The sequence below is a fragment of the Sminthopsis crassicaudata genome, chromosome 3 (assembly GCF_048593235.1).
Source record: "Sminthopsis crassicaudata isolate SCR6 chromosome 3, ASM4859323v1, whole genome shotgun sequence".
NCBI classification, from domain to species: domain Eukaryota; kingdom Metazoa; phylum Chordata; class Mammalia; order Dasyuromorphia; family Dasyuridae; genus Sminthopsis; species Sminthopsis crassicaudata.
The window spans coordinates 583,610,807-583,682,895 of NC_133619.1; the positions used below are offsets into that span (position 1 = coordinate 583,610,807).

The 72,089-nt window shown below is 36.5% G+C and overlaps 3 protein-coding genes and 2 long non-coding RNA genes across 5 annotated transcripts in view; 2 read left to right on the forward strand and 3 right to left on the reverse strand.

Annotated features, from left to right (window-relative positions):
* The first annotated feature begins 16,535 nt into the window (after positions 1-16,535).
* LOC141559926 (olfactory receptor 52B2-like) lies at positions 16,536-17,665 on the forward strand. Its single transcript, XM_074297583.1, is given in 3 exon segments — positions 16,536-16,827; positions 16,830-17,062; positions 17,064-17,665. Coding segments are annotated over 3 exon segments (954 nt in total). The 3' UTR covers positions 17,493-17,665.
* A 6,198-nt stretch (positions 17,666-23,863) lies between these two features.
* Positions 23,864-25,896, reverse strand: LOC141563638 (ubiquilin-1-like). Its single transcript, XM_074305011.1, has one exon. It carries the CDS (start codon positions 25,588-25,590, stop codon positions 24,031-24,033), a length of 1,560 nt encoding a protein of 519 aa, XP_074161112.1. The 5' UTR covers positions 25,591-25,896; the 3' UTR covers positions 23,864-24,030.
* A 14,733-nt stretch (positions 25,897-40,629) lies between these two features.
* Positions 40,630-43,467, reverse strand: UBQLN3 (ubiquilin 3). Its single transcript, XM_074305012.1, has 2 exons — positions 43,363-43,467; positions 40,630-43,000 (listed from the first exon to the last, which is right to left on the reverse strand). Exon 2 carries the CDS (start codon positions 42,964-42,966, stop codon positions 40,909-40,911), a length of 2,058 nt encoding a protein of 685 aa, XP_074161113.1. The 5' UTR covers positions 42,967-43,000; positions 43,363-43,467; the 3' UTR covers positions 40,630-40,908.
* A 101-nt stretch (positions 43,468-43,568) lies between these two features.
* LOC141563640 (uncharacterized) lies at positions 43,569-45,612 on the forward strand. Its single transcript, XR_012488474.1, has 3 exons — positions 43,569-43,863; positions 45,070-45,169; positions 45,518-45,612. It is a non-coding gene; the product is annotated as an uncharacterized LOC141563640 (long non-coding RNA).
* Positions 45,613-65,977: 20,365 nt separating this feature from the next.
* LOC141563642 (uncharacterized) overlaps positions 65,978-72,089 on the reverse strand; it is a 10,067-nt gene continuing 3,955 nt past the window's right edge. Inside the window, exons 2-4 of the long non-coding RNA XR_012488475.1 lie at positions 71,100-71,217; positions 70,419-70,632; positions 65,978-66,059 (exon numbers count right to left, since the gene is read on the reverse strand). This is a non-coding gene — a long non-coding RNA (uncharacterized LOC141563642). The remainder of the gene's footprint in view (positions 66,060-70,418; positions 70,633-71,099; positions 71,218-72,089) is intronic.

Consider the following 72,089-nt stretch of genomic DNA (forward strand, 5'->3'; position numbering starts at 1 on the left):
AAAAGAAAAGCAAAAGCAAAAATAAAAACAAACTCTGTCTGACCTCATGGAGCTTTACAGTTGAATTGGGAAACAACAAGCAAATAATATACCGAAGTAACTATATACAGGAAAAATAAGAAACAATTTAAAAAGAAAAGTACTGGAATTAAAAGGATTTTGGGAAAGCTTCCTGTAGAAGGTGAAAATCAGGAAGTCAGCAGTCAGAGTGGAGGAAAGGGGAAATGTTCCAAATCTATTGTGTGTTGAACTGCTAAGAGGCCAATATTACTGGATCAAAGACTACATGTACTGGAGTAAAGTATAAGAAGACCTGAAAGGAAAAAGTAGGTTAGTTTATGAAGGACTTTGACAAGCCAAATGCAGATTTCAAAGACCCAGGGCCCAGAAGTTAATCCCTACATAAATTCTTAAATTATCAGATCTGCTTTTCACACATCTTTTTAAAGGGTCAAATGTACCTAATATCTCTCTATGTACAGTCATTGGGTATAATAGAAAAAATGCTGATCTTAGAGTCAGGGATTTTGAGTACTACAGGATTGAAATTGAGATTTTACATTTTGTAGATGTGTCAACTCAATCATGCAATCACAGAACCTAAAACAGTAAATAACTTTAGGGATCATCTACTCCAACCCCTTAATTTTATAGATGAGGTAATTGAGGGAGAGGTTAAATGACTTGTCCAGGGTCACATATCTTGTAAATGTCTGAGGTAGGATTCAAACTCAGATGTTCCTCACTTCAGTGCAGTCAGTGTTGTATCTGCTGTAGAAATAATATATAAACCTGAAAATTTAGGGTTTAGGCATCACTTAACTGTTTCTGAATCTTACTTTCCTTGTTTATGAAATGATGATCTTGATTACTTCCCAGAAATCCAATTTCTACAAAAAGCTTTTTTCTGACATCTCCACCCCTTAATTTTAGAAGCACCTGGGTGGTATAGTGACTAGAGAAACCCTAAATTCAGATTTAAGAAGGCCTGAGTTCAAATTCAGTCTTATAGACTGTGTGACCATGGACAAGAGCACTCAATCTCTATCTATCTGACTGTAAAATGGTAATAATAATAGCATTTACTTTTCACGATTGTATTAATGATCAAATTAGATTATATTCATAAGATACTTTGCAAATCTTAAAACACTATTTAGATAAATATTAATGTTTTCTATACATATATTATATGCTTATATAATATGTATCTATCTATCTATGTAGTCAGGTATAATAGTATCTTTTCTCTGTTATTTCTAATTTATCTTCTCTATAACTTTTTTTTTTACATTCATTTATTTGCATGTTGTTCTCCTCCTCCCCCCCACCCCCATTAGACTCGTCCTTAAGAACTGAGGTTGTCTTTTGCTTTTCTTCTTATCTCTAATACTTAGGAAAGTGCCTCTCACACAGTAAATATTGATAAATGCTTAACTCACTAAGCATAGGGTTGATGTGAGTAAAGTGCTTTTTACACTCAATAAATCCAGAAATATAACTTATTATTTATCTCTCCAAACCAAACTCTTCTTCTGAATTTCCCTGTTTTGGTTGAGGATACTACTATCTTTCTGGCCAACCAGATTTGAAAATTTAGAGTCATTTCAGGAACTTTTATTTAATCTCCCTCTCTAGTCACTCCCCTATCATTTTCAATTCACTAAATATCTGCTGATGCAAGACATAGTAATGCTTATGTTTACAGTCTTATCCTATTAGTTCTATGATGAAATACAGAATCCTTTGTTTATAATTTAAAGTCCTTCAAAACCTTTCTAGACTTACTTTCCAGAAAGAATATGTATAAATATACACACATACATATACATACAGACCTAGAATTGAAATTAACTTTAGGAACCATCTACTCCAAAATTGTAAATTTGCAAATCAGGAAATTGAGCAAACAGAGGTTAAGTTATTGCATATAATTACTAAATCTCTGAGGCAGGGTTCAAAATCACTCCAAGTCTAGTCAGTGTTATCTCTCTCTCTCTGCACATCATATATCAAGAAGTTATCAAGGAAAACTGCCCTGATAATATTAGATCCAGACGGTAAAATAGAAATTGAACGAAAGTTTTCTCCCTATTTTTCTTGCTTTTAAAACATTACTTAAAAATATGGAAATTAGCATTTATATATATATGTATATATATATGCAGCATTTATATATTTATATTATATCTATCTATCTATCTATATGTACATACACATATACTGCAAACTTAAAATAAACATTTAAACAGATATTTCTAGGGTCCCCCCCATATCTTATCTTTGTACCCAAGTACAATCTCCCCCATGCCTGGTAATGCACTCCCTTCTTATCTACACTTCTTAAGAAAAAATCTAGTTTTGCTAAGCTCATTTCAAGTGCTTTCTTCTTTGGATCCTTTCCTGACCCTCCCTAGATACTATCATCTCTCTTCTATTATCTTGTATTTGTTTTGTTAATATTCATTTCCTATTGATGTTATCACTCCCAAAATAATGTAATTTATTTGAGGACAGAGGTGTTTTATTATTATTATTATTATTTTTTTGTATCTCTTTGTGCCTAGCCCAGTGCTTGATACATAGTAGATATTTAATAAATGCTTTTGATTGATTAAATATTAAATTGCTATATAAATGTATAACATAGTTTTAAACAAATTTCAGGGTTGGAAAGGATTACAAAAGGCATTACTCCTACCTCTATATAAGAATTCTTTTTTTTTTCATATTTCTAGCAAATTGTCATCTATGTTACTAGAATGTAAGAAGACTTCTAGTGATAGAGACCTGACTCCTTCCATTGTCATCTCTTTCCCTTTTTAGCAGTTTTAATTATTGGAAAGTTTTCCACTGCATTGAATCAAAATAGTTTTTGCATTTAGACATGTGTCCTCTAAAAGGAGCACAGTTAAAAAACTACTTTTTTAAAGTTTTTTTTTCTCAGTTTTAGAAAACATGAAATTATTTTACTATATCCATTTCTTCCTTACATGATCCTCAGTTACATTGTTGTGTGTCAGCATGTAAATTTGTTTCCTCTTACCCACTTTATTTCCTTAACTTTCTTTGTCTTCTGTTAATGATAACATTGATAACAAAATAACATTTCTTGTACAATATTGAATAATAGTTGTGATAATGGACAGCTTTATTTCACCTGTTATTATTGGGAATGCTTGTAGCTCATCCTCAGTACATAAAATGCTTGTTGATGGTTTTAGATAGATACTATTTATCATTCTAAGGAAGACTCCATTTATTCCTATGCTCTCTAGTGTTTTTAGTAGGAATGGATGTTGTATTTTGTCAAATGTATTTTCTATATTTTTTAAGATAATTGTAGGATTTTTGTTAGTTTGGTTATTGATGGGATCAATTAGCATTTAAATTCCAGCTAGGGGGCACAGTGGATACTTCTGAAAGCTTAGAACTAGAGTTATGAAGACTCCTTTACTTGAGTTCAGATCTAGCTTCAGAAACTAGTTGTGTGATCCTACTCATCTCATTTTTCTTTCATCTGTCAAATTAACTTGAGAAGGAAGTGGTAAATCAATCCACTATTATTTTTTTGTCAAAAAAACAAACCAAACCAAACCAAAACAAACAAACAAAAAACAAAAACAAAAACAAAAACAAAAACAAAAACAAAAACAAAAACAAAAAAACCCTCTAATGGGGTCATGGATAGGCAGATACAATGAAAAATAACAAAATACTTCCTGATTCCAAGGATGGCTTTTTATATCTCATGACTCCTGTTATCTTCTACATAGTAGGGACTTAGTAATAAAGTGTTAAATTGAATATAGTCAGAATAGCTTTCCTTGTCTTGAGCTGAAATCAGACTCTCCATTAATTTTGCCCCGCTTGCTAAAGGAGAATAAATCTATTGATTTTCACCCTGAGTCTTCTCTTCATCAATCTAAAATTCCCAATTCACTTAGTCAATCCTCATAAGATCTCTAGTACTTTCTAATCCTATTCACTTTTCTCTTCAATTAAGATAATTCACACCATTATCTACATTTGTTTCAGAGAAGACAATTGAACTATTACCTCTCTTGTTCTTAACATTGTGCCTGTAAGTGCAACTAAGACAGAGAAAACTATTCTAGTTGCCCTGGAACACGTTAGCTTATAGTAAACCTATAATACATTAGAATCTTTAGACTTTTACACATGAAATGTTGTTTAAGTGTGTCCAACTCATCTTGTACTTACATGTGGACTTCCTGGATCTCCTCCAGTCTCTGCATCTCCCAGTCTTAGTTTCGGCTATGTTCTTGTTTTTTATAAAGTTGATCACTTCTTTCTCTTGCAGTCAATTTTGTTGCTTACTGGTAAGATGACTATTTGGAAATGTGATCATGTGTTTGTTAGTGCTTATGTACATATGTGAAAATGCATTTATATGTGTATGTATATCTGCTAGGTCCCTTTGTGCCTGTGTGCTTATGTTTTGTACATATGTATGGAATTGTTTGTATGACTGTGTGACAGTATGCATGTGGGTCAGGAATTCTTTAGCTCTTCTGTTTTCCTCAACTACCCTAAGACTGGATTCCTACCCATCACTTATCACAGGGCAAGCATATACTAGGTACCACTCTGTCTCTTCCTAGTCAAGAAACACAGCCTTTTACAGACACAATTGGCATGCTGGGTAAAGATATCTCTCTGCCCTTTTTCATAGATTATAAGTTAGAAAGTCCACTGGGTATGGAATATAGGAAGATCTTGAACTATCCAAATTCCCTGAGAGAGAAGAAAACTCAGGTGGTTAATTTTTTTTTTCTTTAAGCACCCTTGAGTTCTGGGCCACTAGTGACCCAAAAAGGGGAATTGTATAACCTGTATAAACACAAGAAAGTACCCTCTCTCATTAATAACCCTGCAGAGATTTCTTCATCTCCTCCCTCTCCTCTTTACCCCAGAGAATAGAACTTATGAAGTTGAATTTTTAGAGATTCAATTTTCTTAAAGTAAGATCTATTTGGAATCAGGAATGACTTCTAAGTCTTTTAAAGAAAATCTTCTACTTATATCTAGCATTTATAATCCATCTAGGATAGCTCCTGATTTTATAGCCCTGAAAGCTTATATTAAAGGCTGGGGGAGGGAGAGCAATATCTCATTTGATTCTTCCATCAATCACATGAAGTGGGTGCTCTCTTTTTACCTTCCTTTTGTCCAGCAGGAAACAAATTCAGAGAAGTTAAATAGCTTTTCTTCTTAGGATAACATGATTGGGGCAGATTTTGAACACAAGTCTTCTTGACTTAAGTAGAAAACTTGTTTTATTATGGACACTATATCTTATAGCATCATATCAAATATACAATTACTACACAGACAGGTAGGCAGATGGTAGAAATTCAAAATATATCTATAAACTTATTACTGAAATCAGAAATTCAGTCCATGAGAACATTAAGAAGGAACAAATTCTTTTTTTAAACGATAGTTTTTATTTTCAAAATATTAATATTCCCTATATCCTAATGCTCTAATCCTAAAGCATAATGAATTTAATCTTCTCTACTCTAATCTACTCTACTACAATCTACTGCTCTACTCTACTCTACTCTACTCTACTCTACTCTACTCTACTCTACTACACTACTGCTCCTCTCCTTTCTGCAACCCCTTTTTCTATAGTCCCCAGGTCACGTGTCAGAGAGTGTCAGAGCCAGGTGCATAATCAATCAAGAGTGAGGAGGGCTTCCACCTCATTGGATGAAGCTTACTCAATGCCCGTCAACACCCTGGTTTGTACTCAGGCAGAATAAGCCTCCAAGTGCCTCAGACTCTGCTCTTGAGATTTGCCCTCGACCCTAACAGGAATTGGCCTGAATAATTTCATTGTTGAAACAAGCCAAGTCCATCAGAGTTGATCATCACAGAATCTAGTTGCTGTGAACAATGTTCTCTTGGCTCTACTCACTTCACTTAGCATCAGTTCATGTAAGTCTCTCCCAGAATTTCTGAAATCATCCTGATGATCATATCTTATAGAACAATAATAATACATAACATTCATATCACATAAGTTATTCAACCACTTTCCAATTGATAGGCATCCATTCAGTTTCTAGTTCCTTGCCACTACAAAAAGGGCTGCTATGAACATTTTTGCACATGTGGTTACTTCTCCCTTTTTTATGATCTTTTTGGGATATAGGCAGAGACACTGCTGGATCAAACGGTATGAACAGTTTGACAGCCTTTCGGCAAGAAAAGAACAAACTCTTAAACAGTAATTTTTTTTTATATGCCTGTATTTTAGCAAACAGCTTCCATAATAGGAGGACAATAATACTTAACTTCTTATTAAGGTTGATTGATGCATGAATGGATAGATAGCATGGTACAGAGTTTGGTCTTGGCGCAAAGCATGTGTGTGATTGGGCTTACATCCTTTGTAAATCCAGCTTGGTTCTCTAATGTCTCCTTCTTTGAGCTGTATATGATCTTATTGCTAGTTTTCATTTGAATTAATTGAGGAGTTGGACAATATTAACTGCTTTCTTGGCAAGGAAACTCTTAATTCTGAAATTCTTATGGGAGGACATGATGTTGAGATGATAATCAAGATTCCATACAACCACAATGGCTGATGGACACAAAAGGGAGTTGTTTCATCCAGCTTCAAAGGGAATTCTTAGGTTAAAACGAGATACTTCTCCTCCTTTAGTTTTCCCCACTTTGTGTGGTGGAACATGTCTCTAGCTTACCATGGATTTTTTGAGTAACATTCTGGTTCATAATGTTCCTATTCATTGCTTTATTTTCTTCATTGAGTTACTATGTACCTCAATCACTTGTGAATCATTGTGGTATGTAAAACTTTAACCAGAGTATTGTAAATTAATTAGAAAGATAACACTAATACACCTATAGTAGACATCTCTTTCAAACCCGAATAATTATCCTTACATCAAGGAACTTTCGCCTATTTAGCAGGTAACACCTCAGACTTGGAAGTTTAATTCTTCTTTCAGTTGCTGCCACAGGAGCTAGTATGTTCATGAAATCCTGAGCTTTTCTAACCACAAGATAATTTATTTTGAAAAATTAGGGTCAAGTTTAACTCCAGGAAATGAGTCAATTTGTCTTTCTAATTCTGCCTCCCATGAGAAATAACCTTTGAAATGTTATTATCTGGTACTAATCTTTTACCTGAGCAAAAAAACCATCTTTGGTTTGTTGATCTGAAATGATTCTTAGCTTCAATCTGTATGTCCAACAGGTGTAAGTAAGAGACCCTAGGATGTATCTATATGACTATAGTCAAATTTTCATAAATACTATACCATATGGCATGAGAAATTGGTGGGTTGTTGTTGTTGTTGTTGTTGTTGTTGTTCAGCATTCCATCTCTTCCTTTCTTTATAAAAAGTTCTTGGCATTCTCTCAGTTGAATAGTATTATGCTCAGGAACAGAAAACTTCTTCATCCTCCTCCTGTAGCATATGCAGCCAGGAGCATATTCCCAGTGTCACCCACACTCAGCAAGTCTATAATGAAAGTGTCAGAACAAAGATAAATATGTTCCATTAACTTTTTGAGCTTAAACATATGTACGAGTGTCAACACAATATAATATTTGTACTATGGAATGGAACTGGCAAACCAAGTGGCAAAATGGCTAGAGTATTGAACCTGGAGTTTGGAAAACTCATCTTGATGAGTTCAAATCTCACCTCAAATCCTTATTAGCTATGTGATTCTGGTCAAGTCACTTAACCCAGTTTTCCTCAATTCCTCATCTGTAAAATGAGCTTCAGAGTAAAATGACAAACCATTTGCTAAGAAAATTGCAAATGGGATAATGAAAAGTCAGATAACTGAAAAATGACTAAACAGTAAAGTGGAGTAAACATTATTATACAGTAGGACTGAAAAAGATTAGTGTCAGTGGGTTTTCATGGACAAAAAGTTCAATTTGAGTCCACTGTGATATGGCAACAAATCCAAAAACCTTGGGATATAGTCTTAGAATGCAATGAGAAACAATTTCCTTGGATAAGGGAATGATACTCTATGTCTTTTTCATAACATATCTGGGATAGTAATAATAGTTAGCATTTATATACTATTTTAAGGTTTGTGAAGTGCTTTACATATAGTATATCATTTTATCCTCACAATCATCCCAGGGTCATTATTATCCCCATTTTACAGAGGAGAAAACTGAAGCTGACATAAATTGTTCAGTATTTCTCCCAAGATTATACTGCAAAAAATGTCTGATTTAAATTCAGGTCTTCTCAATCTTAGAACCAGTACTCTATCGTTTGTGACAACTAGTTACTTTTGGATACTATTGTGCAGTTCTGGATACCAGCATAAAGAAAGACATTGATAAACTAGAGACGTTCCAGAAGAGAGTAAATGAGATAGTGAAGCATTTAAAGATAAGGCCATAGGAAGATCTTTTATTGTTGCTGGGGATGTAAAGCCTGGAGAAGGGAAGACTTGAGAAGAGATTTCAAAAGACTTATGATAGAAAATGACATTCATATCTAGGAAAAGTACTATGGAACTTAAGTACAGATTGAAGCTTGTTATTTTCTTTTTTTTTCTTTCTCATGGTTTTTCCCTTTTGTTCTGATTCTTCTTTCACATGACTTATAGGGAAATATTTAACATGATTATACATGTATAGTCTATGTCAGATTGTTTGCTGTCCTGGGATGTGGGAGAAAAATTTGGAACTTGAAATCATACAAAACATGAATGTTGAAAACTATTTTTACATGTTATTGGGGAAAATACTTTTAAGTGGAAGGGGAAAGAAGGAAAAGTTTCCGAGAGGCAAGCAGCAAGATGACAACTGACTTTGAGTATTTGAAAAGCTATCATTTGAAATTTGCTTTCTTTGGCCCTAGAGAAAAGAATCAGGAACCATGTGATATACTTAAGACATATAAAGGTATGCAAATTTCTCTGAAAAGCTCCCCTCATCTTAGTATAGCTATTCAGGCCAAAGTAAGACTATCAAGTAAACAGCCATGTGATGTAACTGTTCAAAATATGAATTATGGTCTATTCCCAAAACTTCTTCCCTGTTTGGTATTTATTCCAGTGGTGCTGAAACAGATATTGACTGGGATGTCAAAAATGAACAAAATGATTTGTCTCAAATAGTGTGCAAGTGAAAAAAGAAACATATTGAATGTGGACATCATCAAATCATTCAATGTGTTATAGATTTTAATTTTTATCAGTATGCAATTACTTCTTTTATCTTATAATTCTATTCTTGACATGAAAATTTGATATTTTATCATCAAGTCTTGTTTCAAATGAGGCAAACATTTGCTTACATCCAGGACTACTGAGAATGATATTGATAGCTCTTTTCTTTACCTTATATCTTAAAAAAAAAAACTAATAAACACATATAAAGTTAATTTAAGATTTAAGATTTGCAGAGACAAATCAAGCACTCACTACTTAAGAATATCATTATTCTTCACACTATTTTAAAACTATAAAACAAAATGACCACAGGAAAAGGCAATTAATTATAAATTATTAGAATAAGAGTAGGATATTTATGTTTAAATGCTTATCTAATAAGATGACCTGTACTTTATTTAGTTCTAATATATTAGAAATTTAACTCTGTATCTATGGGAATTCCAGGTAAAAGGTTTGTTTCTCGTAGGAAATTTTCTTCGAGTAATAGTTTAATTGTTGGTTGGATTTGGTTTACTTTAAACTGTCTTGGGAATCATGATAATACATTGATTTACATTTTTGAATAATTTAGATTTTTCTTAATTTCATATGTAGGAATTGTTAAAATTTTATATAATATAAAGGCTTCATTTCCAGGAGAATTTCAAAAATCTGACTTTTCATGGCCTTGGTTTTCCTCTATCAATAAAATTTTTGCTTTTTATTCTAATAAACTAAATGTTTAGAAAGCATGTACAAATTAACTTGCATCAACTAGGGAACTTCTCATGACAATATGATTCAAATAGCCATTCCATTACCATAGTTTCTGGAGAAACTTATTTTATATACTATTATCATTTTTAGAGAACAATGAAAAGAAGCTCCCATTTTGCATCCTTTGTGTACTGAATTGCACATATTTTATATTCAAAGATCTAAATAATAAAAGTTTTTGTGAAGTTCAAAAAAAATGAAACAAAAGTCTAATGTGTATCTTCTGAATATAGTAGTGACTTATCCTTAATTGGAAATTTTAAATCATTGTTGTGCTAGTAAATGTTTAAAAATTGGCTCTCCAGGAAAAAAAAAAGTTCCCCAGAAACACTTTTGTCTGCACCATTAACATTTTCTCCATCACTTTTCTAAGTACAGATGCCCAAAAAATATAGTAAATCAAGTTTTGATCTGTAGCAATGCCCATACTGATCATTTAATAATCAGCTAGTCATCCAGCAAAATTCTGCCTTTGAAGGAAGACTGGATGGCCAGTTGTTAATTTGCAGTAAAGAAGTTCTTTTTCCAGATGACTTAAACTAGATGACCACTGAGGGTTGTGTGTGTGTGTGTGTGTGTGTGTGTGTGTGTGTTATACTGAGTGTAAAAAAATGCTCAGGATATGTGTACATGAGAAAGTAAACGACTCTATAAGTATGTATTATGAGGTTCAAGGCATGTCTGTATAAGACTTGTGCATATAATAGACTTCATAGGGATATGAATGAGAAATAAGACATGAGTCTGAGTATAAAAAACTGTGAGTGTGCATATGTGTGACACCAGGCTATTTGTGCAGGAGAGAGGGGATTGGTGGGGAGAAGAGTTTGTGTAATTTCTGTTGTCCATTACTAATCCCCAGGGGTAGTTTTGAAAGGCCAATTTCATCTGAAAAACATCAACTTTCAGTCACACAGTCTAGGCCTCTTGGGAAGAAACAAGATAAATACTTCTCTGTTCTCAGGGTTGTCTCTATTCATGAACCTGTGTGTGCTCATGTTTATAAATACAGTGTGTGCTCATGTTTATAAATACAGTGTGTGCTCATGTTTATAATGTCTGCCTGTGACTGGATCTCTGGATTTCTATGTCAGTTCTAACCTCACATCAAGGACAAGATTAGGTGAGTCCATAACTTTCTCAGATCAACTTTTAGAAATAAAGATTTTTCATTGTCCATGCTATTATTTCCATTAATCCATATCATTATTCCACAATCAGAACCCCAGACCTTGTGCTATTTAGATAGGCTTAGAAAAAGAAATGGATTTGAAGACCTTTAGATTAGACCTCTAGTAAAATTTCTAGGAAGTATATGGTATATGAGACATAGGGACCTAGTGACAAAGAATAATCCAGGGTTAGAAGCAACTAAGAAGAGTCTTTTCAAGGTCTAGGTATGTTTGATGTTTCCCTGATTTGGAAGGTCTGTCATAATGTCCTTTGCCTTAAGGATTTTGAGAGAAAAACAGATGAAACTTTTTTATCTTTTTGTCATCAAACTTATTCCCTCTGGGGGTAGATCTTTACCCTTAACCTACTGAAAAGGAGAAAGGATAGTTGGTAGTGGGGAGAAAACTGGTTCAGTAGATCTGATAGATGAGGTTCTGAACTTGCAGTTCATACTCAAAAGAGAAGATAAAAAAGAACTAATCACCAGCATATTGAACCTAGAGCATCCTGTATCAGAAGGATTGAGTTGTCTATCTCATAAAGTAGTATGTTCTCTATCCCTGTAGGTGTTCTAGTAAAGGTTGGATAACCACTTCTCAGACAGGTTACAGATGGGATTCCTTAGACAAACTTCTTAAACTTTTTTCATTTTATAATTTTCTCCAGAGAAAATTTTATATGACTCTGGATATATAGGTATATAAAATATGTATGCAAATCAAACATTTTACTGATAATCAATCATAATTTTATGACCCCCTCATTCATTTGCCCATATGGGATCTCAACCCACAGTTTAAGAAGCTTTGTGTTAGACTAATTGATTTACAAAAGTCCTTCCAATACTAGCATTTTGCAATTTTAACATTTCATTTTGTCAGCGTAGGGCCTATCCTCTGAGACAAGTGGCACACTTTGCCCCTATATCCTCATTCTCCCTCACTGCTTATTGGTGGTGTCATGATCTGACTCCAACAAGAAGTACTAGTGACCAGCTTTCTGGTGATGATGGCCAGCAATGTGGCAGAATGTTTCCCAATTTGGCTAGGCTTGCTCTAGGGAACTACATACATAGGCTGTCCTGAGCCTCAGCTTGACACATTTCCAGTCAGGTAAACAGTCTTCAAGAGCTCAAAATTGCTCCCATGCCATAGTGAGGCATCAAAAAGGGATGATAGAGAAGGCTGTTTCTAATAACATAAAGAAAGACTACTTTCACAAGTGTCTTAAGTGACTTTTAAATTTATCCTTCCCTTTTTCTCTGAAAAATTAGGAGGATTGTGGGTAATGGTTTATGAAAAGAAGATAGAGGCGGCCATTGGATAAACTGAACAGATGCTAATCCGAATCAAAATGATGACAAATTGAAAGGAAATAACCTTATAATAGATATTACCAATAGACATTACCAAAAATTATACGTTGATTCATTTTTTTCATGGTACCATTCCATGTTTGTCTTAAAAATTTCTGAGTAGATACATTGCAGAATAATAGCAAAACAAACATTTCAGATATGCTACTTTTATTTGAAAGAGCAAATTATTTTGCACATGTAAATTCAAAGCCTATACTCAAGTATTATTTTTCCATAACACTATGAGGTAAATATCTACATAGCAATAAATTATTTAAATCACTTTTATTTTCTTGTTGCAATAATGAAGATTTATCATTAAGAAGCTGAAAATTGTGGTATTGTGATATCTGACCAATGGGCAGAGTTTGGGCAACTGTCTGGACTCTATCTTGCTCCCCAGATAATTGATCTATTAATTATGCATTTCTGGTGGGCACTGTATATCATTATTTTGATTTGTGTGATTTTTACTCAGAATAATAGGAAGTAAGACTGATTTCAAACAGTGATTAAAAAGTGAAGTACTGGGGCAGCTAGGTGCTGCAGGGGATAGAGCACCAGCCTTGAATTCAGGAGGACCAGAGTGCAAATCTGGTTTCAGACACTTAACTCTTTCTAGCTGTGTGAGTCACTTAACCCCAGCCTCAGGGGAAAAAAATGAAGTACTTAACTTTGTTGGAGTTAATTAAATACATTAAATTAAAAATCTCTTTACATCCATTGCCAGAATCGAATGCAATGAATGTAAAAAGATCCATAAATTTAAAAAATATCATTTTTAACTTGATGTAGTTTCAAATATCATAATGTTTAAAATGCTACAAATTGTGATTAAAATACCTTTAACTAAAATATTAAAATAAAGCCAGTGTTTATTGGAATTGTAAAAATGGGTAGTATATGGTAGAGCATACATACTGAAAATTTCCTTCTTTCACAGGATAATTCAATTTTGTACCCTATTGAAAATTCATTCTGACTAAGCAATAAACACTAGCCAAAATTATGCCAGAGGCTTCCAGAAGTAGCCAAATTATTCTTTAATTTAGCAAAGACAAAAAAAAAAAGAAAAGAATAACAGTTACGCATACTGATGCTAGTTCTAAGATTTGTGTAGATATTTTTAACAAGGTGGTAGTGTGGAAAATACCAATTAACTGCAGAATAATCCAGTGTCATTAATAATCTTGAGGATTGGGTATTTTGTAGGTCTGAAATCATTTATCTAATCTTCCAATTGAGAAAAAAACATACCCAGTCATTAACCTTTGCCTTTTAGAATAGCTTAGTTTGTATATGGTCAATTAAGGGGAAAAAGAATAGAATAGATTAAATAGTTTGGGAGAATATTTCATAGCTGGTAAGAATGGTGCTGTATTGTACCTATGTGTTCGTGGGTTTTTTTATTTGTTTGCTGTATACTACAGTTTCTTAACTTTTTTTTAAATATCATGGTCTCTTTTGGCAATGTGGTGATGCCTATAGACCCCTTTGTAGAATAATGTTTTTAAATGCATAAAATAAAATATATAGCCTTACAAGGGAAAACTACTATACCGAAATATGGTTATCAATATGTAAATACTTATATATATGTACATGTATCTATTTATTTTATATATATACCAAATTTATAGACTTAAGAACCTGTTAGGATTCTTACAAGGTGCTAAGTCAGTTATCTAATTTAGCATGGTACTTAACAGTTCTCTAGTTCACTAATGAACTTAGTACTTATTAAAGTTCCACAAGATTCACACCTTTAAGAAAGCATATATAAGCTAGGAACCTCAACCAGGATTCAGTCCAGGACATTCAGAAGTCAGAGAGGCCAAGCGCACTAAAGGATAAGCCCACTAGAAGCTCTCAGAGGCAGAGATAGATTCATACCATCTTCTACCTTTGCTGTTGCTGGAGACTAAGCACAAACCCTTGGAAGTTGGGGAGATTCAGAAGCCAGAGCTCAAGCCCTCAGAAACAAGACTGCAGAAGGCCTCTAAGAAAGTTAACTGGGCCACAGGAAAGGAGACAAGACTTGGAAAGAGATTATAAAGGATTGGGACTTTAACTCCTGGCTGCATTTGAGGTGATTATTGAATCTGAACTGAATTATTGAACTGAAAAGAAACCCAGAGAGCATTATATTTTAGAGAAGACTATTACAAGAACCTCTGTTCTAAACTATGTATCACATTTTAATTAAAGAAACAGAAAACAGAAAATGCTGAGATGAGGAGGACAGGCAGCAATTATAGAGAAAATTCCTGTGTAGATGGAAAAGTTTACAGAGTAAACTGTGAGAAAATAACTCCTTTTTAATTTTATCTTGAATAAAGCAATCTAGATGGACAACATAGGAACTCTAATTCTTGTTTCTTACTAGGCCCATTAATTAACTTCATTTTCAAACTGAAAAAAAGTGGATTGTTTAACAATACAATCAATACCTGAACAGGAATATCCTCTTTATCCCTGACAATTAAATTATTCATCAAACTTCAACTTGAAGACCTCCAATGATAGAGTACTCACCAGTATCTAAAGTCCATTACATTTTGGGACAACTTTAATTGCCAAGAAGTATTTTCTTAAAATGAACCTAAATCTGCCCTTATGAAACTTTCATCCAATATTCCTTTAAGGTAGTTCATGCCATAGGATTAAAAAAATAAAGGAGCTTTAGAAATAGTCCAGCTCAGTGGGTCCTGGTGTTCTTAGGACTCCTTTATATTTTTAAAAATTGTTAAGGACTCCAAAAGGCTTTCGTGTATGTGTATATCTTTCAATATTTATTGTATTAGAAATTAAAACTGAAAAAATTTAAATGTTTATTAATCCATTTACAACCCAAACCATTACATATTAACACATTTTCAGGGAAAAACAAACTTTAATTTTCCAAAACACAAAATAATAGTAAAAGTGGCATTGTCTTATCTGTTTTTTGCAAGTCTTTAATACTGGCTTAAAAGAAGATAGTTGGTTTCATATTCCTGCTTCAGGATTCAATCTATTTTCAATATATTGTTTTGATTAATATAGAGAAAATCCAGCTTCATACAGTTATGTAGTTGGAAGAGCATTTCATTAGGTAAAATATATTTTAATATTACTATGCAAATAGTTTTAATCTTGAAAACACTTTGAAAGGGGTTTCAGTCTAGAACACAGGCTATACTTTAAAAACTTCTTATCTAACCCAATTTACCTATTTTACAAGTAACTTTTACAATTTACCTATTTCTGTCTCTCAAAGTTTAATCCTTTTTCCATATGTCAGGTCCTTAAATACTAGAAGATCATTTTCTTCTCCTAATTAAATCTTCCTAGTCATTTCAGTTTTTTTGGTCCTATGGTATGTTCTTTTATTTCCTCATCAAATCTCTTGGCCTATATCTCCCTCTTACCTTTGGGTCAGGAAATTCCTAGACTTTTTCAAAGTACAGATTAAGTGCTACATCCTAAGGAAGTTTTTTCCAATCTCCATAGCTGTGAGAGTTTTTTCTCCTTCCTTACTCTACAATTTAAACAAAATTACTTTGCACTTACTGAGTATATCTTTTGTATATTCTTATCTGTGTGGTGTTGTTCAGTTATTTGAGTCTTGTGACCCCATTTTGGGATTTTCTTGGCAAAGATCATGAAGTAATTTGCCTTTTCCTCTATTTGACAAATGAGGAACTGAGGCAAACTTGATTAAATGACTTGTCCAGGATCACATACATAACAGTGTCTGAGATGAAGGTATGAAGATGAATCTTCTTGATTCCAAGCCTAGATTGCACGATTTAGCTGCCCTTCTATCCTTGTACATGATATAACATCTATCCAGAATCAGTAGAAATAAGATCCTAGAAGAATTGATTTTTATCTTTGTATTCTCCATCACTTAGCACAATGCCTGATACATAATATGATTGTTGGCAAATGCATATGTAATTGGATCTATTTGAGTGAAATTTCTCCTTATCACTCTTTTTCCAGGTGGTAACCAAAGCAAAATCCAAAGGTTGCAGAGTGGGACTTGATCCCTACCATGTTGCCAGCAAATTCCACCAAATTCCATCCAGCTTCCTTCATTCTACTGGGAATCCCAGGCCTTGAGGCTAATCACCTCTGGCTTTCTTTTCCCTTCATTATGATGTACACCACTGCTGTGGGTGGCAATATCCTCCTCCTTTGGGTCATCATTTCAGAGCGAAGCCTCCATGAACCCATGTACATCCTCCTCTCTCTCCTTGCCATCACAGACCTCATCCTCTCTACCACCACTGTGCCCAAGGCCTTGGCCATCTTCTGGGTCCATGCTCATGATATCCCATTCCCTGCCGCCTCAGCCAGGTCTTCTTCATCCACTTTGTCTCGGCCCTGGAGTCAGCCACATTGCTTTCTATGGCCTTTGATCGTTATGTGGCCATTTGTGACCCTCTACGCTATGCATCTATCCTCACCTACAAGGTCTTGGGAAAGATGGGACTGGCGGGTTTTGCTCGAGCTTTCTCCATCGTTGCAGCCCTTGTCTTTCTCCTCCACCGATTGCCTTACTGTGGTCATCGTACAATTCCCCCATACATACTGCGAACACATGGGTGTGGCCAGACTGGCCTGTGGGGACATTCGTGTCAACATCATCTTCGGTCTTTGTGGAGCCCTCTTAACGCTGGGTGTGGATGCAGTTCTCATTGTTGTTTCCTACATTCTCATCCTCTGTGCTGTCTTTCGCTTGCCATCCCAAGGGGCACGCCATAAAGCTCTGGGCACTTGTGGTGCCCATGTCTGTGTGATCCTCATGTTTTATACACCTGCCTTTTTCTCCTTCCTCACCCACCACTTTGGCCGGGGTACCATCCCCCGCCATATTCACATCCTTCTGGCCAATCTTTATGTAGTGATACCACCCATGCTCAACCCCATTGTCTATGCAGTCAGGATGAAGCAAATCCGGGACAAGGTTATTCAGAGTTTCAGTTGGATGGGGAAAGGAGGTCACTGAGGGGGGGTAGTGGTTAGTGTTAGAAAGGAAATCATGTCATATGAACACAAAGCAAATAAAGTCCTTTCCAATCACTGGATTCCAGGATCAAAAAATTGAAAGCTAGAGGTTTTCTACTTTACCTCTTCTATTTCTAGTTCAACAGAATTGGAAACTCAGCACTCTTCTTTTACAGATAGGGAAGTTCCAGAGAAGGGAAATAATTTCCAAATCATCTGTAAAGTGTATAACCTAGATATAAACAAAGGCTTTATAATTCCAACTTCCAGTGTGGTTGATATTTCTAGCTTCAGAAATTATATTGTTTAATAAATATGGTTCAAAATTCTCCTTTGGGAAGGGAAAATGATTTATTTAAAACATTAACTTTGTGTTTGTAAACTTTTAAAAACTAGTTTTATAACTATTTTCTATATAAATGGTTTATTTGATCTTAGGTATTTTATACATTCAAAAATATTATTCTGAGTAATCTATAGGCTTCACCAGGCTTCTAAAGAATTTTGTGACATACAAAAAAGGTTAAGAATTTTTTTTGTTTAAAAGTCAGAAGCATATTTCACAGTGAGATAGAAGCTACTTGGGTTGTGATTAAAATGACAATGTTATGGATTTTTATTTCAAATCCAGTATAAATACCTAACTTAGCCAAGTTTACAAAGTCTCAAGGAAACTCCTTTCTGATTGGAAAAGTCAAGTCACTCCTGATCATTCCCACTTTGAATATACAGAAAAATTAAGGATGGTCTTTTTCTCTGTCCTGATATGTGGGAAACGGAGGTATTATTACTATACTGTTCTTGATATTTGAATGGAACAGTATCTCATTGGTGTGAATCTTTTAGCTATGTGATCTCAAATGCAAGGCATTCAGGACTTTTTGCACTTTTTTGTCTTCTAATAAATCCTCTCTCAAATGTGCTGTAATCCTTCCTGAGGGTTATTGGCATTGTACATTACATGTATTTATCTTATGTATTATATACCCGTGTGTCACCCCATTTGACTCTAAGAGCAAAGTACTTGCCTTTTCTAAACTTTTTGTTTCTGGGTACTGGAAATGCCCAGCTCATTTGTCAATATTAAATAAGTTTTTAATTTGTTGTTGGATACATAAGAGTTGGAGAGAAAGAGAGTGCTAGAATTTTGGGAAAACATAGTCTATCCTTAGAATGGAGATTCTCTTGCCAGATAGAGATGATCAACACTTCCAAAAGAAGAGTAACCTTCAATGGCTATTGATCCTAAAGTAGTCTGTGGCAAAGATATAGTCAGATCAATAGCAAAGAATATATTCATCAAGGGTTTCTGATGCCACTATGGGCTCACATTGAATTGTAACTATTGAAATTTATTTAAATAGTAGCTAGGTAGCACAGTGGGACAGTGTGCTAAGCCTCATGTAGGAAGATTGATCTTCAGGGATTCAAATCTGACTTAGACATTCTCTAGCACTGGATAAATCACTTAAACCCCTTTGTCTTGGTTCCTCATCATATGTCATGTCATCTGGTGAAGGAAATGGCAAACCACTCCAAGAAAACTCCAAATGGGAAAACAAAGAGTCAGACATGATTGAACAAACACAAAATGTATTTTACACACACACACACCGCACACACACACACACACACACACACACACACACACACACACACACACACATTCATAACAGAGAGAAAAAACAAAAAGTTATTGAGAAAAATTTAAGTTTCAGAGAAATAGATGCTACATTGCATTTATACTTGTTTGGATTTTACTCCAAATTGTGTTTTGGCTTTAATTAGAGTAATTAGAGAGAAAATAATTAGAGAAAAATCAAGTTTCATGGTCTCAGGACCATTTTACAACGAATGACTGAGGACTTCAAAAAGTATTTATGTGGATTATAATCAGGGATATATTGTAAATATTTAACAATTATTCTCAAAAGGTGTATATCTAGCATATTTTAAGTTCAATTTGATTTAATATTTTTCATCATTTTCAATGGATTAATTTACAGTGTTTGTGTAATTCCAAGATGTAAATACACTGAATCTCAGTGTTAGTAGTAAAGTTAAAACTAGAACCAAGACTTCTCACTTCCTTGAGGCTATTTCTATGATTATCAACACAAGTATGTTTGCATTTCTATAAATTCCATGTTTCACAAGAAGAGCAATAAATTCATTATCATGGGCTGGTGAGTGGCTTCCTAACACTTCCAAGATCCACATATAAAATCCCATGTTTGACATTCAAACATTAAAAGTTCTTTATAACCTGTTCCTTCCGCCTTCTCTTTATATCTCCCCCACCTGCCCCTCATTTGTCAAGATCCAAGGATAATGTTTTCCTTGTTAACAAGAAATGCCAATTCCCTATGCCAGGTAGGTTTTTACTGTCTCCCCTGCTTAGAATTATTTTCTCATCTTTGCCTCTTGTTTCCTCTGGACTCCTTTAATTTCCAGATAAAATCCCATCTTTTGCAAAAATCTTTTCTTGATCTCTCATAATTTTAGAGCCTTCCTTCTGTTGCTTACCAATTTATCCTATCTGTAATTTTATCTAGTTGTTTGAATGTTGTTTCATATATTAAACTAAGTTCCTTGAAAACAGACTTTTTTTTCTATCCCCAGCTTTTACATAGGGCCTGGTTCTTAGGAAATAGATGCTTAAAAATATTTATTGATTGAATATCAAGTTACTCTGAATGTTCTGAGTATAGGGGTAATAATATGGTAATAGATATAGAAGGCTTTATTCCCAAGGAAGGTGGAGGTAAGTTGTATACTCAAAAAAGTTGTGATAGAGAATCATAGTATTTAAAGAAGGAAAGGAATTTAGAGGTCACTGCCATTCCTCCCCCCCAATCCTTTTACAAAGGAGGAAACTGAGTCCCTGAGAGGAAAAAAGAGACTTCCTCAGACATTTTGGCTAGTTTCTGTTATTCCAGCTTGATGAAGTTTTGGACCCAAGAATCCCAAAAGTAGGGAGCCATGGGGAAAATTAGTATCAAAGAAAAGAAGCTAGGATCAGAGGATTAGAGATTTAGAACAGAAAGGGACTGCAGAAGAACATCTGGACCAACTCCATTTTCCATTTGAAAAATCTAATGCCTAGAAAAAGATGTGGCCAAGTTTACAGCACTATTTCTATGGGCCTGTATCCCAAAGAGATCACATAAAAGAGAAAAGGACCAACCTGTGCTAAAATGTTTATAACAGCCTTATAGTGGCAAGGAACTAGAAACTGTGGGGATGCCTATCAGTTGGAGAATGGCTGAATAAGCTGTAGTATATTAATGTAATTTTATATTATTGTTCTATAAGAAATGATTAGAAGAATGATTTCAGAGAGGCCTGCAGAAACTTGTATGAATTGATGCTTAGTGAAGTGAGTAAAACCAAAAGAACATTGTACACAACAACAAGATGATTATGTGATGATCAACTGTGAGGCTCTTGGCTCTTTTCAAGGATTCAATGATTCAAGCCAGTCCCTCTTGACTTGGGATGATAAAGAGCCATCTGCATCCTGAGAAGGAACTATGGAGACTGAATATGGGTCACAGCATAGTATTTTCACTGTTTTTTTTTCCTCATGCTTTCCTCTTTTGATCTGATTTTTCTTTTCATTATGACAAATCTGGAAATATACTTAGAAGAATTGTACATTTTAAATCTATATTGAATTACTTGCTATCTAGGGGAAGAGAGAAGGGAGTGAGAAAAAATATAACAAGATTTTGCAAGGGTGAATGTTGAAAACTATCTTTTCATATATTTTAAAAAATAAAAATCTATTATTTTAAAAGAAATATGGGAAGGCAATCCCAAGCTATCACTTTTTGAAATTGGGACGTCTACATGGTACATGTCTTTAGATTTTTTTCAATGTACAAATCATCTGTGCCGATTTGTTATTCTTTAAGAAATACTATTTGTTATATGTTATCTGAGATGGGAAAAGGGAGAGGAAGGGATTCTGGATAAAACTATGATGAAATTGGGATGTCTACATGGCACATGTCTTTGGATTTTTTTTTTCAATGTACAAATTATCTGTGATGATTTGCTATTCTTTAAGAAATACTATTTGTTATATGAGATGTTATCTGAGAGGGAAACAGGGAGAGGAAAGGATTCTGGATATAACTATGATGATATAAAAACAGAAGACAATAAAAACTTATTTTTAAAAAAGATTGTGAAGGCCTGTACTAAGACTCAATGAGAGAAGGGGAATGATAAAAAAAAGATTGGGCAACTGAATTAATTAAAAGCTTACAATGGAAGAATAACACTGAGGTTATAATCCTGAAAGACTTTGTTCCTGATTATTTCAAGGATGACAGTACTCTTTATAAATTGGAGGAAGAAGCAAATAGATTGGGGTAAACATTAAGACAATGAGGATATAGATTACAATCTATTGCCCCATTGCAAAAATTACTGCTTTCCCTTGAGATTCATTCTTCCATTCCAATTGAAAAGGTATATGGGGAAGCTCTTACTGTCCATTGCCTTGGGAACATGTCTGGAGGTAATATAATGGTGCAGTATGTGAATATGCTCAGAAGTAATATATATTTTCTATTTGCTTCTGGTGAAGCTGCTAATGCAGAGGCTGCAAGTTAAATAAAAATATCTGGTGGGGAAAAAAAGGGGGAAAGAAGAAATTTGCAAAGTTAAGGGGCAGAGTGGTATAGTATGGTTGTGTTAGAGACAAGTTCACAATATGGATGTTAATTTGGATAAAGAATAGGAATGGTAGAATGCAATTCATATTTATACATTCTGATTCACAATATATACTTTGAACCCACTTTGGGCTCCACTTTGGAGATCAACTTATAGGGAACCAAAGAAGTAGCTTAGCCCAACCTATTAGGAGAAGGGAAAATCAATTGTTCAAAGTTAAAAATAAGGAAGTGGATAAACAAATAAAACACTTTATGTAGGCAAAATGATTTTTCCCATCCCCACCACTAAAATCCTGCACGAAAATAATCAAATGTGCATTAGGCAAGAGGGCAGTTAGGAAGACTCATCTTTCTGAGTTCAAATCATACTATAAAGCTTACTAGCTATGACCCTGGGCAATCCTGTTTGCCTGTTTCTTAAAAGTGTAAAATGAACTGACAAAGAATTGGCAATACATCCTAGTATTTTTTTGCCAAAAATATTCCCAAGAGGGTTCACAAAAAGTAGCGTGTGACTAAAAACATAATGAGAAAATTGGGCAAAGTGGAAGGTGATCTTAGTTCTATAATTTACTTTTTCTCCCCCTGGCTGAGTCCTTGGAGGCTAACCTAGAGAAGACTTTCAGGCTTTTTGATTTCCTATATCAGACTGTCAATAAGGAAAGGTCTGACCTTACTTTGGGAACTTTTTGCCTGACTTTTTGTTAACTGACTGTGGTAGTTCTGGAGTAAAATAATTTTCAGCTCGCCTTTATTTGGGAGAACCTCTAATCACAATATCCTATATATGAAAGCTAAGACACTAAAGAAACATGCCCAGATACATTCCATAGCAGGGAATTTGTTGAGTCCAATACTACCTTGAGGACTACTGGGCCAAGAATATCAGAGACCAGGCACAGAGGTACACAAGGTGACACTGCTCAATACATGGTGAAGGCAGCAGGGACCAGCACAGGATGTAACTCATAACATCATCAGGAGCAAGTCACTGGATTCCTACAACAGAAGTGGGAGTTAAACCTGTAAACATCTCTAGCTCCCATTGGAGGCCCTTATATTAAGAGTTTTATGCATGCTTATTCCCTCTATTGACATATCTTTATGAGAAAATGTTCTATATGTTTAAGAGTATTACAATCTAATGAAAGTTATTTCATTCGATGTCTTTGTAGTTATGTCCTTTGACCAAAACTTAGAGGAAAAATAAACACACACTTTTGTGTGAAGCTTGGAGGGGAGTCCTTCTTGTGAAGAAGGATGTGCTTTACTTTGAAAAGGTAAGATTAGGGATCAAAAGGAAGTAGATATTTTGGGAAGACTTCCTGGGCATAGTCCTAGACTAAGAAAGGACCTGAAAACCGGAGGGGCAGGGAAAGGGAGAAGCAGAGATATAAGGAGATGGAGAGAATCAGGAAGGTCCTACTTTAGATCATATCCTAAATATGTTCTGTGTTTGGGACTGATTCACCTCTTCAAAGGCACCATCATCACTTGCTCACAAAAGGGGAATAAAATAACTTTCAATAGATTGTTCCTTCTGCTGAAGATAAATATCTTTTCCTAGGAAAAAGTATGAGAAATTGTATCTATGTTTGTATCTATGACCCTGTGGTGCGAAGTATAACCCAAAACCTACCCCAATAACTTAGAACTTCAAACAAAGTGACACGAGACACATCCGGCCAAGCAGCGGCCTTTTAGTGGAGAACGAGACAGCTGCCAGAGTGGTGCTGTCCACAGTGATCTCCGATTTGAATAGGAGATTATCCGAAAATGAGTTATTTCCTCTTCTTCTTCCTCTCTCTTTCCCTCTCCCAGTCCAGGTTCCCCAGGGTAGCGGTCAAGGTGCTAGGCCTGGGGGGCCCCCAGTAGCCTCTCAATAGCAGCATGGATATCCCCACCAGTGGCAATCAGCGCTTGCAGGTTGGCGTCACGATTGGAGAAGCCCATTGCCTTCAGTTGGTCCAGCTCCTGCTGGAAACGGCCCTCTGATGGGGGTGGTGGCAGTAGTGGTGGTGGTGGGGGGTTCTGAAGGGCATTGGGGCTCGCATGGGCCAGTGCCTGGAGGAGCTGCAGCACAGCTAACGTGGGTTGCTGGGAGGACACTCGGGAGTTTGACCCACCAGCCAGACCTCCCCCATGGCCCCCATGGGGCCTTCCAGAACCCCGTAGGCAGGGTCCCAGCCCTGGAATCTCCATGGAGAGTGTCTGCAGGCCCTGTTCAATCTGTAGCCAAGCCTGTAGAGCCCGTGGATTAGTGAGTATGGGAAGCAGGGGCAGACGGGGCCTCAGAGGGCTGCCAGCAGTGAGCTGGTGCAACAGGGATGGGTTCTGATGCAGTACATTCAGGGCATTCCTCAGGGCAGAGGCAGAGGGTGCGGATGGGCCTGGCAGGGCCCCTTTGCCTATAGTTGGGGACATATCCTGTGAGCCAGGTCCCAATCCCATGTACAGATTGGGTATACTAGAGCTATAGGGTGAAGTGGCCTGTGTTGAGGCTCCCAGAACCCGGCCCTGGGCCCCAGGCCACACATTTCCCAGCCGAAGAGGCCCAGCTGAGGAAGAAGAATTAGAAGGACCAGACAAGGAAGTTGGGCCCTTGGCACGGGGTGCTGAGGCCGGGACTGTGAGCATCAGCTGTTGGATATCGGCATAGACCTGCCGCAGGGCATTATCGCCCCCAGGAACAGCCTTCAGGGCCCCCAGACCTCTCTCATCTGCTCTTAGCATCAACAATTCCCTCAGCAGAGCAGGGCTCCTAAGGGCCTCAGGCACTGTCTCAGCAGCTTGGGCTGGTGGAGCAGTCTGTGGCTGAGCCATCAGCCGCCCAGGTCCAGTGCCAGAAGGATTGGTGCTGGATGGCGTTTCACCCAGCAGACCTTGTATGGAGGGATCATCCAGGAACTGCACCACAGCTTCAGGGACCGCCATGAGGAGCTGAGCCAAATGGCCAAGAAAGTCAGCCAGATCTGGTGAGCCCCGGGCTATGCGGCCCAGCCTGGTCAGCAGACCAGCAGCCCCTGTGCTGGGTGAAGACCCAGGGCTATTGCTGCCTGGGATAGGTTGATTTGAGGTGGCAGGTGTGGCAGTCAGATGGCACGAGGGGGTGAATCCAGGGAAGCGGTTCCGAACCACCAGATGGACAGTGGTGCCGTCAAGGACTCCCCTCTGGTTCAGTGTGTCCTGGTCTCGCAGGATCTTCCCTGTGAAGATGAGCACTAGACGGTTCACGTCACAGTTAAGACGCATTGAGATCTGCTCTTTGAACTCCCTAACACTGCAGTTTTCTGCCAGGGTGAACTCCTGGCGCTCCTGTGGTGTCTTGGCTGTTACTGTGATGATGCGCGGCGGCGGCTCCCGGCCTGCCACCAGCCTGCTATCGCCCGCTTCCTCCCGGGCCCCCGCCATGCTTCAGTGACGCGCCAGTGCCGGTCCGTCTGCCCAAGTCCTTGGGGTGTGGTGCCAGACACCGTGGGGGAGGATGTGGGGCGCTGTGCCTGCTGGGGTGGGGAGCAAGGTTGGCCTTGGACAGCTACCCCTGCCCCCTGCTCTGTGCCTATCCCACCTCCCAGCTCGGTGCTCACCCCCGTGGCTGTAAAACCCTGCAGCTTCCTGGCTCCCCCTGCACCCAGGGCTGCTCCCCATCAGTATCTGGACCAAGCCAGGGCTGGATCCTTTGCCCTGTCCTGCCTACACCCTCGGGAAAGGCTCAGGGAATGTGACCTCATTAATGAAGTCACAATGAGTTGTTATAGCATGAAGATAATGGGGGTTGGGCACAAACTTCTAGAGAGCTGGAGGGGAATGTAGGATTAGGATGAACCTTAGGCAGAGGAGTAACCTCCTCTCATGATGTGACTTAAAGAGCCTATCACACTGCCTGAATTCCACCTTTAGAATAATCTTCCGATCTGTTATCCTAAATCCCTCTTGGGAGGAAGAACACATTAGATCTATATCTTAGATCTATATCATCTCATTCATGCTACAAAACAAATTAGAAAGTTTGTTTTCCTTTTTCTGAGGTGATCCATAAAGATCTTGACATAGGTTGAATGTAATATAGGATAAATCAGTATAAATGCCCCACACTTGAGATCAAAGAAGAGGTGCATAAGCTTGTGGTAGGGGGGAAGATATGGCTAAATGAAATAATACACGTGAAAAAAATAGAGAAATGTCCTACCATCAGTTTTACAACTTAACAGACAATCACAAAAGCTAATGCAGGCACAGGACATAGCAGGAGTGTTAGCATAACCTGAATAAGAGTAGTTTATCTTTTGATTTTGTCAGCTCACATCGGGATCGTTGGATGTTGCATCTTAGTATCTTGTCAAACTGGACCATATCTTGAGGAGGGCAAATCAAAATGGTGTGGAGACTGGAGACTAGTTTAACAAGCCGTATTTAGCATAAGGATAAGAAAATTCAAGAGGAAGGAAAGAAAGATTAATTGACTTGTATGTGCCAGGCACTGTGTTAAGTAGGTACTTTATAAATATTATCTCATTTTGTTCTCACATAACCCTGGGAGATAAGGTGCTTTTTTATCTCAGTTTTACAGTTGAAGACAATGAGACAAACAGAAGTTAGGTGACTTGCTTAGTTAGGGCTACATGGATATTAAGTGTTGGAGGCTGGATTTGAACTCAGGTCTTCCTAATTCAGGCACAATGCTCTAGCCACTGTGCAACTTAGCAAAGGGGCTAGGAACATTGTCTTCCAGGTATTTAAATGATTATAACAGTAGAAAAGGGATTTAGACTTGTTTTGCTCTGTTCCCAACTAGGAACAGAACTATAAATAATAGGGTAGGAGTTGCAGAGATGCAGGTTTGGAATTCATATCTATGGAAAAACCAACTTCTTAAAAATTCATGGTATTTATGATCATATAAGCTCATAGTTGGAAGACAAAAATTAACAATAATTCTTTAGCACCTTAAGGATTGGAAGATCTTTTAACACAGTTGATCTTCCTGATAGACTTTACCAAGTATGTAATAATTATTTTCTCCATTTTTACAGGAGGATGAAAGTTTAGGCTTTATGTCTTGAACAGCTACCTAATAATTGTTATTATTTAGTCATTTCAGTCATTTCCAACTTCTTGTAACCCCATCTGGGGTTTTCTTGGCAAAGTTGATGGGATAGTTTGCCATTTCCTCATTTTACAGATGAGAAAACTGAGGCAATCAAGTTTGAGTGACTTACTGAGGCTAGATTTGAACTCAAGTCCTTCTCTATCTACTCTATCCATTGCACCACCTAGCTGCTTAATGATTAGAACAGTTTAAAAGTTGAATGGGCTTGCCATTAGAGGTTGTGAGTTTCCCTTGTCAGAGCTCTTCAAGCAGAAGCTGGATGATCACATCAGGTATGCTACAATGGGAGATTCCTTTTATGTCTCAGTTATACTAGAGAATTTTAGGGATCCCATCCAATTCTTATCGTATTCTGTGACTCTGAAAGGTTAAGTAAGTAGCTAGGTAGGATTATATCTCTGGTCTGCTATGTCACACTCAGTCCCTTTAAAATGTTATTTGAGATTGTAGGAAGTAAATTTATTTTCTGATTGGCAGATGAATGCTTCCCCAATATTCATAAATAAGTTTCTGGGGGAAGTAGGATTCCTACTGTCATTGGAAGAATAAGCAAGATTTAACAAGAGGGAATAGGTTGGTGGGGGAAAGATTGATAAGGGAAAGCATGGGTTTTAATGCTGAGATAGGAAAAGGGAGGATATAGGGAAACAGCTATTTGGCCATTAAATCACAAATCTTTTAGTTGGATAGGACTCCAGAGACCATCTGGTTCAGCCTATTCTTGAGCAAGTATAATCTCCACAACATATCTGACACTTTCTTCTGGGACACAGAATAGTCTTCTAGGTAAAGGGCACATGTAAGCCTTTAATCTATATGGTAGCCTTGCTTGCTCAACAGGGGGTGTAAGGTTTCTATCCCAAGCTTCTGTCTAATTTAGAAATTGAAGATTCATGAAACTCCTACATTTCTGATAATCCAAATTCACTCCTTTGTATTCATTTTAGTGAGGGACTTATGTTTTAACAAACTGACAGGGATGGTCTTGAGCTTCCCAAGATTCCCTTGGATATAATTCAAATGAATTGGAGAATAGAAAGCAAAGAATAGAACTCCCTTCACTTATTATAGGCATCACTCCATAAATTCTATCTTTTGTTAAAAGTTATTTTTTGCATGCATGTGGTCAACAGTAAGCTTCTCAAAGGATTGAGACCACTTGTAATCATATGTAATAGCTATAACCAAACTTGATTCTCTAGATAAGAATCAAATGTGTCATCTCTTCAAATAGTCCTACACCCTACCAGGGGTTCTCAAACTACGCCTGGAGGGCAGTCTGGCTCTCCCACAGTCTGAGGGACAGTAAACTGAGCGCCCCCTATTTAAAAAGCTTGAGGACCACTGCTTGACTTTCATTGCAGCCTAAGATCTTATTTGCTTTTCTTGATTGCCAATCAACCAATTAATAACTTATTAAGTACTTACTATGAGCACTATCCTGTTATACATATTGTTGAATTGTATTGGATTTGCATTCCAGTATAGTCTCCAAAAATTTTTCAGATGGACTTCTAACTGCACTTTTCTCATCTTAGATTTGTGAAGTTGAATTTTTGGTTTCAAGTATAAGACATATTTATTCTTAATTGCATTGCTATTAAATTTGGTACTTTTATCTTGTTCTTCATTGAATTCTGATTCCGACCTTCGGTATGTTGAATAATCAACAAGCATTTATTAAATGCCTACTAAGTATCATGTACTTCACTAAATACTGAGGATGGCAAGAGAAAGGGTGAGTGAGTGGGAGAGACAGAGACAGACAGAGACAAAGACAGAGACAGAGAGATAGAAAGAGATAGTGACAGAAAATCCCTTTTTTTCAAATGTCAGTTATTTGAGAAGATGATATACAAACAATTATGAGCAAATAGATGTATATATATATATATATGTATGTATGTATTTGATAAGTTAGAAATAATCACAGAGGGAAGATAGCAACATTAAAGGGTTTGGGAGAAAGTTTTCTAATAAAAATAATGTTAGTGATTTCTCCTATCTTTGCATCTTCTCAAAATGTTATAATCTTGACATCTATATCTTTGTCCAACTTATTGATAAGAATAGCATAGAACCTACTACTGACCTCTGGGGTTATCACCTGCAAACTTTTTTTCAAGTTGATAATGAATTATTGATGACTTCATCTCATTGTTCAACTACTTGAAAAGCTAATTAACTATACTCTTACCTAAACCATAGCTTTCCATCTTTTCCCCACTAAAATAGAACAAATATTTTTTTATTAACATTGTCAACATATCCAAAAAAGAATTAACAATCTTTTCCCCTAAACCTTCCCTATCCCCCTTTCTACTCTTCTATTACAGTTGAGGACAACACTGTCCTCCCAGTCCCTCAGACTCACAGTTTAAGATTAATCTTTGACCTCTCATCATCTCTCAGTCCTATACCCAATGTGTTTCTAGGGCCTATAAATTGCACCAGGCAATGTATATCAAATATTCCTTCTTTCTTTTTTAAATTAATTTTATAATTTTACATTTTTTGACAGTATATAATCATGTGTAATTTTTTTTATAACATTATCCCTTGTATTCATTTTTCCAGATTTTCCCCTCCCTCCCTCCACTCCCTCCCCCCGATGGCAGGTAATCTCATATATTTTACATTTGTTACAGTATAACCTAGATATAATATATGTGTGTAAATCCAATTTTCTTGTTGCACATTAAGTATTGGATTCTGAAGGTATATAGACAGTAGTGCTAACAATTTACATTCACTTCCCAGTGTTCCTTCTCTGGTTGTAGTTGTTTCTGTCCATCATTGATCAGCTGGAAGTGAGTTGGATCTTCTTTATGTTGAAGATATCCACTTCCATCAGAATACATCCTCATACAGTATTGTTGTTGAAGTGTATAGTGATCTTCTGGTTCTGCTCATTTCATTCAGCATCAGTTGATGTAAGTCTCTCCAAGTCTCTCTGTATTCCTCCTGCTGGTCATTTCTTACAGAGCAATAACATTCCATAACCTTCATATACCATAATTTACCCAACCATTCTCCAATTGATGGACATCCATTCAACTTCCAGCTTCTAGCTACAACAAAAAGAGCTGCCACAAACATTTTGGCACATACAGGTCCATTTCCACTCTTTAGAATTTCTTTGGGATATAATCCCAATAACAGCAATACTGGGTCAAAGGGTATGCACAGTTTGATAGCTTTTTGGGCATAGTTCCAAATTGCTCTCCAGAATGGTTGGATTCTTTCACAACTCCACCAACAATGCATCAGTGTCCCAGTTTTCCCACATCCCCTCCAACATTCATCATTATTTGTTCCTGTCATCTTAGCCAATCTGACAGGTGTGTAGTGGTATCTCAGAGTTGTCTTAATTTGCATTTCTCTGATCAGTAGTGATTTGGAACACTCTTTCATATGAGTGGATATAGTTTCAATTTCATCATCTGAGAATTGTCTGTTCATATCCCTTGACCATTTATCAATTGGAGAATGGTTTGGTTTCTTATAAATTAGGGTCAGTTCTCTATATATTTTGGAAATGAGACCTTTGTCAGAACCTTTACTTTTAAAAATATTTTCCCAATTTGTTACTTCCCTTCTAATCTTGTTTGCATTAGTATTGTTTGTACAGAAACTTTTTAGTTTGATGTAATCAAAATCTTCTATTTTGTGATCAATAATGATCTCTAATTCTCCTCTGGTCATAAATTCCTTCCTCCCCCACAGGTCTGAGAGGTAGACTATCCTCTGTTCCTCTAATCTATTTATGATCTCATTCTTTATGCCTAAATCATGGACCCATTTTGATCTTATCTTGGTATATGGTGGTGTATGGATCCATATTCTGGCATACTAATTTCCAGTTTTCCCAACAATTTTTTTCAAATAATGAATTTTTATCCCTAATGTTGGTATTTTGGGGTTTATGAAACACTAGATTGTTATAGTTGTACCCTATTTTGTCCTGTGTACCTAATCTGTTCCACTGATTAACTAGTCTATTTCTTAGCCAATACCAAATGGTTTTGGTGACTGCTGCTATATATATAGCTTTAGATCAGGTACACCTAGGCCACCTTCATCTGAATTTTTTTCATTAATTGCCTTGAAATTCTTGACCTTTTATTCTTCCATATGAACTTTGTTGTTATTTTTTTCTAGGTCATTAAAATAGTTTCTTGGAGTCTGATTGGTATAGCACTAAATAAATAGATTAGTTTGGGGAGCATTGTCATCTTTATTATATTCACTCGGCCTATATTCCTTCTTTCTTTTGACATTTCCGCCACTCTACTGCAAACCTTTATAATCTCATGTCTGGAATATTGTAATAGTTTGCTGGTAGGTTTGCTTAACTCAGGTTTCTACTCTATTCTATCCTCTATTTATCCAACAAATTGATTTTTCTAAAGTGTAGGTCTGACCATGTCGTCCCCCAACCCCTCTACTCAAAAACGGCAACAGCTCCCTATTGTTTCCAGTATTAAATATAAAATGTTCTGTTTGGAATTCAAAGTCCTTCATAAACTAGCTCCCACTTACTTTTACATTCTTCTTGCATCTTACTCCTTTCCAAGCACTCTTCAATCCAGTCATACTAGCCTTTTGGCTCTTCTATGAAATAGAAACTCCGTTTCTCAGCTCCAGACATTTTCTCTGACTGTCCCCTATGTCTGGAATGTGTCCCCTTCCCAATTCTGCCTACTTTGGCTTCCTTTAAGTATCAACTAAAATACCATATTTTACAAAAAAACTTTCCCAATCCTTCTTAATTTCAATGCCTTACCTCTCAATTTTGTATTTATCTTGTGTGCTTTGTATATATTTTATTTGCATATTGTCTCCTCCATTAGATTGTTAAGTTTCTTAAGGGTGTAAGGATTGTCTTTTGCCTCCTTTTCTATCCCCAGTACTTAGCATAGTGCCTGACACATAATAGAAGGTCCATAAATAAATATTTAGTGATTGATGAATGAATATATAAATGAAAAAGCATTTAAGCACATATGTACATATCATACTAGGCATTGAGGTTATAAATGCAATATAATTGTTCCTGCTCTCAAGGAGCTTATATAGAGGAGACAGCAAATTGAAGGAAATAGTGTCCTAGTCTTTCTGTTTCTGTGTATTTCTTATTTTATAACATTTTCTGTTGAGTTCAAATTTTTAACCTATTATTTGTTTCCATTTTATGGGTGAATTCATCTAATTCACATTCCATGTTTTAATACGTATTATTTATTTTCCTTACTATTTTCCTCACTATCCTTTCTCATTATCATGACTTTTATGGCTTCCCCTTGCCCAGTTATAATTTTCATATTCTAAATTCAGATAGAAATGAGAGGGCAAATGGAGAGTGTTGGGAAATAGGATAAAGAAGGTATACTTGAAGGAGCGTAGGTTAAGTAATAAAGAGCAATGTAGTAAAAAGAAGGAAATTTCTTAAGATTCTAGATCTCTTTTTTCAGTTAACTTTCTTTTGATAATTTTTGGGTTTTTTATTGTTACTTTTAAAATTTTGTCCTTCAATCTCTCTTGATTTTTAAAATCTTTTTTTATTTATTCTGTAAATTCTTTGGGGGCAGGTGAAGTTACACTCTTTGGAGCAAGATAGGGTTGTTTTTTTTTTTTTTTTTGTTTGTTTTTTGCTATTGTTTCTTTTTGAGTCAGTATGTTCTTCTGTAGATAAAAACCAGTCTTCTCTATTCCGATAATAACTGTCTTTGGTCGAGTTCTTTATTCTTTATCTATTCATTTAAAAATATTTATTACAGTTTGCTATTATATTCACCTCTAAATCTGGAGTCAGGTCTTGGAGTTTCTGGCCTCAGATTTCTTAGTTATTTTTTGAGCTTTGTTTTGGGCTCAAACATCTCTCTACTCCTTCCCCCCTAAGCTATAGCTAGAATGCCAGCCCACTATGCTGGTAATACTCTTGCTTCTTGAGAATGCTCCAGTGTCTATAACCTTCATTTCTCCCTTATGGCCTGGAACCAAACCCAAGAACTCAGTTTTCCTCTGAGTGCCCATAGCCAATAGCATTTCCACCCTACTACTTCTACACTCACTAGACTTGTATGATGTCCTTGCTCAAGGCCACATCTGGGCCTGGATAGGCCTGTCATTCCTTGTCAATAGAGATTTCCCCAATTTTCCCTTGCTCAGATGCCTGATTTCCCCAAGCTGTCCAAGAGGTGAAAATTTTTGTGATTGAAGCCAGGTCTGCCTTAGAGCTCAACTTTACCTCAGGGCTAATAGCTTTGCTATTTCAGTGGATATAGCTTAGAAGTGTTTACATTTCACTTTGGCTAAATCTCCATCTTGGTATTTTTCTTCAGATCTTTTCTAGTTTTCCCAAAAGGACCACTGTTCTGCCCCAACTCTTTGTTATAGTAATAGAAGTAGTCATTCTACATTAACCATAAGACATTAGTTTTGGATGTTTGTGAAGGAAATCTGGAATCCTCTACTCTACCTGTATATATTTTGCATGTACCCATTTTTATATGTTGTATCCTTCATTGGGATGCATGTTTTTGAGGAAAGGAACTAACTTAAAGTCATGTAAAATCAAACCTGTTTTAGGATGGGGAAAAAACTGGACATATTTCTAGGCAACATAGAAGGAACTCATAATTAAAGAAAAACAAAATCTCAGGAAAGAGTGAGGGAGGGGAGGATAGGATAGTGGGTGGTATTTTCTGAAATATCTAATGGGAAAAAGGGGTGCTCATAAAGGATGATTTTTGTTTGCTTGGTAAAACAAGAGACAAAATTCTCAGATGAGAAGGGGAAAGGAAAAGATAATATCAGAAGATTGAGGAGAAAAAGATTTTTTTTGAACAGTTACTGGAAGAAAATGAATAGAGAGTAAATCAAGGAAGAATTAAAGGATTACCATGTAATAACGAGGGGGTATTTAGATTGTATAAGTTTGGAAGCTAGGTGGCACTGTGAATAGAGTGCAGGTCCTAGAGTCAAAAAGACCTGAATTCAAATACAACCTCAGATCTTATAAGCAGGGCAACTGCTATGCAAAGTTGTTTGCTCCATTTTTCTCTCTTGTAAAATGAATGTGAGAAGGAAATGACAAATAACTTTAATATCTTTGCCAAGAAAACCCCATAGAGATTTTGGGGACTTGGACATGACTGAAAAATGACTGAACAATAACAAATTTGGAGTGGACATAGCACAATTATACAACTTTCTATAGTGATGTTGAATAACTGAAAAGCAAGTGAAGGGAGAAGATATATTGTAGGGAAGCAGGAAACCCAGGAATGATGTTTTCCATCATTTGAGCTTCTTTAGTGGATACTCTATGAGCACTTTTCAAAGATACTATATATAGGGAATTTTTTTTCAAGTATGGTTTGGATGAGGATCATGAAGTTAGAGCTGGAAAGGACCTTAAAGTTTATTTTATTCATTTCATTTTATAGAGGAAATGAAGACCAAGAAAAAATTAAGCAATCCTAAAAGGTTATACAATTAGTAAGTGGCAGAGGCCAGATCTAACCAAATATGCTGATTCTATATTCAGCTTTCTTTCCACTTTGACTATACCACTTCCTATTCAGTTATGAGAAATATCACCCCATTACTTATCATCTCTCTTCCTCACAACTCACTTAATGCTCAAACTTGAAAAAGCCATTTATATTCAGTTCTTTCACTCTTTTCTATTACTCTTTTTAAAATTTTTTATTTTTAATTAATGGAATGAAATGAAAATTTCTACAACTTAACACAATATAAACAATAGTTTACATGAAAATTCAAATATACTACCAAGGTGCTATTCTTTATAAATACACAACAAAATTGTCATGTAAATTTCTTTTCCCTTTTTTTTTCTTGCCTCCACTATGCCCAAGTTATGGCTACCATTAGACATAAATAGGTGTGTGTGTGTGTGTGTATATATATATATATATATATATATATATATATATATATATATATATATATATATATATATATATATATATATATATATATATATATAAAAGCATACACACACACATATATATATATATATGTATATATGTGTGTATATACACACACATGTAAATTATTGTATACATCCATATGAGTTCTCTTACTACTTTTCTAAATCCTCTGCTTTCTGGCTTCTGACATCCTCATGCAATAGAATTTGCTTAATTTGCATAGTTGCCAATTTTCTTTAAATGCTAGTTCTGATGCCCTTTTTCTCAATTTTAATCCTTCTTGAATTCTTTACATAATTTTTGTTCATCAAATTTTCCTCCTAGCTACTCTTTTTTTAGTCTACGTTTTTGTAACACTGTTTCTTCTGGTTCTCTTCCTTAACACTTACTTAAATTTTACTTTCCTTCAGCCTTCCTTGCTGGTTCTTCATATTATGCCCACTAACCAAGATTGTATATATATCCTCTTTTCACTGTATGCTATCTACTTTAGTGATCTCATCAAGTCCCATCAGTTCAATCTTAATATCTCTGAAAAGGATTCCCATTTCTACATGGAGATTGAATAGAAGTAGATAACTAGGGCTTCAGTGCTTTAGAACCAAGGATTTAGTTCAAACACCTGCAAAAATTCATAGGTAGTATTAAGAATTTAGAATTCTTGAAGGCAATTCCTGTGAATATAGTATATAGATGCATTTATGTATATAGGTATATATATAGCTAGGTTCTGATTAATGCAACTTATGAATCTGAATTGATTACATTGTTAAAATCTACACTATATACTAGAACCAATGACATTTTTAATACAATTATAACTTTGAGTAGTATGAATTTATATACATACAATCATTTAAAGGATACATTATTTGCATTATATTTAGCTGCATGTATAAAGGGTATTTGATTTTCTTCTAACTCATTTGCTGCTGTCACAGTATACAATTAGAGATAATGTGTTATATTCAGCACATTGTTATTCCTATTTTCTCTGTATTACCTGTTATCCTTAAATATTAGTTTATGTAATTTCTTGGATTGAGTCAGAATGAAATAATTTCATTGGATGAACAGAAATACTGATCTCATTCTTGTAGGTTTTTAAATAGCTAAGCCCTGGAGATAGTTAGGAATTTGAGCCATTTTAGAGAAAGATGGTAGTGAGGGAAGAATTAAGTTCTTCATTTCTTGTCAGAGAAGATGAGATTTTATCTTCTCTCCTTCTTCCCCCATTAGTCATGGTCACCAAGAACAGAGATCCTCACCCAGATGGAAATACCTCATCCACAGTCAGAGAATTTGTTCTATACAGTTTGAGGCAAGGTTAAAGTAGACACATATAGACAGTCTAGAAACAGTTTCTGGAACCAAAGAAGAGAGTTGGCAATGAACTCAAGATAGAATAACTCCTACCTTTTGAGAGTTGACTATGTAAGAAGGAGGATTTGGAAACCTTATTCTAACAACTCTGTGAATTACCTTAGTCATATGTGCTCTATATGTATACCACGCCACTATTAGACAGTGTTTATACAGCTCTTCTCAAGGACTCTATTTTTGTGGAAGAGTAAGCCCTTGATTTCTTCAAGGAATGTTTTGTAACTAATGTTATTACTGTGCCATTTATGAATTTTTTTCCTGAAAATTAATAGTGTTAACTGTCAGTGGAAAGCTCATGGGGATTGGTGGGGACTAATGAGCTATCATTTTAGCGGTGAGCTCCCCCCTAAAACAAATACTAGACACTCAAAAGTCCTCCTTGAGCTGAACTGCCTGCAGAAGACACTATGTACTAAATATATGCTTATTTATTTATCTATCAATTTATTTTTTTGCTGAGGCAATTGGAGTCAGGTGACTGGCCCAGAATCACATCTTTAGGAAGTGTTAAGATTTGAACTCGGGTCCTCCTGACTTTAGGACTGGTGATCTATCGATTCTAACACCTAGCTACCCCAATATATGATTATTTAAAGACTAAAGACTCACACAAGGCAAGCACTCACAAAGCTCAGAAGAAGTGGCACAAGGACACTCTTAAGGTATCTATGATTATGACAGAACAACCTTGTATGGTGTCCCTGCATCAAACAAAGTGCTGTGCTACTTGAACAAAGCAGAATTGCAGTATCACAAAGGAAATATCATGGTGTCATTAGTGCTCTTTGAGTATGGAAGAAGAATAGCATAAGTAGTCAGCGTTTTCTGGAAACTTATCCCCACTACTATAAGTAAAAATTTAGGGAAGTAACCCATATTGAATACTAAATATAATTTAGGGAGAACTAATTTTGATGAGATTTTCTATACTTTTATAAGCAGTGACTTATTACTGTTATAATCTCTGTGTGCATGCATGGAACAGAGAACAAGGAAGGGGGAGGGGTAAGAAATGGTAAAAGAAGACTTTCATAGAAACATTCAAAAGACAAAATATAGCAGAACAATGATCTTTGTTTTGGCTTGAAGAAGTCTAGACCTCAAGATTCCAGTGTACAAAGTATCATAGTGTTTATATGAGAGTGAATGGATGATAATAGCCTAAAGGCTTATTTTTTTTCTGCTGAAAAGAATGATTTTTGAATTTTGAATTAGGAAGAATATCACAGCATGAATATTTGAGAATTCAAAACTTAGATAAGACAATGATAAGAGAGGATCTTGTTTTTCTGAGTTAATCTCACTAGGACTGGATGGATATTTATCTTCCAAGTACAAGTAAAATTAATGATCCATTGTCAAAAAATACTGGTAACAAAATTTTATTTAAAAAAAATAAGACAAAAAGACCATGTCCCTGCTCTTAAGAGCTTACTCTAACAGGAGATAGAACATATAAGTAAATATATGATATATAGAGAACAAAAGGAAGATAATCTTAGAGAAAAGGGGGGGGGGCTGATGTAGCATAGCAAAAAGTAAGATTTGAGCTAAGTAATGAAGGAAACCAGGCAAGAGTTCGGATTACAACACAGTAACATGAGCTCCATTGTGGTTGCTGTCAAAAAAATTTGGGACAAGGATTGAAGCTACAATTTTATTGGTCTAGTGAATACCCTTTCCATCAAGACATATCAATGCTTTCTCTGCAATGTATATAGTATTAGTAAGTAGCCTAAAGCAGTGAGAGATTAAAAAATTTTTTCAGGATCCCCCAGCTACAGTCAGTTGTGGGAGGTGATAAGGTGATAGGTACCACAGTTCTGGAGAACAGGCCAAGAAGAGAAAATACAAGAATAAATGAACTACCTGAAAGCCATGACCAAAAAAAAAAAAAAAAAAAAAAAAAAAAGCTTGGCACAGTGAAACAAGAAATAATCCAAGAAAATTGTCCTAGAGTGATGTAACATGAGGGGAATGTAGAAATACAAAAAAAAAAAAATCCACTATTTACCACCTCAAAGAGATCTTTTATGGAAAACATATAGGAATACTATCATCAAATTTTGAGACCCCCAGACCAAAGAGAAAATTTTGCAATAAACAAAAATAAACAATTCAAATACGTTGGACCTATAATTACAGGACTTAACAATCACCATGATAAAAAACCACAGGTCCTGCTATCATATATATACCAGCAATAAAAAGAAATAGGCCTGCAGCCAAAAGTGTCACATCCTCCCAAATTATAATATTGAATAAAAAAAAGACATTCAATGCACTTAAAGATTTTCAGGACTTTCAACCAAAATGAAAATCAATAGAAAATTTAACATACAAGGGCAAATATCAAAAGATCAAGTTTATGGAATTCAACATGTACAGATTGTTTTCCCATGGAAATGTGTATTATATGTTTGATTTTAGCAGTTGGGTGGTTTAAAAGAAATATTGGGGAAGAGTTGAGTGTGATCTGATTCTAAAAGCCAAAGCCATCTAGGAAAAGGTCAAAATAGTAATTATATTATACAAATGAGGGACAGAGGAATAGTCATATTACAGAGGGAAGGAGGGCTTGTAGTTCTGAAAACTTACATCAGGAATGGGTTAAATAGGCAATAGTACTTATATATCATGAGGTATAGCACCCTTCTAAAATGTATAAATAAGGGAGAAATGGACAGAATGAGGGAAACAAAGAGTGGATGAAGAAAAGAGAAATCCATGGATAGGGGGAATTTAATAGCAAACTAAAGAACAATTAAAACAAGAGTTAGCAAGAAGGAAAGAAGAAATATAAATACAACAAAGATCAGGAGTAGAATTTATTAAAAAAAAAGTAGGGCTAGTAATCATTGATCATAGACAAAGTCAAACTTAAAGATTCAATCAAGAGAGAAATATGTTATGTCAGCCATATTAATATTGTTTTAGAGGCATGTTTATATTGGGTAAATGCTTATATATATATGTATGTGTGAATATATATTGAGATATATATATATATATACATGTTGCTTTTTGCATATTTGTATATATATATATATATGTGTGTGTGTGAATGTTTATGTATATATGTGTGTGTTGTATATGTATATGTCTATATAAGTATGAATACATGATTAACTATAGCTTGTTTAAAAGGGAAGGCATGTGAAAGGAGAAAAAAAAGTAAAAAAGTGTGCAACAAAGAACAAAAGAAAAACCTACAAGGAAGCAAAGATGGACACTCTTGAAAATAATTTCTATTATATATACTTTCTTAAACTGGTAATTTGTTATATATTTTGAATCCTTCCTGATGTTCTGTTGTGTTTTTATTTCATTTTTATTTTCCTTTCCTGTTTTTATTTTTCTTAAGAAAATGAGGACTGCTAGGTAGCAGAGTGGAGAGCACCCAATCTGAACTGACACTTAACACTTCCTGGCTGTATGACTCTGGGCAAGTCACTTAACCCAATTGCCTCAGCAAAAAAAAAAAAGAAGAAAACCGAAAATGGTAAGCTACAGGGAAACTGGCCGCCTTAATTGGCTGAAGGAAATAGAAATGTTAGGCTAAATTAGAAAAAAAACAGGGAACACAGTACAAGTAGCTCTGCCCTAGAGATTAACTTTTCCCCACAACAATTCTCATTCCTTCCCCCCAAAAAAACTTAGCTCTCCCAGAGGCTTTAGCGGGATGAAGGAACTTAGATATCAGGTCTTTTTAGGTAAAGAATATGAAGCTCAAAAAGGGGAATTGACCTGCTGTTGATAAGTAGAGTCAGAATTTGAATACAATTCCATAGCACTGTTATTATATTCCTATTTCTCTTAAATCCACTCCTGCCATGTCTTCCATATTTCTTTTTAAGTTCCAACTAGTTTCTTCCTCCCTCCAATTCCCTTCTAAATTCCCTTCATCTTTCTTTTTGAAGACTTCCCCCCTCCCCATACCAACTCCCCTCTGCCCACCTCCTCAGTCCCACCAAATATGCAGACAAAGACAATGGCTGACACTGGAAGTTGGATATAATTGCATCCTTGAGGCAGGCACAGGGCAGAGGGGACACTGAACAGATCAGACCCCCCCCAAGATTTGGGGGTCATCTGGTTAGACAATGACCCATCCTCTTTTTCTCTCCCTCTCTTCCTCAGTCATTTGGAACAACTTTTTCCACGTAAAGGGCATCTCGGTAAATTTAGTTCATAGTGTGGCTGCATTCCAAGGGGGGTGCAGCAGGGAGTGGGGCAGGTCTGGGGACAAGGGCAGGGGTAAGGGGGCCAATCCTGTTAGGATGTTTGTGACTCCCTCAACTTCTCCACAGCCCTGTCCACATCACCCTCTGTGGCAATGAGGGCCTGGAGGTTAGCCTCTGAGTTGAGGAAACCCATGGCTTGCAGCTGTTCCAGCTGGGGCTGAAAGTGTGCCTCAGGCTGCTGTAATGGAGATACCTGCAGCTGGGGGCTGCTGTTGGTCAAGACTTGCAACATCTGGAGGAGGGAGGTGGACTGAGGTTCTACCTCAGCCAAGCCTAGACCAGGGGACACTGTTCGGGCAGCCATTTCTGAGGGCTCCTCTGAGTTCGCCATTGATGTTGGATTACTTAGGGAGAAGGTACCCATGTCAGCCTCAGCAATGACAGAAGGGATCCCCAGGACCCCAAGGGAAGGTGTGAACCAGAGTAAGAGACGGGGAGCCTCAGTGGCAAGGGTTTGTAGGCCATTCTCAATTTGTATCAGGGCCTGTAAAGCACGAGGGTTTGCCATGGCTGCTTGGAGGTGGATGAGCAGTGGCAGCTGGCTTCGCATTTCTTCTTGAAATTGCAGGGCACCTGGAGGGGAGGCTTCCAGTGTGACTGGTCGTGGGGGCCTCACATAGGTTGGCGCAGCCAGCCATGCGGGCTCTGGTGCTTGGGGGCCTCCAGCAACTGGAGTTGGGGACGTGGTCATAATGCCATCCCCACTGGTGTCTGTCAGACCTGACACCAGATTGGGCATGTTGGTGTTGTGGCCTTTGGGGCCTACACTACCATCATCTTCCTTGTCACTACCCCTATTGGAGCTGCTGGTTGAAGGGGTTTTCAGAAATGCAGGGCAGGTGCTCTTAGCTTTCACTGCAAGAGGCTCTTTGGGTAAGGACTGTCTGGTTCCAGACTGCTGGACTGGGGGTACGGTGGGAGGCACATGATCCCCTGACAGAGACATTGGGCCAGGATCTTGACTGAGACCCAGAGGGGATACTGGCCCCTGCAAAAAAGCACCCAAGCCCTGTGGAGGGTCAGAGACTTGCTGGAGATAGCCCGCTAGCCCTATGCTGGGAAAACTGGGAGATCCTTCTTGGGAGTTTGATCTGAGTGGGACAGGCCTGGAGTCCTGGCCTCCACGCCGCCACTCCCGTCTTCCTGCTGTGATCCCATATTGGCTGGCCCAGGGATTGGGGAGGGGGTTACAGTTCTCAGTCCGAGAAGGTTGACTACATCCTGAACTGGTGGTACTGGAGGTGGCAGCTGCTGCCGCAAAGGGATTCCCACCAAACTGCTCCTGTACTGCATTTAGCATGGGATCCATGACATCAGTGTACATGGTCCGCAAGGCATTGTAACCACCGGGGATACTCTCCAGGTTACTGAGTGCCCTGTCCTGGCTCCGCATCATTTCCTGCATCATAGCTGGGTTACGCAGGAATTCTAGGGTTTGGCGCATGATCTCTGGGTTGTTGAGGATGTGCCCAATCTCCGGGTTGTGCTGGATCAGTTGCTGCATGTAGGGATTGTCAAGGACCAGCTGACGGACCAGGCCCGTATTGGAGAGGAGGCCCTGGATGAAGGGGTCATCGATGATCTGGGCCACCAGCTCGGGCACGGATATGTGCTGCCACAAGAGCTGGCTCTGCAGGTCGGGAAAGCTGCCGGACGTGAGACCCAATCCATTGAGCCCCGTGAGGACACCCAGACTGAAGGGGTGTGCCCCGCCGGGGTGGACTGGGACTGGTGGGGGGGGTGGAGGGGGTGGAGGGGGCGGGGCTGGCTGGCCGGAGGCCAGGTACTCTGGCCCCCCACCCCGCTTCTGCATCTTGATGACTAGGTGGACGGTGAGCCCATCACGAATGCCACACTGGACCAGGGAGTCTGGATCCTTGAGGATCTTTCCGGCAAAGATAAGGACCAGCTGGTCAGGGTGGGCCTTGAAACGCTGAGAGATTTCCTTCTTCAGCTGCTGGATGGTGCAAGTGTCCTGTACTGCAAACTCCTCCTTGTCCTTGGGTGTCTTCACCGTCACCTTGATGATGTGGGGGTCCGTGGTGGAGGCAGGGCTGGCCCGGGGTGGGACCTCTCCGCTCTTGGCCATGGTGGGCAGAGGGGCTGGGTCGGTGGGGACGCAGCTGAGGGTGGGGGGATGAGGCCTTAGGGTTGGGGCCAGGGGAGGGGGGAAACTTGTAAGGAATGCCCTGAGTGGGAATGGGGTCCAGCACTCACAACTAAATGACAGAACACCTTCCCTTAGGGAGATCTCCCTTACTCTCTAATAGGCTTCCTTCCTGCTTGGGGTTGATTCTTTACAGGGCCATGGAGGGGCCACAAGGGAGAAGGGGACTTTGGAGACTCAAAGGGGAATTAAGTGGTTTTGGGACGGTTAGAGGGCACAGGGGTGGGATTAGCTCAAGGTGGGAAAAAGGAGTGAAGATGAGAAAGGCTTAAAGCCCTGCTCACAAATAAACAGAGTCCCCAGCCTGGGTGCACGTACCAGTCAGCCGCGGCCCAGTCCCTCCTTTCAGGCAAGCCTCCGTGCGGCCCTCATCCTCCCCCAGCCCCGGATGGAAGCCTTCTGACCTGGAACCCATCCTACTACTCTCTCCTGCTGTCTGTGACCTCAGTGCTGACATCACAGCCACCTTACTTCTTGGGGAAATCTTGGAGTTCTAGAAATTCCCCTTAACCCTCTGACTCCAAATGGCTATAAAACTGCTACTCCTCCACACATATATACTCTGCACAGCCCTCTTGAGACTCCCAGATCTCCAAGGTCCAGAGAGAAGGATAGACTTCAAGAGCCCTGACCAGAGCCAGAGAAGAGAGCATCTTACTTCAGCTTATACTTCACCTATAGCCTAGTTCCTTGGCGTTGAGATATTGGTATTACTTGGGGCAGGTGGGAGGAGGGGTTGTCTTGTGAAGAAATAAGACTTCAGGAAAGAAAGGATACTGGTTAGTCCATCCTTCAGTGATGGACTATCCTTCAGAGGAGGTTGGTTAGCTTCTGTTTTTATCCATAGTCCTTTAGTAGGAATTTCCAGATACTTTGTCACAGGGAAAAAAAATCTTCACAATTAATGCTGATGTGTTAAGAATGCTAAGTAATACTATTCAGTTATGAGTTTGAGTAGAAGATATCTTAGGTTTAACCCTGAGATTTTGGGAATCTGTCATTTTTTTTTTATTCTAGACCAATAAATGTGGGCCAGATTTGGAAATGGAAAGAGGAAGGTAACAAATAGGAATATAAGTCTTGAGCAAAAGGAAAATTCTCAACCATTCTCCCTTCCTTAGTCTTTCCTTTTCTATCTAGCCTATACAATATAGCAATTTAATCTACTACTCAATGCTCACATTGAACCAATATGGTGCAGGGGATAGGGCACTGGACTTAGAGTCTCCAAGACCTAAAATCTGATCTTGACTCAGGGGAATGACTGGCAGTATGACCTTGAATAAGGCATTTGCTTGGGCCTCAAAGGTCTAATCTACAAAATGAAGGAGTAAGACTTGCCCTCTAAAGTTCCTTCCTGCTTTAAAATTTATGCTTCTAAGAACACAAGACTTCCTGTCTCCACTGAAACAATTGGAAAATGATTTCCAATTGTCAATAAGATAAAATCCTAATCACCAAGTCTAGTATTCATCTTTTCAACTCAATTCAACAAATACCTATTTAGCTTTTTTTGTAGTAGCAAAGAACTGGAAATTGAATGGATGCTCATCAGTTGGGGAATAGCTGAATAAGTTATGGTATATGAATGTAATGGATTGTTCTATAAGAAATGATGAGCAAGCTTATTTCAGAAAAGCCTGGAAAGGCTTACATGACCTGATGCTGAGTGAAGTGAGCAAAACCAAGAATACATTGTACATAGTAACAGCAAGATTATGTTATGATCAACTATGATGTTCTTTGCTCCTCTTAGCAATGGAGAGATTCAAGACAATCCCAATATTCTTGGGATGAAAAATTCCATTTGCATCCAGAGAGAGAGAATAGTTTAATTTGGCTCAGGGGAATAGAGAAAAGAATGAAAAAGTTAGGTTTACATCTGGGTGGGGAAAAAACAAACAAAACTTTAATTCTAGACTAATAAGTATATATTTTGATAGATGGGCAATGAGGATCTAGATATTTTATTTATATCTTTTATTTTTCCATCAATCTTCATTTTACAATATCTCTCCTACCCAGAGCACCATACTTTATAAGAAATTGGAAAAAATAAAGAGAAAAAAATAATCAAACTAGTCAACATATTGGAGAAAGGAGGAAGCTTTGCAAATCTTAAAAGGTTGTACTTGTTATTATTAATATTGAATTGTTTGAATTAGCAGAACTTATTACTAGATAAGAAAGATGATGGATAGTCAATGTGTTGAACATAATCTGTATATATCTTGTTATTTAGATATTTACATCACTCCACTTCCATCCCCAATTAGAATGTATGCTCCTTGAGATCAGGAATCCTTTTTGGCTTTCTTTGTATATATAGTGTTTAGTGTTTAGTATCTAACACATAAGTAAGTCCATTTAAAATGACTTTTCTGACTGACTGAATAAATCAGGGTCATGGGATAATGTTTTGAGCTACACAGGGACCTTAAAGGTCATCTAAGCCAGCCTTCTCATTGCACAGATGAAGGAATATGAAGCAAAGAGAAGTGATTGCCTAAGATCATGAAAGAGAACTGGACAAAATTTAATGAAGGAGGAAGGAGAAAGAAGATTAAAAATAAAAGACACTTTTAAAATGAAACTGATGATAAATGTCATGTAAAACACAAGTATAATAATACATATATACACAAAACACTCTTTGGAACATAATAAGTTTGAAGTTTCCATGGGACAATCAAGTTGAGATGTCCTATAGGCAATTATAATAGGAAATATGACAGCATACACGGAATGCCAGGCTTGCAAAAAAAGCAATGGATTTAAACCACAGCTATACTTCTTATTAGCTATATGATTCTGAACTTGTGTCTCCATCCAAATGATTTATAATTATATCTTGTAGTATCAGCTTCACAGGCATACTTACAAAGAAAGTATAGTTTAAATCATTACCATAAGTATTTATACACAGAATGAGAAATTATATAATCATTTTGGTTAGGAATTTGGAAATAGGGGTCAATGTTGGAGAAATATGTCTGGGTGTTATCAGTAGAGTTTGATTAAGTCAATCAGATTGCCAAGGAAAAGAATTTAAAGAAAGAAGAGGTCCAAGGATAGACTTCTGTGGAATGTCCCTAATAAGGGGTCAGAAAGAAAAAACATAATATTATAGATTTAGCACTGGAGGGGACTATGGAAGTAATGCATTTTAACATTCTTTACAGATAAGGAAACAGCAGCCTAGAAAGCTGATGTCATTTCCCAACCCAAAGGTGGCACAAGTGGAATGGCTAGGATTTAAGGCAACCTCCAATTTTCTGATTCAAATCCAAGTCTCTTTGTACTCTTATCATGTGGCCACATCAAAAATAGATGAAAGCATGTTGGTAGAGAAGAGAAAGGAAAGAAATTTTCCACTAGCTGCATTCCTTAGATAATGTTCCTAGGAAATCTTATTTTTTTTTAATTATAGCTTTTTATTTACAAGATAAATGCATGGGTAATTTTTTAGCATTGACAATTGCAAAACCTTTTGTTCCAATTTTTCTCCTCTTTCCCCCCACTCCCTCAGGTTGACATATGCATGTTAAATATGTTAAAGTATATGTTAAATACAATATATGTATACATGTCCATACAGTTATTTTGCTGTACAAAAAAAATCAGACCTTGAAATAGTGTACAATTAGCCTGTGAAGGAAATCCAAAATGCAGGCGGACAAAAATAGAGGGATTGGGAATTCTATGTAGTGGTTCACACTCATTTCCCAGAGTTCTTTTGCTGGGTGTGGCTGGTTCAGTTCATTACTGCTCTATTGGAACTGATTTGGTTCATCTCAATGCTGAAGATGGCCACATCCATCAGAATTGATCATCATACAGTATTGTTGTTGAAGTGTATAATGTTCTCTTGGTCCTGCTCATTTCACTCAGCATCAGTTCATGTAAGTCATTTCTTACAGAATAATAATATTCATATGCCATAACTTATTCAGCCATTCTCCAAGTAATGGGCATCCACTCAGTTTCCAGTTACTGGCCACTACAAAGAGGGCTGTCACAAACATTCTTGCACATACAGGTCCCTTTCCCTTCTTTAAGATCTCTTTGGGATATAAGCCCAGTAGTAACACTGCTGGATCAAAGGGTATGCACAGTTTGATAACTTTTTTAGCATAGTTCCAAATCACTCTTTAGAATGGATTTCCTAGGAAATCTTATTCCCAAGAAATTCATCATCCCCTGAGATTGCATCTGCTTTTCATACCTCACCAGTAACCTCAGTTACCTCAGTACTTACTTCCCTTCTGATGGGAGGGCTAGAAGGCAGAGAAAAGTATTTCTCTCAAAGCTTTTATTTAAAGAGATCTCTAAGTCCAGCCAACTCTTTATTTCCTACTGTCTGTATTTTTTGTATTGTATTGTTAATCTGCTGTATCCAATCCCTTTTCAGCTTTCTTTGGTGTGTTATCTTCCCCCATTGGGTGTTTATTGCAAGCATATGAAGACTTCCCCTATGTAATGAATGGGCAAGAACAGTTTGTTCTAATGGCCTTGTAGGCAACAGAAGGTATAGTGAAGCACTTAGAACTTGGTTAAATAGTGAATATGCCAAGGTCATCCATTGCATCCTAGGTCAATCAGTCCTTCTGACTTTTGATTTTGACTTATTTCTGGACTTTGATGACTCTATAAGAGAGAGTAAGGCTGATGATTTGGTGCAATTTGCCTCATTTAAATCCAGTTTACCCATAAGTCAAAATGTCACTCTTTAATGTCATTGGTCTTCTTCAAAAAGAACAAATAACATCCTCCATCTGATTGTAAATGCCTTGAAGGAAAGGGCTAATATTTCTTTTCTTATATTAATCAGTAAGCATTTATTAAGCTAACTGAGGATGCAAAAGTAAGTTCTTGCCCTCAGGGAGCTTACTGGGGGAGACAAAATACAAACACACACATACAAAGCAAGCTATGTATAATATAAATGGAAAATAATTAAGCATTGGAAATTGGAAGGAAAGCATTGGAATTAAGAGGAGTTGGAGAAGGCTTCCTAGGGAAAATAATATTTTATTTGGAATATAAAGGAAGCCTTGAAGTCAGTAGTTAGAGATGGTGAGGAAAAGAACTGAACTCAGCCAGAGAAAATGCTTGGGGTAGAGAAATGAAATATTTATGAACTTGAAAACTTGAAATGGTTAGGAAGGCCAAGTTATGAAAAGCATTGAATACCAAAACAAGCATTTTGTATTTGATCTTGAAAGCAATAGGTAGTCACTAGAATTTACTGGGATAGCTAGGTGGCACAAGAGAGTTATGCCTCAAAAAAAATCTGAATTCAAATTTTTCCCTCATACTTACTAGCTTTGTGACCTGGGAAAGTCACTAAACTTTGCCTCAGTTTCCTCATCTGTAAAATGAATGGAGAAGAAAATGACAAACACCTACAGTATTTTTGTCAAGAATCACTCGTATGTCAAGCAGCTTTGATCTTCAGAAATTCTTCTATTTGACTGGTTGTTATGTAATTCCATTGTCCTGCTCCTCTGTGGAAAAAAAAGTTCTAACATATAATGCAGTTATTGCAGAGTCCATATTAACACATATAACTAGAAAGACTAAGAAGCATTTATTGAGTTGGGGGGGGGATAGTGTATGTAACATAATTGGACCTGGGCTTAGCACAGTACCTGACACATATTATGCACTTAAAATACTTATTGACTAATATTAGTAATAGGAGAATCCAGAAAGAGTGGTACTAATATTAGCTAACCTAGTTTCCCAACTATCCTGCTTCTCTGATTCCTAGAAAAGGAGTAGCAGCTCCATGTCTCTAATTTTCTCCTCCTCCTGTAGTCTCTGTAAACTAAATATGTGTATAATTTTAAAAAAAATTCAGCAAAGACTTTTTTTTATGACTGAAAGGGCTTTTAGATTGTAGAAGCAGTTTAGTGAATTGGTTGTTTTTTTTTTTGCCTTTATAAATTTTAAAAATGCTTTTGCATAATTTTATTTTTTTTAATTTTTTATTCATTTTTCCAAATTATCCCCTCCCTCCACTCCCTCCCCCCGATGGAAGGTAATCCCATACATTTTACATGTGTTACAATATAACCTAGATACAATATATGTGTGTAAATAACATTTTACCATTTTCTTGTTGCACATTAATTATTAGCTTCCGAAGGTATAAGTAACCTGGGTAGATAGACAGTAGTGCTAACAATTTACATTCGCTTCCCAGTGTTCCTTCTCTGGGTGTAGCTACCTCTGTCCATCATTGATCAACTGGAAGTGAATTGGATCTTCTTTATATTGAAGATTTCCACTTCCATCAGAATACATCCTCATACAGTATTGTTGTTGAAGTGTATAGTGATCTTCTGGTTCTGCTCATTTCACTCAGCAACAGTTGATTTAAGTCTCTCCAAGACCCTCTGTATTCCTCCTGCTGGTCATTTCTTACAGAGCAATAATATTCCATAACCTTCATATACCACAATTTACCCAACCATTCTCCAACTGATGGACATCCATTCAACTTCCAGTTTCTAGCTACAACAAAAAGAGCTGCCACAAACATTTTGGCACATACAGGTCCATTTCCACTCTTTAGTATTTCTTTGGGATATAATCCCAATAACAGCAATGCTGGGTCAAAGGGTATGCACAGTTTGACAACTTTTTGGGCATAGTTCCAAATTGCTCTCCAGAATGGCTGGATTCTTTCACAATTCCACCAACAATGTATCAGTGTCCCAGTTTTCCCACATCCCCTCCAACATTCATCATTATTTGTTCCTGTCATCTTAGCCAATCTGACAGGTGTGTAGTGGTATCTCAGAGTTGTCTTAATTTGCATTTCTCTGATCAGTAGTGATTTGGAACACTCTTTCATATGTGTGGAAATAGTTTCAATTTCATCATCTGAGAACTGTCTGTTCATATCCCTTGACCATTTATCAATTGGAGAATGGTTTGGTTTCCTATAAATCAGGGTCAGTTCTCTATATATTTTGGAAATGAGACCTTTGTCAGAACCTTTATTTTAAAAATATTTTCCCAATTTGTTAATTCCCTTCTAATCTTGTTTGCGTTAGTATTGTTTGTACAGAAACTTTTTAGTTTGATGTAATAAAAATCTTCTATTTTGTGATCAATAATGATCTCTAATTCTCCTCTGGTCATAAATTCCTTCCTCCTCCACAGGTCTGATAGGTAGACTATTCTCTGTTCCTCTAATCTATTTATGATCTCATTCTTTATGCCTAAATCATGGACCCATTTTGATCTTATCTTCGTATATGGTGTTAAGTGTGGATCCATATCTAATTTCTGCCATACTAATTTCCAGTTTTCCCAACAGTTTCTTCTGAATAATGAATTTTTGTCCCTAATGTTGGTATCTTTGGGTTTGTCAAAGACTAGATTGCTATAGATGTACCCTTTTTTGTCCTTTATATATAATCTGTTCCACTGATCTACTGTTCTATTTCTTAGCCAGTACCAAATGGTTTTGGTGACTGCTGCTATATAATATAGCTTTAGATCAGGTACACTTAGACAACCTTCCTCTGACTTTTTTTTTTCATTAGTTCCCTTGCAATTCTCGACCTTTTATTCTTCCATATGAATTTTGTTGTTATTTTTTCTAGGTCATTGAAATAGTTTCTTGGGAGTCTGATTGGTATAGCACTAAATAAATAGATTAGTTTGGGGAGTATTGTCATCTTTATTATATTCGCTCGGCCTATCCAAGAGCACTGAATGTCTTTCCAATTATTTAAATCTGACTTGATTTTTGTGGCAAGTGTTTTGTAATTTTTCTCATATAATTCCTGACTATTCTTTGGTAGATGGATTGCCAAATACTTTATACTCTCAACATTTGTTTGGAATGGAATTTCTCTTTGTATCTCTTGCTGTTGCATTTTGTTGGTGATATATAAGAATGCTGAGGATTTATGTGGATTTATTTTGTATCCTGCCACTTTGCTAAAATTCTGAATTATTTCTAATAGCTTTTTAGCAGAGTCTTTGGGGTTCTCTAAGTATACCATCATGTCATCTGCAAAGAGTGATAGTTTGATTTCCTCATTTCCTACTCTAATTCCTTGAATCTCTTTCTTGGCTCTTATTGCCGAGGCTAGCATTTCTAGTACTATATTGAATAGTAATGGTGATAGTGGGCAACCTTGTTTCACTCCTGATCTTACTGGGAAAGGTTGCAGTTTATTTCTATTGCATATTATGCTTACTGACGGTCTTAAATATATGCTCCTGATTATTCTAAGGAATAGTCCATTTATTCCTATACTCTCAAGAGTTTTTAGTAGGAATGGATGTTGGATTTTGCCAAATGCTTTTTCTGCATCTATTCAGATGATCATATGGTTTTTATTAATTTGATTATTAATATGGTCAATTATACTAATAGTTTTCCTAATATTAAACCAGCCCTGCATTCCTGATATGAATCCTACTTGAGCATAGTGTATTATCCTGGGGATGATTTTCTGAAGTCTTTTTGCTAATATCTTATTTAAGATTTTAGCATCAATATTCATTAAGGAAATTGGTCTATAATTTTCTTTCTCAGTTTTCAATCGACCTGGTTTAGGTATCAGTACCATGTCTGTGTCATAAAAGGAGTTTGGTAGGACTCCTTCATTCCCTATTTTTTCAAATAGTTTATATAGCATTGGGGCTAATTGTTCTTTAAATGTTTGGTAGAATTCACATGTAAATCCATCTGGTCTAGGGGATTTTTTCCTGGGAAGTTGATTAATAGCTTGTTCTATTTCTTTTTCTGAAATGGGACTATTTTAGCAATTTATTTCCTCCTCTGCTAATCTAGGAAGCCTATATTTTTGGAGGAAGTCATCCATTTCACTTAAGTTATCAAATTTATTGGCATAAAGTTGGGCAAAGTAACTCCTTATTATTTCTCTAATTTCCTCTTCATTGGTGGAAAGATCCCCCTTTTCATTTGTAAGACTAACAATTTGATTTTCCTCTTTCTTTTTTCTGATCAGATTTACCAAAGGTTTATCTATTTTATTGGCTTTTTCATAAAACCAACTCTTGGTTTTATTTATTAATTCAATAGTTTTTTTTACTTTCAATATTATTGATTTCTCCTTTTAATTTTTGTATTTCAAGTTTAATTTTTGGTTGGGGGTTTTTAATTTGGTCTTTTTCTAGCCTTTTAAGTTGTAAGCCCAATTCGTTAATCTTCTCTTTCTCTATTTTCTTCAAATAAGCCTCTAAAGATGTAAAATTTCCCCTTATTACTGCTTTAGCTGCATCCCACAGATTTTGGTATGATGTCTCATCATTGTCATTATCTTGGGTGAAATTATTAATTGTTTCTATAATTTGCTCTTTCACCCAGTCATTCTTTAAGATGAGATTATTCAGTTTCCAATTACTTTTTGGTCTATTTACCCCTAACTTTTTACTGAATGTAGCTTTTATTGCATTGTGGTCTTAGAAGAAGGCATTTATTATTTCTGCCTTCCTACATTTAATTTTGAGATCTTTATGTCCTCATATATGGTCAATTTTTGTATAGGATCCATGAACTGCTGAGAAGAAAGTATATTCCTTTCTATTGCCATTCAGTTTTCTCCAAAGGTCTATCATACCTAGTTTTTCTAATGTTCTATTTACTTTTTAAATTTCTTTCTTGTTTGTTTTGTGGTTTGATTTGTCTAAATCTGAGAGTGCAAGGTTGAGATCTCCCACTATTATAGTTTTACTGTCTATTTCTTCTTGCAACTCTCTTAACTTTTCCTTTAGAAAGTTAGATGCTATACCACTTGGTGCATATATGTTTAGTATCGATATGGCTTCATTATTTATGCTACCTTTCAGCAGGATATAGTTTCCTTCCTTATCTCTTTTAATTAGATTAACTTCTGCTTTTGCTTGATCTGAGATAAGGATAGCTACCCCTGCTTTTTTGGCTTTACCTGAAGCATAATAGATTCTGCTCCAACCTTTTACCTTTACTCTATATGTATCTCCCTGCTTTAAGTGTGTTTCCTGTAATCAACATATTGTAGGGTTCTGATTTTTGATCCAGTCTGCTATCCATCTCTGTTTGATGGGAGCGTTCATCCCATTCACATTTACAGTTAAAATTACTAATTCTGTATTTCCTGCCATCATATTATCCCCACATTATGCTTTTTCCCTTGCCCCCCCTGAACCCCTTCCCCAATATTTAATTTATAGACCCCCCTTGTGACACACAGCCCTCCCCTTTTTTTTTTAGTATCCCTCCCCCCTCCCTCCACGTCCCTTCCCTTATTCTCCTTTTCCTTTTCCCTTTTCCTCTCCCCCCTTTTAATGAGGTGAGAGAGAATTCTCTGAAAAACAGATATGACAATTATTTACTCTTTGAGCCTCTTCTGAGAGTAAGATTTACACAATGATTCTCCCCCTCTCTAAATTCCCTTAGATATGGTGTATTTTCTTTTCTTTTTTTTTTTTTAGTTTAAAATTATCATTTTTATTTTGTAGATAACTGTGCAGATTTTTCTCATGATAAAATAATTAGTATGAGTGTGGAGCTGAACCTAGATATAATCTGTGATACTTTCCATCATGTACATTGCTTTTGGCAAACTTTGTAAATTTTTTTTAATATTAGCTTATAATCAAGACCCTGAACATTTGGTCCAAAATTTAAAAGTATCTTAAAGTACATTGGTGGGCAAGACCAATTCAGAATTTTGAGATGTTAAAAAAAACTTGGTATTTCATTGCCAAGTATTGGCTGAATTTATAGAACATCCAAAAGAAATTTGTCCTTTTGCACTTCATACAATTATACCATTCTTTGAAGTCTTCCTTCATTAGTTGAATAATTGTGGATGCTGATGTGATGATACTTCTTTCCACGGGTGATACTGATGATGAAGAAAACAGAAAGCAATCAGCTGAAGAGAATCTGGAGTTTCAGCAGGAAAGGTCAGCTCCCAGGGAAGGAAGAAGAGAGGCCAGCGCAGATGGTGGGGTAGTGGCACACTGAGCCGGTCGCGCTGGGGAGGGCTCTGGGATCAGAGAATCCATGCGTACTTTCTATATACCCACAACAGAGTTACAGTTCTCAAGGGTTCTGTGTACCTTTTTCTGTTTCTCTTCAGTCTTGTGGATGTAGATCAAATTTTTTGCTTAAGTCTGTTTTTTTTTTCTTAGAAACATATGGAATTCCTCTATTTCTTCTTCCCATGGAAGAAGATGCTAAACTTAGCTGGGTAGTTTATTCTTGGTTGCAATCCTTGATCTTTTGCCTTTTGGAATATCAGGTTCTAGGCCCTTCTATCTTTTAATGTGGAGGCAGCCAGATCTTGTGTGACTCTTATTGTGGCACCTTGGTATTTAAATTGTTTTTTTCTAGCTGCTAGCAGGATTTTCTCCTTTGCGTGGTAAAATTCTGCAGCTTAGCCACAATATTCCGTGGTGTTCTTTTTTTAGGGTCTATTTCAGAAGGAGTTCAATGAATTCTTTCCACATCTACTTTCCCCTCTGTTTCTATTATCTCTGGACAGTTCTCTTTGATAATTTCCTGTAAAATAGAATCTAGGCTCTTTTTTTGGTCATAGTTTTCGGGAAGTCCAATGATCCGCAGATTATCTCTCCTAGATCTATTTTCCAGGTCTGTAGATTTTCCCAGTAAGTATTTGACATTATTCTCCAGCTTTTCTTTTCTTTTTTTTTTTTTTTTTTGTTTTGTTTTGTTTTGTTTTGTTTGACTGATTCTTGGGTTCTCAATGAATAATTCATTTCTATTTGTTCCATCCTGACTTTAAAGGAGTTATTTTCTTCATTCACAGTTTTTAGTTCTTTTTGTAAATGCCCAAATTCATTTTTAAATGAGTTATTTTGCTCTATTGAATTTTTTTCCATTTCCCTAATTTTTTTTTTGAGAATTATTTTCTTTTTCTATGATTGGTCTACAATTTTCTTTCTCTGTTTTCATCTTACTTAGTTTAGCATAAGTACCATGTCTGCGTCATAAAAGAAATTTGGTAGAAGTCCTTCTTTCCCTATTTTAAAAGTAATTTGTATAATATTGAGTTAATTGTTCTTTAAAAGTTTGGTGAAATTTACATGTAAATCCTTCTGACCTTGGAGATTTTTCCTTAGGGAGTTGATTAATAATTTGCTCTATTTCTTTTTTCTAAAATGGGACTATTTAAGTCATTTATTTCCTCTTCTGTTAACCTGGGCAATCTATATTTTTGTAGATATTCCTCCATTTCACTTAGATTACAAAATTTATTGGCATAAAGTTGGGCAAAATAACTCCTAATTATTGCTCTAATTTCTTCTTCATTGGTGGAAAGTTCTCCCTTTTCATTTTTGAGACTAACAATTTGATTTTCTTCTTTTCTTCTTCTAATCAAATTAACTAAAGATTTATCTATTTTGTTGGATTTTCATGAAACTAACTCTTAATTTTATTTATTAATTCAATATATATGTATTTTTTACCTTAAATTTTATTAATCTCTCCTTCTGTTTGTATTTCAAGTTTGATATTTGATTATAGGGATTTCATTTGTTCTTTTTTCTAGCTTTTTTAGCTGCAGGCCCAATTCATTGATCTTCTCTTTTTCTATTTTATGTAAATAAGAATATAGAGATATACAATTTCCCCTTTATTACTTCTTTGGCAACAAATTTTGGTATGTTGTCTCATTATTGTCATTTTCTTGTATGAAATTATTGTGTCTATGATTTCCTGTTTTACCTATTCATTCTTTAGGATTAGATTATTTAGTTTCCAATTAATTTTTGTTCTATTTTCCCCTGGCCTTTTACTGAATGTAATTTCCATTACAATGTGATCTAAAAAATGCATTTACTATTTCTGCCTTTCTACATTTGATTTTAAGGTCTTTGTGCCCTAGTATATGGTCAATTTTTGTATAGTTTCCATGAACTACTGAGAAAAAAAAGTGTACTCCTGTCTCCATTCAATTTTCTCATCTATTATAGCTAACTTTTCTAATATTCTATTTACCCCCTTAACTTCTTTCCTATTTATTCTGTGGTTCAATTTATCTAGTTCTGAGAGAGCAAGGTTGAGATCCTCCATTATTATAGTTATGCTGTCTATTTCTTTTTGTAGCACTCTTAACTTATCCTTTAGAAATTTATATGCTATACCACTTGGTGCAAAATAGATTCTGCTCGAGCATTTTACATTTATTCTGTATGTATCACTTTGCTTTAAATATATTTCATGTAAACAAAATATTGTAGGATTCTGACTTTTAATCTAGTCTGCTACCTGCTTACGCTTTATGGGTGAGTTTACCTCATTCATATTCACAGTTCATATTCACTAATTCTGTATTGCCTGACATCTTATTTATACCAAATTATTCTTTTCTCTTTCCTTTCCCCCTTTTCCTCCTCCCCAGTATTTTGCGTCTGACCACCACTTCCCTTAAGCATCCTTTCTCCTTTATAGCACCTCTCCTTATATTTTTTCCCTACTGTTTTTGATTTCCCTTCTATTTGCTTCCCCCCTTTTCTTTTTTTTTCCCTTTCCCCTCCCAATTCCCTATGAGGTGAGACAAGTTTCTCTGTGAAACCAAATATGTCTAATATTCTTTCTTTGAGCCAAATCTGATAAGAGTAAGATTTACATAATGTTCATTTCCCTCCCTTCTCTTCTTCAATTATAACAGGTCTTCTTTGCCTCTTTGTGAGATGTAATTTCTTTCATTTTATCCTCATTTTCCTCTTTTTCCAGTACAATCCCCTTTCCACTTATAGTTTTTTTTTTTTGTATTATGTCAGTAAAATAAAATTATATCTGTACTTTCTATGCATATCCAGAACAGAGATATATTCTCACCAGTTCTTTCCTTTTTACCTTTTTATGCTTCTCTTGAGTTCTATATTTGGAGCTCAATGCTTTTTTTCATTAGAAATAAATGATATTCACCTGTATAATTGAGTGTCCATCTTCTTCCCTGAAAGAAAATGTTCATTTTAGCTGAGTGGTTTATTTTTGGCTGCATTTTAGCTGAATAGTTTTGTCTGCATTCCAATTTCTTTGCTTTTCAGAATCTCATATTCCAAGCCCTTTGATCCTTTAAGGTGGAAGCTGCTAGGTCCTGGGTTATCCTGATCATGACTCCTCAGTATTTGAATTGTTTCTTTCTGGCTGTTTGCAGTATTTTTCCTTGGTCTGATAGTTCTTAAATTTGGCCATGATATTCCTTGGAGTATTCATTTTGTGGTCTCTTTCAGGAGAAAATTGGTGAATTCTTTCAATGGCTATTTTATCTTCTGATTCTGAGACATCAGAGAAGCTTTCTTTGATGATTTCTTGAAAGATAATGTCTAGGCTCCTTTTTTCATCATGGTTTTCAGGAGGTCAGATAATCCTTAGATTGTCTCTTCTAGATCTATTTTCCAAGTCAGTTGTTTTTCCAAGTAGATATTGTACATTTTCTTCTTTTTTTTTCTTTTTTTCTTTTTTTGTTTTTTCTTGACTGATTCTTGGTATCTCATTGAGTCATTCATTTCTATTTGTTGTTCAGTATTGATTTTTAGTGAATTATTTCTTCAGTTATCTTTTTTAGTTCTTTTTGTATTTGGCCAAATGAAATGTTAAGCGAGTTATTTTGTTGTATGGTTGTTTTTTCCATTTCACAAATTCCATTTTTTAGGGAATTGTCTTTTTCCATTTCACAAACTGTTTTTCTTTTTCCATTTTGTCAGATCTAATTTATAAGGAGTTATATGCCTTTTCCATTTCACTAAATCTATTTTGTAAGGAGTTATCTTCAGATAATTTCTGTATTTACTTTTCCAAACCCTCACGTAAAGTTTTTTATTTCCTTTCCCTGTTCTTTTTGCTTGCTTTTAAGATCTTTTAAAAATTCTTCCCAGACCCAAGGAAATACTAAAGAAGGGAAAGGGACCTGTATGTGCCAAAATGTTTGTGGCAGCCCTTTTCGAAGTAGCTAGAAAATGGATAATGAATGGATGCCTATCAATTATAGAATGGTTGGGTAAATTATGGTATATGAATGTTATGGAATATTATTGTTCTGTAAGAAATGACCAACAGGAGGAATACAGAGAGGCTTGGAGAGACTTACATCAATTGATGCTGAGTGAAATGAACAGAACCAGGAGATCATTATACACTTCAACAATGATACTGAATGAGGATGTATTCTGATGGAAGTGGATATCTTCAACATAGAGAAGAGATAATCCAATTCCAATTGATCAATGATGGACAGAATCAGCTACACCCAGAAAAAGAACACTGGGAAATGAGTGTAAATCTGAGCATTTTTTTGTTTGTTTGTTTCTCTTCCCAGATTATTTTTACCTTCTGAAAACAATTTGCAACAACAACAACAACAAAATTTGGTTCTGCACATATGTATTGTACCTAGGATATACTATAAGGTATTTAATATGTATGGGAATGCCTGCCATCTAGGGGAGGGGGTGGAGGGAAGGAGGGGAAAAATTCGGAACAGAAGGAAGTACAAGGGATAATGTTGTAAAAAAAAAAATTACCTATGTATATGTAGTGTAAAAAAAGTTATAATTATAAAATTAATTAAAAAAAAAGAAAGAAAGAAAAGAAAAAAAATTCTTCCCAGAGAGCCTTGTGAGATGAGGACCAATTTATATCACCCTTTGGGGCTTTATCTGGAGACAATTTTAGTGACCTCAGGGTTTGAAATCTGTTCTCTTTTACCATTAAAAACTATCTATGATCAGAGTTCTTTTTGTTTTTTTGCTAATTTTTTTTAAGTTGAGGTTTGCTTTTAGGGTAAGGGGGAGATTATCCAAGCTTCCTCTACAAGGGGCAGTGGTATGTTAGATCAGTGCAGACTAACTTCTAGTGCTGAGTGGTCATGGCTAGGTCCCATGAAATTCTGGTGTTTCAGGGTTCATAATTTGTCTTTTGTATTTGTGTTGGATTTCTTATAACTAGTCTGCTGATCTACTGGCTTGCAACCAGGTCAGAGTAGCCAACCCTGCTGTAGCTTCCTTCTGTTAGATTCACCAGCATACAGAGCCTATACCACTCTGGGATTGTGCTAATCTACTTGATCTTGGCTTGCCTCCCTCCATGCCTGATTGAAACATATCTTTTCTGGAGATCTCCAAAATTATCTTCGGCTGGTAATTTGTTACACTTCCAATATTTGTGGGTTCTATCACTCCAAAACCAATTCAGAGGCTGGGTTTGCTATTACTGTGAAGATTATAGGGAAAGCTCAGAAGACTATGTCTCCTCTCCACCATGTTGGCTTTGCCCCCTGAAACAATTATTAAGACATTGTTTTAAACACTACTAGTGTGCAAATCGAATAAGAGCAAAATATATTCTGTAAAATTGATGGCTTTAATCTCCAACATTTCAATGAGGAAGAAATCTTTTATCTGCTTCTGGCATTTTATTGACAGAGACAGATTGGATTATGTCCAACCAAGAGAAGTCAAGAGATTGGTTCTTGAGACAGGGTCCCCCATCATTGTGGTAATGCACCAAATGAAAATTCTACATGTGCTTCTGACATTACTCCTCAGTCAATTACTACTATTACCTAATAAACAGTGTGATGCTGTTTTAAGTAGACTATTAGTTGAAGCCATCAGAATAATGAAAACAGTTTGACAATTTCATGACAGGAAGAGGCTACAATAAAAACTATATTGTAGAGCACTAGCCCTGAAGAGGAGGATGTGAATTCAAATCTGACTCCAGACACTTAACACTTCCTAGCTATGTGACCCTGGGTAAGTCACTTAATCCCAATTGCCTCAGCAAAAATAAATAGATGAATAAATAAAATAAAATAAATGGTACTGTCACCATCACAAATGTTATTGTAGCCTTTGAAAACAGACACTCTTGTTTTTCTATCAGCCAGAGCTAGCAAAGTTTGAGAAATATCAAATAGTCTGAGCTTCTGACTCAGGAAGGTCACAGGGGGTACATTGTGATGCACTGATAGTTGGGACCTTGGGAGAATGAGATCCATTTTTAAAAATTGTACTCAAATTAAAGATCAGTCCTGAAGTATGCTAATGTTAAAGAAACGGGTGGTATTGGGATTCCATCAGATGGAGCAGAGAGATAGCAAGAGAGCATATTCCTGGAATAAGGAGTACACAGAACAAACTTTTAGAAAAGAATATTATATAGAGAAATGTTGTGTTATTGTTGCAGTTACATATTGCTATGGCCAAAGAATTCATTAGAAAGTGATCAGCTTACCAGAGATGAGTACATCTGTACTTATCTCTGTTGGCACTCAGAAAGCAATGATCCTAAATTTGAAAACAAAACAAGAAAAAATAATCTTTGAATACCCTGCACATAATTACATAGACTTCAAGAAATATGATCACTTCCAAAGTAAAATGACATTATTTTATCAATTCAAAACCATTACTAAGGAACATGAGAGTAAGTACAGTAGAGGAAAGAGACAAGAAAGAATCAGTGAAGAAAGATTTGAAAAGAGAAAAGAGTTTAAAAGTTTAGGGAAAAAGGTACAAAATTTTTTTGAAGAAAACTCCTTGAAAATTAGAATTAGTCAAATGGAAAGTAACAACTCTATGATACATTAAGAAATAACAAAACAAAAAGTTTTTTTTTTCTATGAATGAAGAAATGAAATATTCATAGAAAAAAGTCAGAAAAAACAAACAATGGTTTGGAAAACCAAGGCTGGGGGCGATAAGTCTATCATCTTTCAAGAAATCAGAAATTTGATGTTTAGTTATATCTGATACTTCATGAACCATTTTGGAATTTTCTTGGTGAAGAGTGTTTTTGCCATTTCCTTTTCTAGCTCATTTTTACAGATGAAGAGCTGAGGCAGAGCAATTTGTCAAAGAGTACTCAACTAGTAAGAGTCTAAGGTGGGTTTTGAATTCATGAAAATGACTCTTCCTGACTCCAAGCCCAGTGACCTATCAACTTATCATAATAAAGGGGCAGAAAGTTTGGAATATGATATTCCAGTAGGCAAAGCATCTTAATTTACAAGAATTAAGATGTAATAGATGTAATATTTTCAAGAATAATCTACCCTGCAAAATTAAGTATAACCCTGTGGGGAAATGAATGTATGTGTGAATCCTTAATGACATAAAGAACTTTCAAGCAGTCTTCATGAAAAGATCAGAGATGATCAGAAAAATAAACACAAGAGTCAAGAGAAACATAAAGAAGTAAACGTGAATGAGAAATCATAAGAGACAAAACAAGGTTAAAATGTTTATCTTTTTATATGGGGTGATGATACATAAAGTTTTGTGTGGGGTACAAAGACTATAATTCAAATTGACTAATTGGAGACCTCTCAAAGTGAAGGTAGAAAGTTTTTATTAGAATCTGAGGAGAAATGGGCAGTCCCCTCTCCTAGAAATCCAGAATGAGGAGAGCCGAATTACAGAAACAAGAGAGTGATTAAATAAGCATTGTCCAACCCCTCCCAAGAAACCCCTCTATGCAAAACTTTTAGTCTAGATTAGCTATTGTTGTTACTTTCCCCTTATATGGAGGATAGGGTAATAATGGGCTGACTAGAGATGAGGTAATTACATAAAAAATTTCATTTCAAGGTAACATGATTTCTAAAAAGCAAAAATGAGGCCGAAGGCTTCTCTTTCTTTAGCAGACAGTTTCTGAGAAACCACATTGCTTGCCCCACATAATCCCTCCTTTTCTATACCATTCTGTGGTTTCTCATTAAAATTTTTCAATATTCTTTCACATTCCTTATTCCCAAATAATCTGAGCATATTTTCATCAATCCTTCTGGTTCATCCGTTGTGGTGGCAGGTACTGGTTCCCAAAATGATCTCTCAAATCAAAAGTCTGATACAAATCTGCACACACAGTCCATCAATCCCCTCCCAATATTAATGAGTCCTTGTTTTCAAATGTAATTTCTATTCATCTGCAGGTTCAGGCGTTATGGGCCAGAACTTGAAACAAGGTGCTAAATCAGTGGAACTGATAGAGACAATGATTATTTAAGGTGATATTGAACAGCTCTCTAGTTCAGTACATGTACTTAGTACTTTAGTAAGTTCTACAAGATTCACACCTTTAAGAGCGCGTATATTAAGCTAGGAGCCTCAACCACCATTCAGTTGGGCAGATTCAGAAGTCAGAGCTCTAGCTCTGGGAATCAGGGCTGCAGAAGACCTCTAAGAAAGCTAATCGCGCCACAGGAAAGGAGACAACACTTGGAAAGAAACAAAGGATTTGGACTGCTGGCTGCATTTGGGGTAATTACTGAACTGAAACTAAGGCTGCCTCCAGAGACCCCACAAAAACCCCAACAAGAGAAGATTACATTTTAGAGAAGAATATTACAGTCAGGCTCTACAATCCATTCTTTTGTAGCATCCATAGGTCCTTTGACGGGACCATGTTCCTGGGTCCTTACAGCAGTGTCTGAGGTCAGAAGGATTTGGAAAGATTATTTGGAAAAGTTGAGATCAACTTTTTCCTTCTTTCAGGTTTGGATCAGGACCCAATGATGGCAAATCCTAGAGGAGGGTTCTGAGCAATAAGTCCTTTTAATTGTAGTTCATGTAAATGCTTAACTTGTAAGACATAATTTCTACTAAGTCTTTGCTGTCCCATATAGGTTCAACACCTTTTATGTTCTCTTCTTCCAGCATATGGATGTCCATACGGGAGTTCATAAGATGACAATCAGATATTCCTCCGAGGTTTAATTCTAATTCTAAGCAAGGCAAGGGGAAGATATTTGGTCTAAGGCAACCCAGTTTCTAAGCCCAACTTAGTCAATTGCCACTTTATTTCCTGGTTCATTATTTCTACCTTGCCTGAAAAGGGAAGATGCCAAGGAGTATGAAATTCCCAAGAGATCTCTGGTGTCTGGGGCAGATAGTTGGTGCAGTGGTTAGAATACCAGCCCTGAAGTCAGGAGGACCTGAGGTCAAATATGGCCTCAGATACTTAATACTTCCTAGCTATGTGACCCTGGGCAAGTCATTTAACCTGTATTGCCTCAAAATAAAAATTCAAATGAGATTTCCAGGGCCTGCATCAGACCCTGGAGAATTCTTGCTATGAAATGGGTGCCCTAGTCTGAGTCAATACATTCTACCATCCCATACCTGGGGATTATATTTTCCAATAAAATTCTGTTCACCATAGGAGTATTTGCCTGGGACAAGGGAAAAGTTGCAATCCATGAGGTCAGGTAGTCTACTACAACCAACAGATATTTGAGACAGAACATTTCAGGCAGCTTGGTAAAGTCCACCTCTATAATCTGAAATGGTCTCAATCCTGGGGTTTCCCTCTGCACATGGCACAAGGCAGCCTTTTTTGTCCTTTGACAGATCAGGCATCCCTTTATTAGTTTCCGAGCTAATGTGTACAATCCAGGAGTCACAAACAGTACAGCATCACACAGGTTTTGGACATCCTAATGGCTACCTTGATGTAGATAACATAGAATTTGCCTCACACCTGCTTTACTCAGTACCTCCCTGCCATTTGGAAGAAACCATTGTCTCATGTCATCTTCTCAGGTGCCCAAATCATGGTCTTTTAATTTTTCCTCCCTGGTAAAAGATGAAGGTGGATTAGGTGGCAGAGCAGGGGTTGTTAATACCATCATTCCTTTAGTAACATTTCCTTCATCCCTAGCTCTCCTCGCCTCTTCATCAGTGAGGCAGTTACCCTGGGCCTAAACGTGCTCCCCACCTCATGTCCTTTCACATGTACAATAGCAATCATTTTAGGTAATGTTAGATTTTGCAACACCTATAAGAGGAGGGTTATATGAGCCAATTCTTTTCCATTACTATTACTCATTCTCCTTTTTTCCCATATTTTCCCAAATATATGTGCTGCTCCTCAAACATATTTAGAATCAGTATAAATTGACCCTTTGTCATCATTTAATGGTTTTATGGCTTGATTTAGTGTATACAATTCACAGGTTTGTGCTGACCATGTTTTGGGGACACTCCCAGCCTGGACTAGTGTCCTCATCAATTATAGCATACCCATTTAACCCCTTTCCTTCCAACCCCTGGGACAACCCATCTATAAACCAGATTCCTGTAGATATCCTCGAACCTTAGTTTGATATTCTATCAGATCTAGGCAGTCATGTTCACTAGTCTTATGTTCTCTTAATGGGGGCAGAAAGGAATTCATTCAGATTTAGATTGTGATCTTGAGTTCAGACCAAATCTTTTTTTTCCAGGAGTATGGCTTCATATTTCAATATTCGTGAATCAGTTAACTATCTGCCTGCCCTTTGATTGAGGGATAGTTCTTACTTGAAGGGCCACACTGACTACCAGGCAGCTTCCAAAGGTGATTCTCTGGCTCTCTTCTACTACAAAGCCATAGCAGCCTCAGCCAAAATGCAAGTGAGCCAGCCACTGGATTTAACATTTTTGATAAAAATGCCACTGTGGGGTGTTGTCCTCTTCTCATTTGGGCCAATCCCCCAATGCCATACCTTTGTCTATCTTTCCAAATAAGTGAAAGGGCTTGTTTGAGGAAGGCAGTATTAGGACAGCAGCTGAAATTAATATACTTTTTAACAAGTTAAAGTTTTCCTCACTCTCTTGGTCCCAACTATCAAGTTATCAGATCAGATTAAACTTCTGCTCTAGGGTTTTTTAAAAATCATATTCCTTAAAAAGGAGACCATTATATATATCTAAACAAACACGCAGCAATTTACTACCGTAAAAATAGGCTGTCCCTTTAATAAGATGCTCTCTGCAGCAGATAACCAGCTAAGTTTATCTCCATTTTTAAGGCAGCAGACATAAGCAGTAGGGTAAGGGAAGGTGGTTAGTTAAATTTGCACCCTTCAATCCAAAAGATCCCTTCCCATATCTTCCTCCCTCACTCAACTTCTCTTTATAATTAACTTTTATGGTGCCAAATCCTTCTCAGGATTTAACCATCCAGTGTATTTTCTTTCTCCAAACAAATGTTCCTTCCATTAAAAGACTTCCCTCTTTTTTTTTCAACTTGACTTAACTCTTCTTTTCTCTGACATGTTTTTTTCCCTTCTTTCTCAATTACCAATATTATTTCTCTGAAATTACATCCCATCTCCGTTTTCTCTCTGATTGCCCTTCCCAATTTTATTGAATTGCTTTGGAATCTTGAAATGATCAGTTGCCAAATTCCCCAACCATTATTCTCAACAGACTTTTCCTGAAGTTCCAACTAGGGCCAGAGTTGGAACCCACAGGAAAGTCAGGCCTTCCTCTTTTTCTTTCTTGCTCACAAAAGAAACATGACAAAGGCATTCTGCACAGATACAAACAGAAAAAAAGGTACATGGAAGAGATCATCCCTTCCCCACTTTCCACATACAACAGAAATTTCCCAACTGTACTTTTTTTTTGAGGGGCGTTGGACTGTATTATCCCCATAATTTAATGAAGAATGCCCTTAGACTCCTCTCTATTCCAAACGCCCTTAGACTCCTCTGTATTCACATTATTCTGACAGAGGTTGCCCTTCTGTCAAGCAGTCACTGATAGCGTTTTTTAGAGAATCCTTTCCCCTGGGGCCATTTGCAGTTCCTCTCAGGCCTCCCTCCACTCAACCAGTCGACCCCCAGACTCCCGAGTGCTTACCTTCGGGCTACCTGCATGTAGGTTCTCCTGTGAGCTCAATCAATCCAACATCTACACAGGAGCTCCAGATCCATCCCTTTCACTTTCTCCTTCACTGAATCAATCTCTTAGGACACTTTGCTTATCATAGAGGAGCCACCCTACTCCAGAGACCACAGGAACAAAGTGTCCCACAGGTGCCTGCCCCCAAATAGGGGTAGTGGTCATTCCCCATTGAAGCCACATGATCTCAGACAAGCCCCCAAAACTGATGTGGGATATAGAGACTAATTCAAATTGACTACTCAGAGACCTCTCAAGGTGAAGGTAGAAAGTTTTTATTAGAATCTTGCAAGAAGTAGGCAGTCCCCACTTCTGGAAGTCTAGAAGCAGGAGAGCTGAATTACAGAAATGAGAGTGTGATTAAATAAATAAGCATTGCCAAACTCCTCCCAAGAATACTCCCCTATGCAAAGCTTTTAGTCTAGATTGGCTCTTGTGGCTACTTTTCCCTTATATGGCAAGTGGGATAATAATGGGCTGACTAGAGATGAGGCAACTACATAAAAAGTTTTATTTCTTTAAGGTCACATGATTTCTAAGAAAGCAAAACTGAGTTCTAAGGCTTCTCTTACTTTAGCAGACAGTTTCTGAGAAATCACATTGCTTGCCCTGTCACATAGCTCCTCAGAATTTTATCATCACCAAAGGTCACAAAGGGAGTTTATTTTAAACTGAATATGATTTTGTTGTGTTTAAATTATTTCAAAAGAAGAATAGGTGAGGAAGAAGAACGCACCGAGAGAAGGGAAAAAGAAAAAGAATTATTTCATATAAATGCAGTGTACAAAAAAGAGTTCTTATAACAGAGGAAGTAGTGGGGTGAGGGAGCAGATGAGACTTGAACTTTTCTCTTACATGACCTGATTAAAGGAGGAAAGAATATACACACAAACACACATGTATACATACACACATAGAGATGGGTACAAAATACATCTTTTTGAAATGGGAAAATAGGAAAGGGATTTAAGGGGAAAGGGATGAATTAGAGGGAGGGTAAATTAAGGGATGCATTAGAAGCAAAATAAGCTGAAAAGTATTGGGGGGGAAATATAGAATAGAATGGTGGGAAATACACAACAATCATAACTGTCAATTTGAATGAGATGAACTCATAAAATGAAAAATATTAACAGAATGGATTAGAAACTAGAATCCAGCCATATGTTGTCTACAACTAATACACTTGAAAGAGAAAGATACAAAGAATTAAAGGGCTGGAGCAGAATCAATTATGCTAAAATTGAAGGAAAAAAAAAAAAGCAGGAATACCAATCGTCTTTTACAAAGCAAAAGGTAAAAGAAATAAACAGGGAAACTATTTCACTATTCCCATCCCACAGGCCTAATCTTTGACCCATCTCCTTCTCCCCCAGTGTATGATTTTTCTATTAACCACTTAAGAACTTAACCATGCCCATAGTTCTGCAAACAGTGTTGGTTGTGTACTCCATCTTTTCCTATGCTTTGTAACTCTTCTCCCTGTAATTGTTACACTTTCTACAGGTGCTAATCTCCTTACCTGTTATGGCAAGGTTTTAATTTCCTTTCCTAGGTAGTCTGTTATTGAATATTTGCCATAGCCTACAGAAAGTGGAGAATATGCCATTATCTAATATTCTTCTATCCCCCATAATTCACCCTATGTAAGTGGTAAGAATTAACCAGGACTACTTTTGTCCCAAAATATATAGAAAAGACATGAAGAAAGAAGTTGACTCTTTCCAATGTTGGCTATATACTAGGAAAAGATTCATAATAACTGTCATGTCAAAATTGGCCTTGCTTGAAGACAAGCAAGGGGTTATTATTACCATTTGTTCTATAAGGACACTGAGGCTGAAATAAATGGAATTGTTTTACCCAAAGTCTGGTGGCTAAGCATTCAGCTTGACCACAGGCTTGTAGATTTGAGCTAAGCAGAATCTAAGAAGGAATCTAATCCAATCTCATTTTACAGATAAGGTAAGTGGAAGGGAGAGGGATGTGCCTAGTTTCTCATAACTAGTCAGTATATAAACATTAATTGTCTACTCTTTGCTAAGCACTGTGTTAAAGAGAAAAGTAAAAGATAGCCTTTGCTCTTGAGGAACACACTCTTAACAGGGGAGACAATATAATATGTAAACGAGTATATACAAAACAAAATATGTGCAGGATAAATTGAAGGTAATCAAAAGAAAGATACTAGAGTTAAGGGGTAGGGAAAGATTTCTTATAGAAAGTGAGATTTTATATGTTACATGATAGAATCTAGGGAAGGCTTAGGGCAGAGATGAAGAGGGAATGATCATTGCAGCCATAGGGCAGCCAGTGAAAATGCCCATCATCAGGAGATGGAGTATCTTGTTCAAAGAACAGGTCGTCATTTTCAGTGAATATAGGGGGAAGACAAGGCATAAGAAAATTGGAGGCAAGTCATAAAAGGTTATAGGTTTATCAGAAAACTTATATTTGATCTGGGAAGAGTTGGGGAAGTACTGCAATTTATTAAACAGAGTGTGTATCTGTATGAGAAATGGTTAGACTTGTGTTTTAAGATCAAGGATGGACTGGAATGGGGAGAAACTTGTGTCAGGCATACAAGCTTTCAGGCTATTGCAATAGTATACATGTGAGGAGATGAACCTATTCCAGAATGGTGTCTATATTAGATGAAAGGAAGAATGGGAAAGACATTACAAAGAAATCACAGGACTTGGAAACTGATAATATATGAGGAGGGGTTGGTGAGAATGACAAGTCAAGGAGAGCCTGGATTTAAGTCAGAATCAAAGAATTTGAGAGTTCAAGGTGTCTCAGGGGACATTTACTACAACTGAACCCCACTCCCCAAAGTACATATACATCCAATTATGTACCTTGTAACATGCAGATGACAAGTTATTAATGTGGCCTTTGCTTGAAAGGCTCCAATAATGGCAGTTATATTACTTCCTAATTAGCATCTTATACTTTTATATAGTTAATTGTTATATAATCTAATTGTTAAGAATTTTTTAAGGAATGTCCAGGTGGTATAGTGGATAGTATACCACCCCTAAGGTCAGGAGGAATTGAGCTCAAATCTGCCACTAGCTATGGGAAACTGGGTAAATCACTTAACCCTGATTGCTTATTTTTTTTCTTGATATCAAAATCTAAATTTGCCATTTTTCAACTTCAACCCATTGCTCCTAAGAGGCAGTTAGTGGTATAGTAGATAAAGCATTTTGCCTAGATTCAAGAAGATCTGAATAGCTTCTGCACACTGAAGAGCTATGTGATACTTAGCAATTCATGTGATCTGCCTTAATTTATTTTTTTAATAAATGTTATTTTCAAAATACATGCAAAGATAATTTTCAATATTCACCTTTGCAAAACCTTATGTTCTTATTTTTCTCCTTCCCTCTCCACTGCCTCTCTTCCCTAGACAGCAAGTAATCCAATATAGGTTAAACATGGGCAATTCTTCTAAACATATTTCTACATTTATCATACTACACAAGAAAAATCAGATGAAAAGGGAAGAAATGAGAGAAAAAACAAGCAAACAATAACAATAATAAAAAGGTGAAAATATTATGTTGTGATCCACATAGTTCTCTGTCTGGATGCAGATAGCTCTCTCCATTACAATCTATTGGAATTCGTATGAATCATCTTTGTTGAAAAGAGACAAGTCCATTACAGTTGATTATCATGTAATCTTGTTGTTGCTGTGTATAATGTTCTTTTGGTTCTACTTACTTCATTTGGCATCAATTCATGTACATCTCTACCAGCCTTTTTGAAAACATCCTGATGATCATTTCTTATAGAACAATAACATTCCATTACATTCATATATCATAATATATTCAGCCATTCCCCGGAACTGATGGTCATCCATCCCCTTAATTTCCAGTTCCTTGCCACTTCAAAAAGGATTGCAATAAACATTTTTCACATATTGATAATTTTCCCTTTTTTATGATCTTTTTAGGATACAGACCCAGTAGTAGCACTGCTGAATCAAAGGGTATACACAGTTTGATAGCTCTTTGGACATAGTTCCAAATTGCTCTCCAGAATGGTTGGATCAGTTCACAACTCCACCAATAATGTAGTTGTGTCCCAGTTTTCCCACATCCCCTTCAGCATATATAATTATATCTTCCTGTCATTTTAGCCAATCTGAGAGATATGAAATGGTATCTCAGAGCTGTCTTAGTTTTCTACCTTAATTTCTTTATCTATAAATGGGATTAATAAATAAAAGCAAGAGAATAGTGGTAGTGATGATTCACATATATAGACAGGGGCCCATATATATGGTGAAGATTGTCATTGTGTGGCTTAAAGGGAAGCAGAATTGCAATTCAGATATGTATATATATATGTATATATATATACGTATATATATACATATATATATATTAGATTTGTGAATAGAATCAAATTATTTAATTTCTCTCAGTATCAGTTTCTTCATCTAAAAAAATTGGGAGTCATAATAGCTCTTATTTCACAAGGTGGTAAGGATAAAAATATTTTCCCTTAAAGCAGCTATATAAATGTTAACTATTGGTAATTATTTTTTTTGACAAATTGTCATTCATTAGATGACTTGTGGTAGTAGGGGTAAGAAGAAAAACCAGTAATTCTCAAGGATAACTCTAATTGTTAAGAAATTTTGTTTTGTTTTTCCTTCCCTAGAGGTGAATATTTACCTCTCTGCAACTTCTGCCCTTTCTCAGAACCCTCATTCTGTCATTTGAAGCCTCAGAGAACAAATCAAATCCCATTCCACATACTTGAAGTGGGCTAACTGGTCCCTCCTAAACAATTTCTTCTTTGAGTCTCCAGAGTAAACTGAGATGTCATGATCTTGACATTGTGGTTGTCATTCTCTGGTCCTGGTTAGTTTGGTTCCAGAGGAGGGGACTGAATGAATTGAAGAAAGATGTAAGGAGACAGCTTTAAATTTAAAATACTGCGAACACTTCCTATCAGTTAGACCTTCCTGAAAATGAAATGAGTTTTCATTGGAGGTACTGGGTCACTGCCCATCTCTGCAAGTCTTTACACTTATCATGGATGTCAGTAAGGGATTTTTTAACTAGATATAATTTATAATAAGATGAAGTCTAGTATTTCTTCTAGTCCTGAGATTAAGTTATTTCCCTAGTAGCCTTTGAAGGAATGAGGGACTGAATGTTTCTGAGCAAGAAAAAAATTAAGTAAAGTGAGTGAGAAAGTGGGAAACAGGCTTCACAGCTTATCTTTAGTCCTTAGCCTGTCTAGACTATATTTGCAGGACAGAAAAAATGCTCCAAATAGAGGTAGCTGCAATAGATTTGTACTTCCCTCTTCCTGGATGTTATACAGAAGTAAGAATCTCAGGATCTTACCTTAATAGTTATGAGTTAGGACTATCTCACAGAGATATTCCTAGATTCCTAGACTCTGCAACTGGAATCTCTCAGTCCATTTATTGCCATCATTTCTTCAAACATCTTGTCCTTTTTCCTAAAATGAAAGAATATTAGATTTGAGAGAATATTAGAACTTCAATTCATCTCTTTTTACATTTAAGAGGAGGAAATAAATCAATAAAGAATAGTAACTTGGCCAGTTATTAAATTAGTGTAAAATCAACTATAATCTAGATCTGAATTCTCAGGTCTAGGGAATATTATGTTAAACTATTCTGACTCTAGTCCCTGAAAATGTTATATTGAAATTCTCTATGACACTCATTGCACCTAATTTTTTTAAGATAATTGGGTGCTGCTATTGGAGGTGGGGGAGGGAGAATCAGGGAGCTCTTCACTGATGCCCTTCAGCCAAAGTATAGGAATATAAGAGTACTAGACATGAACTCAAGAGAAAACTGGTCCCATGCTTAATCCTGACATTTAAGATCTTTGTGGCCAAGGGCAGGAGTTACTTTGTTTCTTTTATACTGCACCAATAAGGTCACCGTGAGTAGCAAAGGAAACAATAATTGACTTCCTGCCTCCCCCCATTCCTTAGTTATTTGCATGTTAAAAGCCAATTATGGGGATGGGACTAGTAGATGGTCACATTCTGAGTTAATAAAGCATCAAGCAGAATACAAATTGAATTCACTAAACACCTATTATGTGCCCTAGGAAGATACAAAGATCAAGTTAAATTTGATCACTGCTCCCAACAAGCTAACATTATCTGGGGGCAGATGATTTGGATGTGTTTTATTAGACTTGTGAACTCTTGATTTGTCTTTTGCCTTTCCTTGTATCCCTACTGCTTAGCACAGTGCCTGGCAAAAACTAGCCACTTGATAAATGTTAATACAAAATATCCAGTAACTTAGGAAGGATGCAAAAAAATTCGGAATGCATCAAGCTAACAGGAAG

Coding starts and splice junctions, on each gene's coding strand:
- LOC141563638 (XM_074305011.1), bottom strand. CDS start 25,590: ATGGCGGGGGCCCGGGAGGAAGCGGGCGATAGCAGGCTGGTGGCAGGC.
- UBQLN3 (XM_074305012.1), bottom strand. CDS start 42,966: ATGGCCAAGAGCGGAGAGGTCCCACCCCGGGCCAGCCCTGCCTCCACC.